Source organism: Oncorhynchus nerka, linkage group LG3, assembly GCF_034236695.1.
Source record: "Oncorhynchus nerka isolate Pitt River linkage group LG3, Oner_Uvic_2.0, whole genome shotgun sequence".
Lineage (NCBI taxonomy): Eukaryota > Metazoa > Chordata > Actinopteri > Salmoniformes > Salmonidae > Oncorhynchus > Oncorhynchus nerka.
In genome coordinates this window covers 77679663-77751751 of record NC_088398.1, presented here as the reverse complement: position 1 = coordinate 77751751, position 72089 = coordinate 77679663, and the positions used below count along the sequence as shown (strand labels likewise).

The following is a 72089-nucleotide window of genomic DNA, read 5'->3' as shown; positions in this document are numbered from 1 at the left end:
GTGGACTCCAGTGTTTTTTTTTCTCTCCATCTCTCTCTTGCGTTCGACAAGGTCTATAAAACGGGTGTGAATTCCCAGGGGTGAGGCTGAAAACGACATGCAGTCAACAGTGTCATGATCTTCTAAGAGAAAAAAAGACTGCTCCACTGCTATGTCTTTTTCTCTTGACTTTCAGTGCATTAAACACAGCGTGAATAAATACTAGTGAAATTCTGAAGGTTTACAAAAAGTATTGGAAACACTGTAAAAAAGTCTTTACAATACTGTAGTTGTTCTTGTCCTGTCAAATCAGCTGAAAGTGTTCTTACTTCAACACTTTGATCATTCTTATTACAAAATTCTTCCATTTACACACCTCATTTCCATATCTTCGTCAGCAAAAGAAGTAGAAATAAAAAGCCCTTTGGGGTGACTGATGTTGACCGGTGTTTTTAACTTGAAAAAGAAAGGCTCTTTGGGCTGACTAATGTTGACCGGTGTTTTTAACTTGAAAAAGAAAGGCTCTTTGGGGTGACTAATGGGGACTGGTGTTTTTAACTTGACAAAGAAAGGCTCTTTGGGGTGACTAATGGGGACTGGTGTTTTTAACTTGAAAAAGAAAGGCTCGTTGGGGTGACTAATGGGGACTGGTGTTTTTAACTTGAAAAAGAAAGGCTCTTTGGGGTGACTAATGGGGACTGGTGTTTTTAACATGAAAAAGAAAGGCTCTTTGGGGTGACTAATGGGGACTGGTATTTTTAACTTGAAAAAAAAGCTCTTTGGGGTGACTAATGGGGACTGGTGTTTTTAACTTGACAAAGAAAGGCTCTTTGGGGTGACTAATGGGGACTGGTGTTTTTAACTTGAAAAAGAAAGGCTCTTTGAGGTGACTAATGGGGACTGGTGTTTTTAACTTGAAAAAGAAAGGCTCTTTGGGGTGACTAATGGGGACTGGTGTTTTTAATTTGAAAAAGAAAGGCTCTTTGGGCTGACTAATGGGGACTGGTGTTTTTAACTTGAAAAAGAAAGGCTCTTTGGGGTGACTAATGGGGACTGGTGTTTTTAACTTGAAAAAGAAAGGCTCTTTGGGGTGACTAATGGGGACTGGTGTTTTTAACTTGACAAAGAAAGGCTCTTTGGGGTGACTAATGGGGACTGGTGTTTTTACCTTGAAAAAGAAAGGCTCTTTGGGGTGACTAATGGGGACGGGTGTTTTTAACTTGAAAAAGAAAGGCTCTTTGGGGTGACTAATGGGGACTGGTGTTTTTAACTTGAAAAAGAAAGGCTCTTTGGGCTGACTAATGGGGACTGGTGTTTTTAACTTGAAAAAGAAAGGCTCTTTGGGCTGACTAATGTTGACTGGTGTTTTTAACTTGAAAAAGAAAGGCTCTTTGGGGTGACTAATGGGGACTGGTGTTTTTAACTTGACAAAGAAAGGCTCTTTGGGGTGACTAATGGGGACTGGTGTTTTTAACTTGAAAAAGAAAGGCTCTTTGGGGTGACTAATGGGGACTGGTGTTTTTAACTTGAAAAAGAAAGGCTCTTTGGGGTGACTAATGGGGACTGGTGTTTTTAACTTGAAAAAGAAAGACTCTTTGGGGTGACTAATGGGGACTGGTGTTTTTAACTTGAAAAAGAAAGGCTCTTTGGGCTGACTAATGGGGACTGGTGTTTTTAACTTGAAAAAGAAAGGCTCTTTGGGCTGACTAATGTTGACTGGTGTTTTTAACTTGAAAAAGAAAGGCTCTTTGGGGTGACTAATGTTGACTGGTGTTTTTAACTTGAAAAAGAAAGGCTCTTTGGGGTGACTAATGGGGACTGGTGTTTTTAACTTGAAAAAGAAAAGCTCTTTGGGCTGACTAATGGGGACTGGTGTTTTTAACTTGAAAAAGAAAGGCTCTTTGGGCTGACTAATGGGGACTGGTGTTTTTAACTTGAAGGGAAGGTACTCTGTCAATATTGTTTATGACATGCTCTCAGGGTTTATCCCCACCAACAGCTTTCAACCAAGTGGAAGCATTTCCCACAGTATTTGGTGGAGGTAAAGACAAACTCTTATTGCCTATGTGTTATTGAATATAAAGCGTATGTGCTCAGGGTTTTTATTTTATTTATTTTTTATTTATTTTTATTTCACCTTTATTTAACCAGGTAGGCTAGTTGAGAACAGGTTCTCATTTGCAACAGTGACCTGGCCAAGATAAAGCATAGCAGTGTGAATAGACAACACAGAGTTACACATGGAGTAAACAATTAACAAGTCAATAACACAGTAGAGAAAAAAGGGGAGTCTATATACAATGTGTGCAAAAGGCATGAGGAGGTAGGCGAATAATTACAATATTGCAGATTAACACTGGAGTGATAAATGATCAGATGATAGGTAGATGTAGAGATATTGGTGTGCAAAAATAAATAAAAACTGTGGGGATGAGGTAGGTGAAAATGTGTGGGCTATTTACCAATAGATTATGTACAGCTGCAGCGATCGGTTAGCTGCTCAGATAGCTGATGTTTGAAGTTGGTGAGGGAGATAAAAGTCTCCAACTTCAGCGATTTTTGCAATTCGTTCCAGTCACAGGCAGCAGAGTACTGGAACGAAAGGCGGCCGAATGAGGTGTTGGCTTTAGGGATGATCAATGAGATACACCTGCTGGAGCGCGTGCTACGGATGGGTGTTGCCATCGTGACCAGTGAGCTGAGATAAGGCGGAGCTTTGCCTAGCATGGCCTTGTAGATGACCTGGAGCCAGTGGGTCTGGCGACGAATATGTAGCGAGGGCCAGCCGACTAGAGCATACAAGTCGCAGTGGTGGGTAGTATAAGGTGCTTTAGTGACAAAACGGATGGCACTGTGATAAACTGCATCCAGTTTGCTGAGAAGAGTGTTGGAAGCAATTTTGTAGATGACATCGCCGAAGTCGAGGATCGGTAGGATAGTCAGTTTTACTAGGGTAAGCTTGGCAGCGTGAGTGAAGGAGGCTTTGTTGCGGAATAGAAAGCCGACTCTTGATTTGATTTTCGATTGGAGATGTTTGATATGGGTCTGGAAGAAGAGTTTGCAGTCTAGCCAGACACCTAGGTACTTATAGGTGTCCACATATTCAAGGTCGGAACCATCCAGTGTGGTGATGCTAGTCGGGCAAGCTGGTGCAGGCAGCGATCGGTTGAAAAGCATGCATTTGGTTTTACTAGCGTTTAAGAGCAGTTGGAGGCCACGGAAGGAGTGTTGTATGGCATTGAAGCTCGATTGGAGGTTAGATAGCACAGTGTCCAATGACGGGCCGAAAGTGTATAGAATGGTGTCGTCTGCGTAGAGGTGGATCAGGGAATTGCCCACAGCAAGAGCAACATCATTGATATACACAGAGAAAAGAGTCGGCCCGAGAATTGAACCCTGTGGCACCCCCATAGAGACTGCCAGAGGACCGGACAACATGCCCTCCGATTTGACACACTGAACTCTGTCTGCAAAGTAATTGGTGAACCAGGCAAGGCAGTCATCCGAAAAACTGAGGCTACTGAGTCTGCCGATAAGAATATGGTGATTGACAGAGTCGAAAGCCTTGGCAAGGTCGATGAAGACGGCTGCACAGTACTGTCTTTTATCGATGGCGGTTATGATGTCGTTTAGTACCTTGAGTGTGGCTGAGGTGCACCCGTGACCGGCTCGGAAACCAGATTGCTAGTGGTGTGGGGGCTGTGCTTTGGCAAAGTGGGTGGGGTTATATCCTTCCTGTTTGGCCCTGTCCGGGGGTGTCCTCGGATGGGGCCACAGTGTCTCCTGACCCCTCCTGTCTCAGCCTCCAGTATTTATGCTGCAGTAGTTTATGTGTCGGGGGGCTAGGGTCAGTTTGTTATATTTGGAGTACTTCTCCTGTCCTATTCGGTGTCCTGTGTGAATCTAAGTGTGCGTTCTCTAATTCTCTCCTTCTCTCTTTCTTTCTCTCTCTCGGAGGACCTGAGCCCTAGGACCATGCCCCAGGACTACCTGACATGATGACTCCTTGCTGTCCCCAGTCCACCTGGCCATGCTGCTGCTCCAGTTTCAACTGTTCTGCCTTACTATTATTCGACCATGCTGGTCATTTATGAACATTTGAACATCTTGGCCATGTTCTGTTATAATCTCTACCCGGCACAGCCAGAAGAGGACTGGCCACCCCACATAGCCTGGTTCCTCTCTAGGTTTCTTCCTAGGTTTTGGCCTTTCTAGGGAGTTTTTCCTAGCCACCGTGCTTTTACACCTGCATTGCTTGCTGTTTGGGGTTTTAGGCTGGGTTTCTGTACAGCACTTTGAGATATCAGCTGATGTACGAAGGGCTATATAAATACATTTGATTTGATTTGATTTGATTTGATTGCATAGCGGAGAAGGTACGGTGGGATTCGAGATGGTCAGTGACCTGTTTGTTGACTTGGCTTTCGAAGACCTTAGATAGGCAGGGCAGAATGGATATAGGTCTGTAACAGTTTGAGTCCAGGGTGTCTCCCCCTTTGAAGAGGGGGATGACTGCGGCAGCTTTCCAATCCTTGGGGATCTCAGACGATATGAAAGAGAGGTTGAACAGGCTGGTAATAGGGGTTGCGACAATGGCGGCGGATAGTTTCAGAAATAGAGGGTCCAGATTGTCAAGCCCAGCTGATTTATGCGGGTCCAGGTTTTGCAGCTCTTTCAGAACATCTGCTATCTGGATTTGGGTAAAGGAGAACCTGGAGAGGCTTGGGCGAGGAGCTGCGGGGGGGCCGGAGCTGTTGGCCGAGGTAGGAGTAGCCAGGCGGAAGGCATGGCCAGCCGTTGAGAAATGCTTGTTGAAGTTTTCGATAATCATGGATTTGTCGGTGGTGACCGTGTTCCCTAGCCTCAGTGCAGTGGGCAGCTGGGAGGAGGTGCTCTTGTTCTCCATGGACTTCACAGTGTCCCAGAACTTTTTGGAGTTGGAGCTACAGGATGCAAACTTCTGCCTGAAGAAGCTGGCCTTAGCTTTCCTGACTGACTGCGTGTATTGGTTCCTGACTTCCCTGAACAGTTGCATATCGCGGGGTCTGTTCGATGCTATTGCAGTCCGCCACAGGATGTTTTTGTGCTGGTCGAGGGCAGTCAGGTCTGGAGTGAACCAAGGGCTGTATCTGTTCTTAGTTCTGCATTTTTTTAACGGAGCATGCTTATCTAATATGGTGAGGAAGTTACTCTTAAAGAATGACCAGGCATCCTCAACTGACGGGATGAGGTCAATGTCCTTCCAGGATACCCGGGCCAGGTCGATTAGAAAGGCCTGCTCGCAGAAGTGTTTTAGGGAGCGTTTGACAGTGATGAGGGGTGGTCGTTTGACTGCGGCACCGCAGCGGATACAGGCAATGAGGCAGTGGTCGCTGAGATCCTTGTTGAAGACAGCGGAGGTGTATTTGGAGGGCCAGTTGGTCAGGATGACGTCTATGAGGGTGCCCTTGCTTACAGAGTTAGGGTTGTACCTGGTGGGTTCCTTGATGACTTGTGTGAGATTGAGGGCATCTAGCTTAGATTGTAGGACTGCCGGGGTGTTAAGCATATCCCAGTTTAGGTCACCTAACAGAACAAACTCAGAAGCTAGATGGGGCCAATCAATTCACCAATGGTGTCCAGGGCACAGCTGGGAGCTGAGGGGGGTCGGTAGCAGGCGGCAACAGTGAGAGACTTATTTCTGGAGAGAGTAATTTTCAGAATTAGTAGTTCGAACTGTTTGGGTATGGACCTGGAAAGTATGACATTACTTTGCAGGCTATCTCTGCAGTAGACTGCGACTCCTCCCCCTTTGGCAGTTCTATCTTGACGGAAGATGTTATAGTTGGGTATGGAAATCTCTGAATTTTTGGTGGCCTTCCTGAGCCAGGATTCAGACACGGCAAGGACATCAGGGTTAGCAGAGTGTGCTAAAGCAGTGAGTAAAACAAACTTAGGGAGGAGGCTTCTAATGTTGACATGCATGAAACCAAGGCTTTTTCGATCACAGAAGTCAACAAATGAGGGTGCCTGGGGACATGCAGGGCCTGGGTTTACCTCCACATCACCCGCGGAACAGAGAAGGAGTAGTATGAGGGTGCGGCTAAGGGCTATCAAAACTGGTCGCCTAGAGCGTTGGGGACAGAGAATAAGAGGAGCAGGTTTCTGGGCATGGTAGAATATATTCAGGGCATAATGCACAGACAGGGGTATGGTGGGGTGCGGGTACGTCGGAGGTAAGCCCAGGCACTGGGTGATGATGAGAGAGGTTTTATCTCTGGACATGCTGGTTGTAATGGGTGAGGTCACCGCATATGTGGGAGGTGGGACAAAGGAGGTATCAGGGGTATGAGGAATAGGACTAGGGGCTCCATTGTGAACTAAAACAATGATAACTAACCTGAGCAATAGTATACAAGGCATATTGACATTTGAGAGAGACATACAGCGAGGCATACAGTAAACACAGGTGTTGAATTGGGAAAGCTAGCTAAAACAGTGGGTGAGACAACAGCTAATCAGCTAGCATAACAACAGCAGGTGAGATGGCATTGACTAGGCATCTCGGCCGACAGATAAAACAAACAAGCAGAATGGAGTGCCGTGATTAATGGACAGTCCAGCGTGCATCAGCTATGTAGCCAAGTGATCAGAGTCCAGGGGGCAGCGGTGGATGGGGCAGGGGGGCTGGGCTGGCGAGTGTTATCCAGGTTAAGAAAACTAACAATGACTAAATAGGGTGGGCATGTCAACTGAATGGTCCTATTTCATTGGAATAAATAATTGGTGTAAAATGGTGAAGAATGGGGGGGGGGTAGTACATTGATCGCTGTCATTGTCTGTAATTCCTATTAATTCTGACTGTAATTATTGTGAGAGACAAGTCATGTTCATCCGTCCCACAGTGTGTGCTATGCCTGTCCATAATCTGCATTTAGCTGTCCTCAACACCACTTATTTGTTTTAATGTCAAGTCATTGTCACACCTTGTTAATTTAAGGAGAGTTTTCTTCAAAGAACATATTTAGCATAATTTGCCGCTGACTTGGGAGTTTAACCTGTAGCCATTTGTTGAGAGTAAGGGATATCTTAAAGGATCTCAGGGGTAAATGTGATGAAATTGCCTGAGTACTTTCAGATTGACATTCTGTTGTCCCCTGTTTTTGCTTTCAAGTGGTTTAAAATTCTGGGGAATAAAGTAGAGGGTGAGAGATGTGATGTTAGTTCCTGGCATTTCAATGGGAATTTGTTGCGGTGACCCACGCAATTTCCCCCTCAAAGAATATTTCAATTTATGCAGATGAGCTCAACATCTCGGTCTGGAATTGTGTCAATACTAGCAACGGAAACAAATACCAATAGAAATCAAAATGAATATGTTTTCCCCCGGAGGAGGTAACATGACAGGATCCTGTTAACCAGGAAACCAGCACTGTGGCGTTCCCGGTGAGATGACACACAGAAGTCACACGTCTGCAGATAAGAGACAGCGGAAAATAGAAACACCAATTCGTGGGGATCATTTGGCTATTGCGAAACACAGCCTTTTTTAGAGGCAGCTGACGCGTGCGGTGATCTAACTAGAAATCAATGCGTCATAATAACAAAAAAACATGGAGTGAATAGCCAGTGGAGGAGCAGTAGAGTAGCCTACCGTGTAGAGCCAGATGAGCTGCAAGTGATTCAAGTTTTTCTATGAGTATTCTGACCTTGAACTTCAGCATGAAAATAGCTTGCTATTCACTCGCTATTTGTTTGAGATCGAATAAATTAAGGTGTAAGCGGAGGTTTGTCTACAGATTGAATAAATTAAGGTGGAGGGGGTGTGTCTACAGATCGAATAAATTAAGGTGTAGCAGAGGTGTGTCTACAGATTGAATAAATTAAGGTGTAGCAGAGGTGTGTCTACAGATACACCGTATTCTGACTTTGACTTAATTCCCTAATAATTCCACCACCTTTACATGAGAAGAAACCATGAATAAGGTCCAGCGAACCTCATTTGCTTCCTCTGTAAAACGCTGTCACGGCCGTGTGGTTGTTGCTGAGGATCATTATTTACAGTTGATAATATATATATACACTGCTCAAAAAAATAAAGGGAACACTAAAATAACACATCCTAAATCTGAATGAATGAAATATTCTTATTAAATACTTTTTTCTTTAGATAGTTGAATGTGCTGACAACAAAATCACACAGAAATTATCAATGGAAATCAAATTTATCAACCCATGGAGGTCTGGATTTGGAGTCACACTCAAAATTAAAGTGGAAAACCACACTACAGGCTGATCCAACTTTGATGTAATGTCCTTAAAACAAGTCAAAATGAGTCTCAGTAGTGTGTGTGGCCTCCACGTGCCTGTATGACCTCCCTACAACGCCTGGGCATGCTCCTGATGAGGTGGCGGATGGTCTCCTGAGGGATCTCCTCCCAGACCTGGACTAAAGCATCCGCCAACTCCTGGACAGTCTGTGGTGCAACGTTGGTGGATGGAGCGAGACATGATGTCCCAGATGTGCTCAATTGGATTCAGGTCTGGGGAACGGGCGGGCCAGTCCATATTATCAATGCCTTCCTCTTGCAGGAACTGCTGACACACTCCAGCCACATGAGGTCTTGCATTGTCTTGCATTTGGAGGAACCCAGTGCCAACCGCACCAGCATATCACAAGGGGTCTGAGGATCTCATCTCGGTACCTAATGGCAGTCAGGCTACCTCTGGCGAGCACATGGAGGGCTGTGCGGCCCCCCAAAGAAATGCCACCCTACACCATGACGGACCCACCGCCAAACCGGTCATGCTGGAGGATGTTGCAGGCAGCAGAACGTTCTCCACGGCGTCTCCAGACTCTGTCACGTCTGTCACGTGCTCAGTGTGAACCTGCTTTCATCTGTGAAGAGCACAGGGCACCAGTGGCGAATTTGCCAATCTTGGTGTTCTCTGGCAAATGCCAAACGTCCTGCACGGTGTTGGGCTGTAAAGCACAACCCCCACCTGTGGACGTCGGGCCCTCATACCACCCTCATGGAGTCTGTTTCTGACCGTTTGAGCAGACACATGCACATTTGTGGCTTGCTGGAGGTCATTTTGCAGGGCTCTGGCAGTGCTCCTCCTGCTCCTCCTTGCACAAAGGCGGAGGTAAGCGGTCCTGCTGCTGGGTTGTTGCCCTCCTACGGCCTCCTGATGTACTGGCCTGTCTCCTGGTAGCGCCTCCATGCTCTGGACACTACGCTGACAGACACAGCAAACCTTCTTGCCACAGCTCGCATTGATGTGTCATCCTGGATGAGCTGCACTACCTGAGCCACTTGTGTGGGTTGTAGACGCCGTCTCATGCTACCCCTAGAGTGAAAGCACCGCCAGCATTCAAAAGTGACCAAAACATCGGCCAGGAAGCATAGGAACTGAGAAGTGGCCTGGTCACCACCTGCAGAACCATTCCTTTATTGGGGGTGTCTTGCTAAATGCCTATAATTTCCACCTGTTGTCTATTCTATTTGCACAACAGCATGTGAAATGTATTGTCAATCAGTGTTGCTTCCTAAGTGGACAGTTTGATTTCACAGAAGTGTGATTGACTTGGAGTTACATTGTGTTGTTTAAGTGTTCCCTTTATATTTTTGAGCAGTGTATATAAAAGACACATAGGCTAATTAAATCATTATGGAGCAGAGCGCATACCAAGTCATAACAGTTTGAACCCAATGCATGGCGCAATACTTGGCCGTGTCATCATGCAGTTCCATGGTTAGTGCAGGCGAATTGAGGTTGTTCTGAGGGCAAAAGTTGGGAGTGCAACTCAATATTAGGAAGACGTTCCAAATGTTTTGGGCTGTCATATCATTGCTGTTGTTCATCAATTTTACCTGAAGTACTTACCTCTGCTGCATATTTTAGTACACTGAGGGGTTTTTCTTACGCCTCGAGATTCTCTTGACAAACTATTTCTATACCTCTCAGGCTGGTTCACCTCAGGGTGGTTCTCCTCAGGGTGATTCTCCTCAGGGTGGTTCTCCTCAGGGTGGTTCACCTCAGGGTGGTTCTCCTCAGGGTGATTCTCCTCAGGGTGGTTCTCCTCAGGGTGGTTCATCTCAGGGTGGTTCTCCTCAGGGTGATTCTCCTCAGGGTGTTTCTCCTCGGGGTGGTTCTTCTCAGGGTGGATTCTCCTCAGGGTGAATTCTCCTCAGGGTGGTTCTCCTCAGGGTGGTTCTCCTCAGGGTGATTTCTCATCAGGGTGGTTCTTCTCAAGGTGGTTCTCCTCATGGTGGTTTCTTCTCAGGGTGATTCTCCTCAGAAGGGTTTCTTCTCAGGGTGATTCTCCTTAGGGTGATTTCTTCTCAGGTTTTTTTTTGTCTCAGGGTGGTTTCTCCTCAGGGTGATTCTCCTCAAGGTGGGTCATTCTCAGGGTGGTTCTCCTCAGGGTGGTGCAGAGGTAGAGGAACATTGATTCAGCTGGCCTTAAATTCAGGTATGCTAGTGCTACTACATCAACAAATGTCCTTGTACCATACATACATTGGAGACTTGTTTAAAGTAACTGACCACTGTTTCAAGATTTCTATGGAATATGACCTATAATTACTTACAGTACAATATGAGTGAAATAGTTTTCCTTAAAAAAAAAAGGTAATTAGGTATGCTAAAATGCAGCTTTTCTGTGTTGGAAAGGTGTGGGTGTATACTCATTAAAAATATTCACGCAAGTAGACTACCTGATTGGCCAGCTTATCCTCCTCAGGGAGATGACATCGTGTTCTATGAGAAAATAGCAAGCATTTTTTAAACGGTCTGTTTGAAATACAACTTTAAGCTGGGGGGGGGGTTTAAGTGTTTTTTTTCTCCAAATTGATGCTTTTGCCACAAATACGAGTATAGGAGGAGTCAACAACATTATTTGGAGTTAACAGAATATGAACTTTTTAAAGTGAGATTTTCATTTGGCAGTTACTTTAATGCTTGAGCAGCATAGAAGCAGCATAGGCTTGGCTGATTTGCTGTGTAATGAGGTACACTAGCTGAGGTCGACACCTTGAATAAACTAAACCACTTCATATGGTCTGATTTAATTTATGTGCTGTTAAAGATAATTAGTTGGTGTTAAAGATAATTAGTTGCTGTTAAAGATAATTAGTTGGTGTTAAAAAGAAAGGTGACTGTGGTAAGAGTCATGATTGCATAATGAGTATGATAATATCAAGTTAACTAGAGTGGGGTCTCGACCGCTATTGTAAATAGTCACGGATCGTTTTGGTGTGTTTGTGGGGTTGCAGCCTTTTCTGACAGTTGATTAAAGCAAGATAAATCATGTCGGTCCTTGAACCACACCTTGGAGAGATAATTATGATCCTCAGGCAGAATAAAGCTTGATAGCTTTAGAGGCACCATTTGTCAAAAAATAATTACATTCTGTGTTCCGCTGTAGCACGTGTGTATACAAATTTAATACAATACACAAGTACAGTAGCTCATATTCACTTGAAAGCTCAGCTTTTTTTGCACATAAACCGACAATAAAATTACAAATACATTTGTAAAAAACGGCTTGATTTTTCAGCAACCTCAAATGGTTTTATGAAAAGGGACCTGGTTTACCAGAGCAGAGACGAATTTAAACGTTTATAAGACACTTCACGTTGTATTTCACTTAAATTATAAATCCAAGCGGATGTTTTTCATACACTACAGTAAGTGAAGACAAAAGCATATCACTTAACAAAAGCAGACAGGACTTAATACCTTAACAGCAGCAATTCGTTCAACAGCCTCACGAAATTGGAGCTTGAATTGTGTAAAACACGGACATCTAAATTGAACAGTATAGCATGAAAACACATAATAGCATGAAAGCAATGATTTTCTTCCCCTTCTAGCTCACAGCAGTCAGAACCACGGACATACATGTTTTTCTTTACATTTAACAACAAACCACAGAATAAAAAAAAGACAGAGCTAATGTCTGATGGTTTTTGGTTTATACAGTACAATGTCTGGAACCTTCCTGGGTGAACATAAATGACCCTTCCGTCATTCATCTGTGACCGCATCACACGGCTCCCAGATGAGGCCCAGATCCTGACCTTTCAGTCCCCAGAGTCCCGCTGGTTTGGACTGACACACTCCATCCCCACACACTCCTGGCTGATGATCCCAGATCTGATCTCAGAGCTGTGGATAAGGCTGTTTGACAGGGACTTGGGCGTGAGGCCGCAAACCATATATGACGGCTCCTCCAATTCCGTATGGGGCGGTGAACATTGGCCATCTGGGGGTCCATAGGCACTGCTGTCTGAGCCCCCCTCCCCGTCCCTCCCCACCTCCTCCCTAGGCCCTTTGGTGTGGGAGTCCAGGGGTGTGTTCCCTTTGGTGGGGCTGCTGGACCCAGAAGAGCACTCCTGCAGCAGGGGACTGCGGGGACGCTGAGACTTGAAGTAGGGTTTGATGTTGGCCACTAGGATGGTGCTGTCCCGCTGCTCCTTGCCGAACGTGCTGAGGGTTTTTCTGGCTGCGCTGCGGTTGAGGCTGCCATAAATCTCTGTCTCAGCCGTGGCCTCCATTCCCACTGGGATGAAAAGGTCGGTGCGATTATCGCCGCTGTCTGCTTGGCCTCCTACACGTAGCTTTGGCATCCAGCATCTGTCAGAATGGCCCAGCGCACGACATTCATCTGTGCAGTGAACAGATCTGCCTTGTCCTATGGAAAGAGTTAAAAAAGTTGCTTTAAAGGACAGCCACTTTACAAAGGAATGGGTGCATTTGAGGTATTATCAAATATTGAAGTTAAATAATAAAATGTAATTCAGAGCTCAATCTCAGCACTAGAGACCCATATGTCCTCCCAAACCTACTCAAATAAAAACTATAGAAGGATGAATAAATCATTTCTAGGGAATTAGTACAACCACTCAAATTTCCAGTCTGTCAGGACTACGACCAAGAGGAAATGTGAATTCAAAATGCATATTAAATCAAAAGAAACTGTTCAATTTGGCAAAACTGCAACATGGATCCCACACATTACAATCCCTGTGCTTTTGAAGGCATATCCAGCAAGGCAGACTAACAACAGATTACAGTCAATCTAGCTAGCACATACAATTCTGAGAACCATCCCAGCTAGCACATACAATTCTGAGAACCATCCCAGCTAGCGCATCACGTTCTGAGAACCATCCCAGCTGGCGCATCACGTTCTGAGAACCATCCCAGCTAGCGCATCACGTTCTGAGAACCATCCCAGCTAGCGCATCACGTTCTGAGAACCATCCCAGCTAGCGCATCACGTTCTGAGAACCATCCCAGCTGGCGCATCATGTTCTGAGAACCATCCCAGCTAGCGCATCACGTTCTGAGAACCATCCCAGCTAGCGCATCACGTTCTGAGAACCATCCCAGCTAGCGCATCACGTTCTGAGAACCATCCCAGCTGGCGCATCATGTTCTGAGAACCATCCCAGCTAGCGCATCACGTTCTGAGAACCATCCCAGCTAGCGCATCACGTTCTGAGAACCATCCCAGCTAGCGCATCACGTTCTGAGAACCATCCCAGCTGGCGCATCACGTTCTGAGAACCATCCCAGCTGGCGCATCACGTTCTGAGAACCATCCCAGCTAGCGCATCACGTTCTGAGAACCATATGTTCCTTAGAGCTTGGTGAGAGCGTGGTTGTCCTATGGTTATTTAGCAAACAACCTTCCCACAACTTTCTGGGAATGTTGCAGGATAGTTGCTTGGCTTTGGAATAATCTCAGCACATTTCATTTCTTTAACAGAACATTTCCTAAAACTTCCAACATGGTTAGATTTAATGTAAATGGTGGAAATGTTCTAGGAATGCTCTCCAACTGGTTTGACATTGGGAATGTTCTCAAATAGTTCAGAGAATGTTAAGAAACAACAATCTTCTATGGGAATTTCAATATTTCAGCATAATGTTTCCTACAGGTTTCCTCATTGTTCTATCTAAAGCCATGTTCTCAAATAGTTCAGAGAACGTTAAGAAACAACTTTCTTCTACAGGAATTTCAGTACTTCAACATAACATTTCCTTCAGGTTTCCTCATGGTTCTATTCATGGTTATCATGGTTATTTAAAAACATATACATTCCATTCTCAGCATCAACAAAACTCTCTCTAACCGCTATCTTGTTAAGTGTGTTCAGGTTAATTGGCATCGCCCACTAATTGGCCACACCGGATCTTAATGAGTGTTTTTTTCTTTGAAATGAGGTCTGTTTGAATAGACTAAAATGAACAGCTTTGTAAGCTTAAAAAACATGTCATCCTAGCTCCATCCTGGTGGTGCAGTGGACTAATTCCATGGACAGAGAACACAAGATTATAGGTTTGAATCTCATACATGTTTTTGGATGATTAATGCCTAAGGAAATGAATTTCCATCTGCGCTTGGAGCTCAAAAGAGTTAACCCAAAATAATCTAGCATTGTTATTAAAATTCTTCATTCTGGGAATGTCTTAAGAAAGTTATAAATATAACCTTCAAAATGGCCTCCTGAGTGGTGCAGCGGTCTACAGCCTTGGGTTTGATCCCAGGCTGTGTCACAGCTGGCCGTGACCAGGATGCGCATGGGGCGACGTACAATTGGCCCAGCATTGTCCGGGTTAGGGGAGGGTTTGGCTGGGGGGGATTTCCTTGGCTCATTGTGCTCTAGTGATTCCTTGTGGCAGGCCGGAGGCAGCAAGCTGACTTCGGTTGTCAGTTGGATGGTGTTTCCTCCAACACATTAGTGTGGCTGGCTTCTGAGTACAGCGAGCAGTGTGTTAAGAAACAGTGCGGCTTGGCATTTCAAGTTTCGGGGGACGCATGACTCTCAACCTTCGCCTCTCCCAAGTCCGTTGGGGAGTTGCAGTGATGAGACAAGATCGTAACTACCAATTGGATATCACGAAAAAGGAGGGGTAAAACCTCAAACCTCAAAACAACCAATATTTCTGATCTCAAGAGTATTAATAAAACTTTCAACGGACCAGAGTAAAACATTCTCAGAACCTCCCTGCAACCTAAAATAAACGTTCCCAGAAGAGGCAAAGTTTTCACTTCCGTTCGCAGAATGTTTAAATAAAATGTACAGTTTTACTGGTCAGGAAATGTATGGCTTTGTTACCAGAACCAATAGGAAACTACAAACTTCTAAGGTACCAAATATACTGCCTGGGAAGTGCAACTTGGCTCTGTCATAACCTCACATGGTCTCTCCTATCATTGCTATGCAGACGACACACAATTAATCTTCTCCTTTCCCCCTTCTGATGACCAGGTGGCGAATCGCATCTCTGCATGTCTGGCAGACATATCAGTGTGGATGACGGATCACCACCTCAAGCTGAACCTCGGCAAGACGGAGCTGCTCTTCCTCCCGGGGAAGGACTGCCCGTTCCATGATCTCGCCATCACGGTTGACAACTCCATTGTATCCTCCTCCCAGAGCGCTAAGAACCTTGGCGTGATCCTGGACAACACCCTGTCGTTCTCAACTAACATCAAGGCGGTGGCCCGTTCCTGTAGGTTCATGCTCTACAACATCCGCAGAGTACGACCCTGCCTCACACAGGAAGCTGCGCAGGTCCTAATCCAGGCACTTGTCATCTCCCGTCTGGATTACTGCAACTCGCTGTTGGCTGGGCTCCTGCCTGTGCCATTAAACCCCTACAACTCATCCAGAACGCCGCAGCCCGTCTGGTGTTCAACCTTCCCAAGTTCTCTCACGTCACCCCGCTCCTCCGCTCCCTCCACTGGCTTCCAGTTGAAGCTCGCATCCGCTACAAGACCATGGTGCTTGCCTACGGAGCTGTGAGGGGAACGGCACCTCAGTACCTCCAGGCTCTGATCAGGCCCTACACCCAAACAAGGGCACTGCGTTCATCCACCTCTGGCCTGCTCGCCTCCCTACCATTGAGGAAGTACAGTTCCCGCTCAGCCCAGTCAAAACTGTTCGCTGCTCTGGCCCCCCAATGGTGGAACAAACTCCCTCACGACGCCAGGACAGCGGAGTCAATCACCACCTTCCGGAGACACCTGAAACCCCACCTCTTTAAGGAATACCTAGGATAGGATAAAGTAATCCTTCCCCCCCCCTTAAAAGATTTAGATGCAGTATTGTAAAGTGGCTGTTCCACTGGATGTCATAAGGTGAAAGCACCAATTTGTAAGTTGCTCTGGATAAGAGCGTCTGCTAAATGACTTAAATGTAAATGTAATTGTTTTTGTCTGCTTTTCATCTCCAGTCAGAGGAAAAACCACACCACTTTTACATATATAAACATACAGTGCCTTGGGAAAGTATTCAGACCCCTGGACTTTTTTCACATTTTGTAACGCTATAGCCTTATTCTAAAATGAATTAAATAAATAAACATCCTCATCAATCTACACACAATACCCCATAATGACAAAGAAAAAACAGGTTTTTAGAAATGTTGGCAAATTTATAAAATAAAAAAAACAGAAATACCCTATTTATATAACTATTCAGAACCTTTGCTATGAGACTCGAAATTGAGCTCAGGTGCATCCTGTTTCCATGAAATCATCCTTGAGATGTTCTACAACTTGACTGGAGTCCACCTATGGTCAATTGAACTGATTGGACGTGATTTGGACAGGATTGTGTCGAGGCACAGATCTGGGGAAGGGTACCAAAACGTTTCCGCAGCATTGACGGTACCCAAGAACACAGTGGCCTCCATCATTCTTAAATGGAAGAAGTTTGGAACCACCAAGACTCTTCCTAGAGCTGGCTGCCCGGCCAAACTGAGCAAATGGGGAAGAAGGGTCAGGGAGGTGACCAAGAACCCGATGGTCACTCTGACAGAGCTCAAGAGTTTCTCTGTGGAGATGGGAGAACCTTCCAGAAGGACAACCATCTCTGCAGCACTCCACCAATCAGGCCTTTATGGTAGAGTGACCAGACGGAAGCCAGCGGCAAGGACTGGGAGACTAGTCAGGATCGAGGAAAAGATGAATGGAGCAAAGTACAGAGAGATCCTTGATGAAAACCTGCTCCAGAGCGCTCAGGACCTCAGTCTGGGGCGAAGGTTCACCTTCCAACAGGACAACGACCCTAAGCACACATCCAAGACAACGCAGGAATGTCCTTGAGTGGCCCAGTCAGAGCCCGGACATGAACCCAATCGAACATCTCTGGAGAGATCTGAAAAAAAAACCTGTCAGAGCTTGAGAGAATCTGCAGAGAAGAATGGGAGAAACTCCCCAAATACAAGTGCCAAGCTTGTAGTGTCATACCCATAAAGACTCGAGCCTGTAAAGCTCAACAAAGTACTGAGTAAAGGATCTGAATACTTATGTAAAAAAAATATATATATATGAATTAGCAAAACATTCTAAAAAACAGTTTTTGCTTTGTCATTATGGGGTATTGTGTGAAGATTGATGAGGGAAAACAATTATTTAATAATTTTTTAAATAAGGCTGTAACGTAACAAAATGTGGAAAAAGTAAAGGGGTCTGAATACCTTCCGAAGGCACTGTATAACAACCACAACATAGGCAGTACGACCAGGAAAGAGACTCATTTAAATGTAGTTTCCCCACTGTAAAGAAACTAGCCTTTGACAATGATGTAGAGAGAGAGGTCTGTGTATTGAAAAGGTTCATGGAAGCATTTGCACAGTTGATATTTTGGACTACAGTTTTTATGACTGTGGTGACAAAAAATCCAGTGTTACATTGCCTTCTCACTATGTGCGTTGAATTCAAATGAGTTCAGACAATTAAGAATTGATATATGGGTTGAGCACCTGTTGAGAGAGGTGCCAACAAGGCATTTTATGTTTATTTTGCAGTGCATATGGAAAGTGGTTAAATATAGGAAACTATCATACCTTGTGATAGTTTATTTTCACAGCTTACAGGCGAAGACTCTCACTTTGCCCGAAACAATAGCTCTTTGTTATCAAAGTTAGTGTGTTTGTGTCAAACGAGTTGCACACCCTTTGCCAAGATTCACCTTTCAGTGGTGGATGGTATGCGGATTTGCCATGTCTCACACAACACAGACCAATGAAACGTTAGGAACTTCCCTTTGTACATACAGATGTAGGATCTTAATTTGACCAGTTTCACACAGTAGGAAAATAATCCTGCAGTAACAGGAAATGAACATTATTATGTGGAATATAGTTAATGGAATTTTTTTTTAATGGGTTGATACATTTTTCGTTAGTGCAAATTAAGTCTGAAATTGTGGAAATTCGAAACTTTAGAAGCATTTTTATAACTCAAATACACATTAGCATTTCCTGTGACGCAGGATTTATTTTAGCGACAACAGAGTGGTCAAATTAAGAGAGAACAGCTGTACTGTAACTATTCCTAAAGACAATGTGGGGGATCTTACAAAACATAGCCAGAGTAGACATCTGGCTGTGTTTTGCCATGTACCTGCCCGAGTCAGGATAATTAAAATCTCTGAAAGCACCATCGAGTTCCAAGACTAATCATCTTTAATGGGTCTACAATTGCAGGCGTGTGCCTTGTGGATGCTTGTTAAAAGCCAGAGACACAGAGAAGCCATTTAAAGGGATCACAAGTGTGGTGGTATTACGTCTAAGCTGAAGGGGGGGGGGGATGTTTTCAAAGACAAAGAACCTGCCTGGTCGTGGTAAATAGAAAAAGCCTAGCAACAGAGACGCCCGGTACACACGCAGCTAGAGGCTCCTGGAGACAGGACATACTTCGAAGGGAGGACAGCTATTGGTGCATGCATCGCCTGTATCAAAGCCGAGAGGAGTCTACCATAAAGGTGAAAATACACACAAAAAAAAGCAATACTCAATCCACCCTGTTGTTAGGGCTTGTGGTGACTTTGTACTAAGTTGAAACTATTATTCCAGGCCATATGATCCTCCTGTCCAGTTAAAGGACAGATCAACCTACACCTCACTACGAGGGCAATTTGGGCCTATAGAGCAAATACATCATACCAGAAACCGATTGCCCCAGAGGAGAAAACTGTCTGCAAACTGCAGGTCAATTCAATATAAAACTGACCAACAGTAACCATTCAGTGTAACAATTAGTTTAGCTTTAAAACAACATATTGTACAACCAAAGACACAACTCTGAGTACATCAGAAAAAAAATCCATAACACAAGCTATTCATATTAAATGCATTGTACCTGTTATTTGCAATTATCTTATCTCACTAAATGCAGGTCTATAAATGAATTGACATTACAGTCAAGTAAGCATCTGTGCTGTGTGTCAATTCCCTTTCTGAACATATGAAACATCTCTTTCAATATCGTTCCATTTGATTGGTCTTTGGACAGGGTCTGGAGAATAACATTCAGAAATATGTGCTCCAGAAAGGTAGGGTTGAATTTACACATCCCACAGAGAGACTGGCCCTGCCGTTTCCCCTGACAACACACACACACACACACACACACACACACACACACACACACACACACACACACACACACACACACACACACACACACACACACACACACACACACACACACACATCCCCCTGGCAACCATTTCTGTCCTCCTGGGCATACCACAAACACACAGCTCATAGCAATGGAGTGGAAAGTAGCCCACCTGATGACCTCAGTACTGTCCAAATGATGACCACAGTACTGTCAGGGACCTGATGACCACAGTACTGTCCACCTGATGACCACAGTACTGTCCACCTGATGACCACAGTACTGTCCAGGGACCTGATGACCATAGTACTGTCCACCTGATGACCTCAGTATTGTCCACCTGATGACAACAGTACTGTCCACCTGATGACAACAGAACTGTCCAATTGATGACCACAGTACTGTCCAACTGATGACAACAGAACTGTCCAACTGATGACCACAGTACTGTCCAGGGACCTGATGACCACAGTACTGTCCAGGGACCTGATGGCCACAGTACTGTCCACCTGATGACCACAGTACTGTCCAGGGACCTGATGACCACAGTACTGTCCAGGGACCTGATGACAACAGGACTGTCCACCTGATGACAACAGTACTGTCCAGGGAACTGATGACAACAGTATTTTGTGGGCTATACTCAGCCTTGTCTCAGGATGGTAAGTTGGTGGTTGAAGATATCCCTCTAGTGGTGTGGGGGCTGTGCTTTGGCAAAGTGGGTGGGGTTATAACCTGACTGTTTGGCCCTGTCCGGGGGTATCATCGGATGGGGCCACAGTGTCTCCTGACCCCTCCTGTCTCAGCCTCCAGTATTTATGCTGCAGTAGTTTATGTGTCGGGGGGCTAGGGTCAGTCTGTTATATCTGGAGTATTTATCCGGTGTCCTGTGTGAATTTAAGTATGCTCTCTTTAATTCTCTCTTTCTCTCTTACTTTCTTTCTCTCTCTCGGAGGACCTGAGCCCTAGGACCATGCCTAAGGACTACCTGGCATGATGACTGCTCGCTGTCCCCAGTCCACCTAGCCGCGATGCTGCTCCAGTTTCAACTGTTCTGCCTGCGGCTATGGAACCCTGACCTGTTCACCGGACGTGCTACCTGTCCCAGACCTGCTGTTTTCAACTCTCTAGAGACAGCAGGAGTGGTAGAGACACTCTCAATGACCGGCAATGAAAAGCCAACTGTCATTTATTCCTCTCCTTCACTGCAGCCGAGGTGAGTAAGACATTTAAACGTGTTAACCCTCGCAAGGCTGCAGGCCCAGACGGCATCCCCAGCCGCGCCCTCAGAGCATGCGCAGACCAGCTGGCCGGTGTGTTTACGGACATATTCAATCAATCCCTATACCAGTCTGCTGTTCCCACATGCTTCAAGAGGGCCACCATTGTTCCTGTTCCCAAGAAAGCTAAGGTAACTGAGCTAAACGACTACCGCCCCGTAGCACTCACTTCCGTCATCATGAAGTGCTTTGAGAGACTAGTCAAGGACCATATCACCTCCACCCTACCTGACACCCTAGACCCACTCCAATTTGCTTACCGCCCAAATAGGTCCACAGACGATGCAATCTCAACCACACTGCACACTGCCCTAACCCACCTGGACAAGAGGAATACCTATGTGAGAATGCTGTTCATCGACTACAGCTCGGCATTCAACACCATAGTACCCTCCAAGCTCGTCATCAAGCTCGAGACCCTGGGTCTCGACCCCGCCCTGTGCAACTGGGTACTGGACTTCCTGACGGGCCGCCCCAGGTGGTGAGGGTAGGCAACAACATCTCCTCCCCGCTGATCCTCAACACGGGGCCCCACAGGGTGCGTTCTGAGCCCTCTCCTGTACTCCCTGTTCACCCACGACTGCGTGGCCACGCACGCCTCCAACTCAATCATCAAGTTTGCGGACGACACAACAGTGGTAGGCTTGATTACCAACAACGACGAGACGGCCTACAGGGAGGAGGTGAGGGCCCTCGGAGTGTGGTGTCAGGAAAATAACCTCACACTCAACGTCAACAAAACTAAGGAGATGATTGTGGACTTCAGGAAACAGCAGAGGAACACCCCCTATCCACATCGATGGAACAGTAGTGGAGAGGGTAGCAAGTTTTAAGTTCCTCGGCATACACATCACAGACAAACTGAATTGGTCCACTCACACTGACAGCGTCGTGAAGAAGAAGCGTAGCAGCGCCTCTTCAACCTCAGGAGGCTGAAGAAATTCGGCTTGTCACCAAAAGCACTCACAAACTTCTACAGATGCACAATCGAGAGCATCCTGGCGGGCTGTATCACCGCCTGGTACGGCAACTGCTCCGCCCTCAAACGTAAGGCTCTCCAGAGGGTAGTGAGGTCTGCACAACGCATCACCGGGGGCAAACTACCTGCCCTCCAGGACACCTACACCACCCGATGTTACAGGAAGGCCATAAAGATCATCAAGGACATCAACCACCCGAACCACTGCCTGTTCACCCCGCTATCATCCAGAAGGCGAGGTCAGTACAGGTGCATCAAAGCTGGGACCGAGAGACTGAAAAACAGCTTCTATCTCAAGGCCATCAGACTGTTAAACAGCCACCACTAACATTGAGTGGCTGTTGCCAACACACTGTCATTGACACTGACCCAACTCCAGCCACTTTAATAATGGGAATTGATGGGAAATGATGTAAATATATCACTAGCCACTTTAAACAATGCTACCTTATATAATGTTACTTACCCTACATTATTCATCTCATATGCATACGTATATCCTGTACCCTACATCATCGACTGCATCCTTATGTAATACATGTATCACTAGCCACTTTAACTATGCCACTTTGTTTACTTTGTCTACATACTCATCTCATATGTATATACCTTACTCGATACCATCTACTGTATGCTGCACTGTACCATCACTCATTCATATATCCTTATGTACATATTCTTTATCCCCTTACACTGTGTATAAGACAGTAGTTTTGGAATTGTTAGTTAGATTACTTGTTGGTTATCACTGCATTGTCGGAACTAGAAGCACAAGCATTTCGCTACACTCGCATTAACATCTGCTAACCATGTGTATGTGACAAATAAAATTTGATTTGATTTGATTTGAGTTGCTGACTTGCTGGACCCTCAACAACTACTGGGATTATTATTATTTGACCATGCAGGTCAGTTATGAACATTTGAACATCTTGGCCATGTTCTGTTATAATCTCCACCCGGCACAGCCAGAAGAGGACTGGCCACCCCTCATAGCCTGGTTGCTCTCTAGGTTTCTTCCTAGGTTCTGGCCTTTCTAGGGAGTTTTTCCAAGCCACCGTGCTTCTACACCTGCATTGCTTGCTGATTGTGGTTTTAGGCTGGGATTCTGTACAGCACTAAGAAGGGCTATATAAATTTGATTTGATACTGTCCAGGGACCTGATGACCACAGTACTGTCCACCTGATGACAACAGTACTGTCCACCTGATGACAACAGTACTGTCCAGGGACCTGATGACAACAGTACTGTCCAGGGACCAGATGACCTCAGGACTGTCCACCTGATGACAACAGTACTGTCCACCTGATGACCACAGAACTGTCCAGGGACCTGATGACCACAGTACTGTCCACCTGATGACCACAGTACTGTCCACCTGATGACAACAGTACTGTCCAGGGACCTGATGACAACAGTACTGTCCACCTGATGACCACAGTACTGTCCAGGGACCTGATGACCACAGTACTGTCCAGGGACCTGATGACCACAGTACTGTCCACCTGATGACCACAGTACTGTCAACCTAATGACAACAGTACTGTCCACCTGATGACCACAGTACTGTCCAGGGACCTGATGACCACAGTACTGTCCAGGGACCTGATGACAACAGTACTGTCCAGGGAACTGATGACCACAGTACTGTCCACCTGATGACGACAGTACTGTCCAGGGACCTGATGACAACAGTACTGTCCACCTGATGACAACAGTACTGTCCACCTGATGACAACAGTACTGTCCAGGGAACTGATGACCACAGCACTGTCCAGGGACCTGATGACAACAGTACTGTCCACCTGATGACAACAGTACTGTCCACCTGATGACCACAGCACTGTCCAGGGACCTGATGACAACAGTACTGTCCACCTGATGACCACAGTACTGTCCAACTGATGACCACAGTACTGTCCACCTGATGACCACAGTACTGTCCACCTGATGACCATAGTACTGCCCAGGGACCTGATGACAACAGGACTGTCCAGGGACCTGATGACAACAGTACTGTCTACCTGATGACCACAGTACTGTCCAGGGACCTGATGACCACAGTACTGTCCAGGGACCTGATGACAACAGTACTGTCCACCTGATGACCACAGTACTGTCCAGGGAACTGATGACAACAGGACTGTCCAGGGACCTGATGACAACAGTACTGTCCAGGGAACTGATGACCACAGTACTGTCCAGGGACCTGATGACAACAGGACTGTCCAGGGACCTGATGACAACAGTACTGTCCACCTGATGACAACAGTACTGTCCACCTGATGACCACAGTACTGTCCAGGGACCTGATGACCTCAGTACTGTCCACCTGATGACAACAGTACTGTCCACCTGATGACCACAGTACTGTCCACCTGATGACAACAGTACTGTCCACCTGATAACCTCAGGACTGTCCACCTGATGACAACAGTACTGCCCACCTGATGACAACAGTACTGTCCACCTGATGACCTCAGGACTGTCCACCTGATGACCACAGTACTGTCCACCTGATGACCTCAGTACTGTCCACCTGATGACCACAGTACTGTCCACCTGATGACCTCAGTACTGTCCACCTGATGACCACAGTACTGTCCACCTGATGACCTCAGTACTGTCCACCTGATGACAACAGTACTGTCCACCTGATGACCACAGTACTGTCCACCTGATGACCACAGTACTGTCCAGGGACCTGATGACCACAGCACTGTCCAGGGACCTGATGACCACAGTACTGTCCACCTGATGACAACAGTACTGTCCACCTGATGACCACAGTACTGTCCAGGGACCTGATGACCACAGTACTGTCCACCTGATGACCACAGTATTGTCCACCTGATGACCACAGTACTGTCCACCTGATGACCATAGTACTGCCCAGGGACCTGATGACAACAGGACTGTCCAGGGACCTGATGACAACAGTACTGTCTACCTGATGACCACAGTACTGTCCAGGGACCTGATGACAACAGTACTGTCCACCTGATGACCACAGTACAGTCCATTTAACTGATGACAACAGGACTGTCCAGGGACCTGATGACAACAGTACTGTCCAGGGAACTGATGACCACAGTACTGTCCAGGGACCTGATGACAACAGGACTGTCCAGGGACCTGATGACAACAGTACTGTCCACCTGATGACAACAGTACTGTCCACCTGATGACCACAGTACTGTCCAGGGACCTGATGACCTCAGTACTGTCCACCTGATGACAACAGTACTGTCCACCTGATGACCACAGTACTGTCCACCTGATGACAAAAGTACTGTCCACCTGATAACCTCAGGACTGTCCACCTGATGACAACAGTACTGTCCACCTGATGACAACAGTACTGTCCACCTGATGACCTCAGGACTGTCCACCTGATGACCACAGTACTGTCCACCTGATGACCTCAGTACTGTCCACCTGATGACCACAGTACTGTCCACCTGATGACCTCAGTACTGTCCACCTGATGACAACAGTACTGTCCACCTGATGACCACAGTACTGTCCAGGGACCTGATGACCACAGCACTGTCCAGGGACCTGATGACCACAGTACTGTCCACCTGATGACAACAGTACTGTCCACCTGATGACCACAGTACTGTCCAGGGACCTGATGACCACAGTACTGTCCACCTGATGACCACAGTGTTGTCCACCTGATGACCACAGTATTGTCCACCTGATGACCACAGTACTGTCCACCTGATGACCACAGTACTGTCCAGGGACCTGATGACCACAGCACTGTCCAGGGAACTGATGACCACAGTACTGTCCACCTGATGACCACAGTATTGTCCACCTGATGACCTCAGGACTGTCCACCTGATGACCACGGTACTGTCCACCTGATGACCTCAGTACTGTCCACCTGATGACCACAGTACTGTCCACCTGATGACCTCAGTACTGTCCACCTGATGACCACAGTACTGTCCAGGGACCTGATGACCACAGTACTGTCCACCTGATGACCTCAGTACTGTCCACCTGATGACCACAGTACTGTCCAGGGACCTGATGACCACAGTACTGTCCACCTGATGACAACAGTACTGTCCACCTGATGACAACAGTACTGTCCACCTGATGACCACAGTACTGTCCACCTGATGACCACAGTACTGTCCACCTGATGACAACAGTACTGTCCACCTGATGATAACAGTACTGTCCACCTGATGACCTCAGTACTGTCCAGGGACCTGATGACCACAGCACTGTCCAGGGACCTGATGACCACAGCACTGTCCAGGGACCTGATGACCACAGTACTGTCCACCTGATGACCACAGTACTGTCCAGGGACCTGATGACCACAGTACTGTCCACCTGATGACCACAGTATTGTCCACATGATGACCACAGTATTGTCCACCTGATGACCACAGTACTGTCCACCTGATGATAACAGTATTGTCCTGGGACCTGATGACCACAGTACTGTCCACCTGATGACCACACTACTGTCCAGGGACCTGATGACCACAGCACTGTCCACCTGATGACCACAGTACTGTCCAGGGACCTGATGACCACAGCACTGTCCACCTGATGACCACAGTACTGTCCAGGGACCTGATGACCACAGTACTGTCCACCTGATGACCACAGCACTGTCCAGGGACCTGATGACCACAGTACTGTCCACCTGATGACCTCAGTACTGTCCACCTGATGACCACAGTATTGTCCACCTGATGACCTCAGTACTGTCCACCTGATGACCACAGTACTGTCCACCTGATGACAACAGTACTGTCCATCTGATGACCTCAGGACTGTCCACCTGATGACCACAGTACTGTCCACCTGATGACCTCAGTACTGTCCACCTGATGACAACAGTACTGTCCACCTGATGACCACAGTACTGTCCAGGGACCTGATGACCACAGTACTGTCCACCTGATGACCACAGTATTGTCCACCTGATGACCACAGTACTGTCCACCTGATGACCATAGTACTGCCCAGGGACCTGATGACAACAGGACTGTCCAGGGACCTGATGACAACAGTACTGTCTACCTGATGACCACAGTACTGTCCAGGGACCTGATGACAACAGTACTGTCCACCTGATGACCACAGTACAGTCCATTTAACTGATGACAACAGGACTGTCCAGGGACCTGATGACAACAGTACTGTCCAGGGAACTGATGACCACAGTACTGTCCAGGGACCTGATGACAACAGGACTGTCCAGGGACCTGATGACAACAGTACTGTCCACCTGATGACAACAGTACTGTCCACCTGATGACCACAGTACTGTCCAGGGACCTGATGACCTCAGTACTGTCCACCTGATGACAACAGTACTGTCCACCTGATGACCACAGTACTGTCCACCTGATGACAAAAGTACTGTCCACCTGATAACCTCAGGACTGTCCACCTGATGACAACAGTACTGTCCACCTGATGACAACAGTACTGTCCACCTGATGACCTCAGGACTGTCCACCTGATGACCACAGTACTGTCCACCTGATGACCTCAGTACTGTCCACCTGATGACCACAGTACTGTCCACCTGATGACCTCAGTACTGTCCACCTGATGACCACAGTACTGTCCACCTGATGACCTCAGTACTGTCCACCTGATGACAACAGTACTGTCCACCTGATGACCACAGTACTGTCCAGGGACCTGATGACCACAGCACTGTCCAGGGACCTGATGACCACAGTACTGTCCACCTGATGACAACAGTACTGTCCACCTGATGACCACAGTACTGTCCAGGGACCTGATGACCACAGTACTGTCCACCTGATGACCACAGTGTTGTCCACCTGATGACCACAGTATTGTCCACCTGATGACCACAGTACTGTCCACCTGATGACCACAGTACTGTCCATGGACCTGATGACCACAGCACTGTCCAGGTAACTGATGACCACAGTACTGTCCACCTGATGACCACAGTATTGTCCACCTGATGACCTCAGGACTGTCCACCTGATGACCACGGTACTGTCCACCTGATGACCTCAGTACTGTCCACCTGATGACCACAGTACTGTCCACCTGATGACCTCAGTACTGTCCACCTGATGACCACAGTACTGTCCAGGGACCTGATGACCACAGTACTGTCCACCTGATGACCTCAGTACTGTCCACCTGATGACCACAGTACTGTCCAGGGACCTGATGACCACAGTACTGTCCACCTGATGACAACAGTACTGTCCACCTGATGACAACAGTACTGTCCACCTGATGACCACAGTACTGTCCACCTGATGACCACAGTACTGTCCACCTGATGACAACAGTACTGTCCACCTGATGATAACAGTACTGTCCACCTGATGACCTCAGTACTGTCCAGGGACCCTGATGACCACAGCACTGTCCAGGGACCTGATGACCACAGCACTGTCCAGGGACCTGATGACCACAGTACTGTCCACCTGATGACCACAGTACTGTCCAGGGACCTGATGACCACAGTACTGTCCACCTGATGACCACAGTATTGTCCACATGATGACCACAGTATTGTCCACCTGATGACCACAGTACTGTCCACCTGATGATAACAGTATTGTCCTGGGACCTGATGACCACAGTACTGTCCACCTGATGACCACACTACTGTCCAGGGACCTGATGACCACAGCACTGTCCACCTGATGACCACAGTACTGTCCAGGGACCTGATGACCACAGCACTGTCCACCTGATGACCACAGTACTGTCCAGGGACCTGATGACCACAGTACTGTCCACCTGATGACCTCAGTACTGTCCACCTGATGACCACAGTATTGTCCACCTGATGACCTCAGTACTGTCCACCTGATGACCACAGTACTGTCCACCTGATGACAACAGTACTGTCCATCTGATGACCTCAGGACTGTCCACCTGATGACCACAGTACTGTCCACCTGATGACCTCAGTACTGTCCACCTGATGACAACAGTACTGTCCACCTGATGACCACAGTACTGTCCACCTGATGACAACAGTACTGTCCATCTGATGACCTCAGGACTGTCCACCTGATGACCACAGTACTGTCCACCTGATGACTACAGTATTGTCCACCTGATGACCTCAGTACTGTCCACCTGATGACCACAGTACTGTCCACCTGATGATAACAGTATTGTCCTGGGACCTGATGACCACAGTACTGCCCACCTGATGACCACAGTACTGTCCACCTGATGACCTCAGTACTGTCCACCTGATGACCTCAGTACTGTCCACCTGATGATAACAGTATTGTCCACCTGATGACCTCAGTACTGTCCACCTGATGACCACAGTACTGTCCACCTGATGATAACAGTATTGTCCACCTGATGACCTCAGTACTGTCCACCTGATGACCACAGTACTGTCCACCTGATGACCACAGTACTGTCCACCTGATGACCACAGTACTGTCCACCTGATGACAACAGTACTGTCCACCTGATAACCTCAGGACTGTCCACCTGATGACAACAGTACTGTCCACCTGATGACAACAGTACTGTCCACCTGATGACCTCAGGACTGTCCACCTGATGACCACAGTACTGTCCACCTGATGACCTCAGTACTGTCCACCTGATGACCACAGTACTGTCCAGGGACCTGATGACCACAGCACTGTCCAGGGAACTGATGACCACAGTACTGTCCACCTGATGACCACAGTATTGTCCACCTGATGACCTCAGTACTGTCCACCTGATGACCACAGTACTGTCCACCTGATGACAACAGTACTGTCCACCTGATGACCTCAGGACTGTCCACCTGATGACCACGGTACTGTCCACCTGATGACCTCAGTACTGTCCACCTGATGACCACAGTACTGTCCACCTGATGACCTCAGTACTGTCCACCTGATGACCACAGTACTGTCCAGGGACCTGATGACCACAGTACTGTCCACCTGATGACAACAGTACTGTCCACCTGATGACAACAGTACTGTCCACCTGATGACAACAGTACTGTCCACCTGATGACCACAGTACTGTCCACCTGATGACCACAGTACTGTCCACCTGATGACAACAGTACTGTCCACCTGATGATAACAGTACTGTCCACCTGATGACCTCAGTACTGTCCAGGGACCTGATGACCACAGCACTGTCCAGGGACCTGATGACCACAGCACTGTCCAGGGACCTGATGACCACAGTACTGTCCACCTGATGACCACAGTACTGTCCAGGGACCTGATGACCACAGTACTGTCCACCTGATGACCACAGTATTGTCCAATATGATGACCACAGTATTGTCCACCTGATGACCACAGTACTGTCCACCTGATGATAACAGTATTGTCCTGGGACCTGATGACCACAGTACTGTCCACCTGATGACCACACTACTGTCCAGGGACCTGATGACCACAGCACTGTCCACCTGATGACCACAGTACTGTCCAGGGACCTGATGACCACAGCACTGTCCACCTGATGACAACAGTACTGTCCATCTGATGACCTCAGGACTGTCCACCTGATGACCACAGTACTGTCCACCTGATGACCTCAGTACTGTCCACCTGATGACAACAGTACTGTCCACCTGATGACCACAGTACTGTCCACCTGATGACAACAGTACTGTCCATCTGATGACCTCAGGACTGTCCACCTGATGACCACAGTACTGTCCACCTGATGACCTCAGTACTGTCCACCTGATGACCACAGTATTGTCCACCTGATGACCTCAGTACTGTCCACCTGATGACCACAGTACTGTCCACCTGATGATAACAGTATTGTCCTGGGACCTGATGACCACAGCACTGCCCACCTGATGACCACAGTACTGTCCACCTGATGACCACAGTACTGTCCACCTGATGACCTCAGTACTGTCCACCTGATGATAACAGTATTGTCCACCTGATGACCTCAGTACTGTCCACCTGATGACCACAGTACTGTCCACCTGATGATAACAGTATTGTCCACCTGATGACCTCAGTACTGTCCACCTGATGACCACAGTACTGTCCACCTGATGACCACAGTACTGTCCACCTGATGATAACAGTATTGTCCTGGGACCTGATGACCACAGTACTGTCCACCTGATGACCACACTACTGTCCAGGGACCTGATGACCACAGCACTGTCCACCTGATGACCACAGTACTGTCCAGGGACCTGATGACCACAGCACTGTCCACCTGATGACCACAGTACTGTCCAGGGACCTGATGACCACAGTACTGTCCACCTGATGACCACAGCACTGTCCAGGGACCTGATGACCACAGTACTGTCCACCTGATGACCTCAGTACTGTCCACCTGATGACCACAGTATTGTCCACCTGAAGACCTCAGTACTGTCCACCTGATGACCACAGTACTGTCCACCTGATGACCTCAGTACTGTCCACCTGATGACAACAGTACTGTCCACCTGATGACCACAGTACTGTCCACCTGATGACAACAGTACTGTCCATCTGATGACCTCAGGACTGTCCACCTGATGACCACAGTACTGTCCACCTGATGACCTCAGTACTGTCCACCTGATGACCACAGTATTGTCCACCTGATGACCTCAGTACTGTCCACCTGATGACAACAGTACTGTCCATCTGATGACCTCAGGACTGTCCACCTGATGACCACAGTACTGTCCACCTGATGACCACAGTACTGTCCACCTGATGACAACAGTACTGTCCATCTGATGACCTCAGGACTGTCCACCTGATGACCACAGTACTGTCCACCTGATGACCTCAGTACTGTCCACCTGATGACCACAGTATTGTCCACCTGATGACCTCAGTACTGTCCACCTGATGACCACAGTACTGTCCACCTGATGATAACAGTATTGTCCTGGGACCTGATGACCACAGTACTGCCCACCTGATGACCACAGTACTGTCCACCTGATGACCACAGTACTGTCCACCTGATGACCTCAGTACTGTCCACCTGATGATAACAGTATTGTCCACCTGATGACCTCAGTACTGTCCACCTGATGACCACAGTACTGTCCACCTGATGACCACAGTACTGTCCACCTGATGATAACAGTATTGTCCACCTGATGACCTCAGTACTGTCCACCTGATGACCACAGTACTGTCCACCTGTTGATAACAGTATTGTCCACCTGATGACCTCAGTACTGTCCACCTGATGACCACAGTACTGTCCACCTGATGACCTCAGTACTGTCCACCTGATGATAACAGTATTGTCCTGGGACCTGATGACCACAGCACTGTCCAGGGACCTGATGACCACAGTACTGTCCAGGGACCTGATGACCACAGTACTGTCCACCTGATGACCACAGTATTGTCCACCTGATGACCACAGTACTGTCCACCTGATGATAACAGTATTGTCCTGGGACCTGATTACCACAGTACTGTCCACCTGATGAACACACTACTGTCCAGCGACCTGATGACCACAGTACTGTCCACCTGATGACCACAGTACTGTCCAGGGACCTGATGACCACAGTACTGTCCACCTGATGACCACAGTACTGTCCAGGGACCTGATGACCACAGCACTGTCCACCTGATGATAACAGTATTGTCCTGGGACCTGATGACCACAGTACTGCCCACCTGATGACCACAGTACTGTCCAGGGAACTGATGACCACAGTACTGTCCACCTGATGACCACAGTACTGTCCACCTGATGACCACAGTACTGTCCACCTGATGACAACAGTACTGTCCACCTGATGACAACAGTACTGTCCAGGGACCTGATGACCACAGTATTGTCCACCTGATGACCACAGTACTGTCCACCTGATGACAACAGTACTGTCCACCTGATGATAACAGTATTGTCCAGGGACCTGATGACCACAGTATTGTCCACCTGATGACCACAGTACTGTCCACCTGATGACAACAGTACTGTCCATCTGATGACCTCAGGACTGTCCACCTGATGACCACAGTACTGTCCACCTGATGACCTCAGTACTGTCCACCTGATGACCACAGTATTGTCCACCTGATGACCTCAGTACTGTCCACCTGATGACCACAGTACTGTCCACCTGATGATAACAGTATTGTCCTGGGACCTGATGACCACAGCACTGCCCACCTGATGACCACAGTACTGTCCACCTGATGACCACAGTACTGTCCACCTGATGACCTCAGTACTGTCCACCTGATGATAACAGTATTGTCCACCTGATGACCTCAGTACTGTCCACCTGATGACCACAGTACTGTCCACCTGATGATAACAGTATTGTCCACCTGATGACCTCAGTACTGTCCACCTGATGACCACAGTACTGTCCACCTGATGACCACAGTACTGTCCACCTGATGATAACAGTATTGTCCTGGGACCTGATGACCACAGTACTGTCCACCTGATGACCACACTACTGTCCAGGGACCTGATGACCACAGCACTGTCCACCTGATGACCACAGTACTGTCCAGGGACCTGATGACCACAGCACTGTCCACCTGATGACCACAGTACTGTCCAGGGACCTGATGACCACAGTACTGTCCAGCTGATGACCACAGCACTGTCCAGGGACCTGATGACCACAGTACTGTCCACCTGATGACCTCAGTACTGTCCACCTGATGACCACAGTATTGTCCACCTGAAGACCTCAGTACTGTCCACCTGATGACCACAGTACTGTCCACCTGATGACCTCAGTACTGTCCACCTGATGACAACAGTACTGTCCACCTGATGACCACAGTACTGTCCACCTGATGACAACAGTACTGTCCATCTGATGACCTCAGGACTGTCCACCTGATGACCACAGTACTGTCCACCTGATGACCTCAGTACTGTCCACCTGATGACCACAGTATTGTCCACCTGATGACCTCAGTACTGTCCACCTGATGACAACAGTACTGTCCATCTGATGACCTCAGGACTGTCCACCTGATGACCACAGTACTGTCCACCTGATGACCACAGTACTGTCCACCTGATGACAACAGTACTGTCCATCTGATGACCTCAGGACTGTCCACCTGATGACCACAGTACTGTCCACCTGATGACCTCAGTACTGTCCACCTGATGACCACAGTATTGTCCACCTGATGACCTCAGTACTGTCCACCTGATGACCACAGTACTGTCCACCTGATGATAACAGTATTGTCCTGGGACCTGATGACCACAGTACTGCCCACCTGATGACCACAGTACTGTCCACCTGATGACCACAGTACTGTCCACCTGATGACCTCAGTACTGTCCACCTGATGATAACAGTATTGTCCACCTGATGACCTCAGTACTGTCCACCTGATGACCACAGTACTGTCCACCTGATGACCACAGTACTGTCACCTGATGATAACAGTATTGTCCACCTGATGACCTCAGTACTGTCCACCTGATGACCACAGTACTGTCCACCTGTTGATAACAGTATTGTCCACCTGATGACCTCAGTACTGTCCACCTGATGACCACAGTACTGTCCACCTGATGACCTCAGTACTGTCCACCTGATGATAACAGTATTGTCCTGGGACCTGATGACCACAGCACTGTCCAGGGACCTGATGACCACAGTACTGTCCAGGGACCTGATGACCACAGTACTGTCCACCTGATGACCACAGTATTGTCCACCTGATGACCACAGTACTGTCCACCTGATGATAACAGTATTGTCCTGGGACCTGATTACCACAGTACTGTCCACCTGATGAACACACTACTGTCCAGCGACCTGATGACCACAGTACTGTCCACCTGATGACCACAGTACTGTCCAGGGACCTGATGACCACAGTACTGTCCACCTGATGACCACAGTACTGTCCAGGGACCTGATGACCACAGCACTGTCCACCTGATGATAACAGTATTGTCCTGGGACCTGATGACCACAGTACTGCCCACCTGATGACCACAGTACTGTCCAGGGAACTGATGACCACAGTACTGTCCACCTGATGACCACAGTACTGTCCACCTGATGACCACAGTACTGTCCACCTGATGACAACAGTACTGTCCACCTGATGACAACAGTACTGTCCAGGGACCTGATGACCACAGTATTGTCCACCTGATGACCACAGTACTGTCCACCTGATGACAACAGTACTGTCCACCTGATGATAACAGTATTGTCCAGGGACCTGATGACCACAGTATTGTCCACCTGATGACCACAGTACTGTCCACCTGATGACCACAGTACTGTCCACCTGATGATAACAGTATTGTCCACCTGATGACCTCAGTACTGTCCACCTGATGACCACAGTACTGTCCACCTGATGACCACAGTACTGTCCACCTGATGATAACAGTATTGTCCACCTGATGACCACAGTACTGTCCACCTAATGATAACAGTATTGTCCTGGGACCTGATGACCACAGTACTGTCCAGGGACCTGATGACCACAGTACAGTCCACCTGATGACCACAGTACTGTCCACCTGATGACCACAGTACTGTCCAGGGACCTGATGACCACAGCACTGTCCAGGGACCTGATGAACACAGTACTGTCCACCTGATGACCACAGTACTGTCCACCTGATGACCACAGTACTGTCCACCTGATGACAACAGTACTGTCCACCTGATGACCACAGTATTGTCCACCTGATGACCACAGTACTGTCCACCTGATGACAACAGTATTGTCCTGGGACCTGATGACCACAGCACTGTCCAGGGACCTGATGACCACAGCACTGTCCAGGGACCTGATGACCACAGTACTGTCCACCTGATGACCACAGTACTGTCCACCTGATGACCACAGTACTGTCCACCTGATGACAACAGTACTGTCCACCTGATGACCTCAGTACTGTCCACCTGATGATAACAGTATTGTCCACCTGATGACCACAGCACTGTCCTGGGACCTGATGACCACAGTACTGTCCACCTGATAATAACAGTATTGTCCTGGGACCTGATGACCACAGTACTGTCCACCTGATGACCACAGTACTGTCCACCTGATGACAACAGTATTGTCCAGGGACCTGATGACCACAGTACTGTCCACCTGATGACAACAGTACTGTCCACCTGATGATAACAGTATTGTCCACCTGATGACCACAGTACTGTCCACCTGATGACCACAGTACTGTCCACCTGATGATAACAGTATTGTCCACCTGATGACCTCAGTACTGTCCACCTGATGACCACAGTACTGTCCACCTGATGATAACAGTATTGTCCTGGGACCTGATGACCACAGTACTGCCCACCCGATGACCACAGTACTGTCCAGGGACCTGATGACCACAGTACTGTCCACCTGATGACCACAGTACTGTCCACCTGATGACCACAGTACTGTCCACCTGATGACCTCAGTACTGTCCACCTGATGACCACAGTACTGTCCACCTGATGACCTCAGTACTGTCCACCTGATGATAACAGTATTGTCCTGGGACCTGATGACCACAGCACTGTCCAGGGACCTGATGACCACAGTACTGTCCAGGGACCTGATGACCACAGTACTGTCCACCTGATGACCACAGTATTGTCCACCTGATGACCACAGTACTGTCCACCTGATGATAACAGTATTGTCCTGGGACCTGATTACCACAGTACTGTCCACCTGATGAACACACTACTGTCCAGCGACCTGATGACCACAGTACTGTCCACCTGATGACAACAGTACTGTCCACCTGATGACCTCAGTACTGTCCACCTGATGATAACAGTATTGTCCACCTGATGACCACAGCACTGTCCTGGGACCTGATGACCACAGTACTGTCCACCTGATAATAACAGTATTGTCCTGGGACCTGATGACCACAGTACTGTCCACCTGATGACCACAGTACTGTCCACCTGATGACAACAGTATTGTCCAGGGACCTGATGACCACAGACTGACCACAGTCCACTGTAACCACCTGATGACCACAGTACTGACCTGATGACCACAGTACTGTCCACCTGATGATAACAGTATTGTCCTGGGTCCACCTGATGAGTACTGTCCAGGACTGTCCACCTGATGACCTGATGACCACAGTACTACTGTGACCACCTGTCCCTGATGACCACAACTGTCCAGTGACCACATTGTCCACCTGATAATAACAGACCTGATGACCACAGTACTGTCCACCTGATGACACAGTACAGTACTGTCCACCTGATGACAACAGTATTGTCCAGGGACCTGATGACCACAGTACTGTCCACCTGATGACAACAGTACTGTCCACCTGATGATAACAGTATTGTCCACCTGATGACCTGGTACTGTCCACCTGATGACCACAGTACTGTCCACCTGATGACCTGTCCATGATGATAACAGTACTGATGACCACAGTACTGTCCACCTGATGACCACAGTACTGTCCACCTGATGATAACAGTATTGTCCTGGGACCTGATGACCACAGTACTGCCCACCCGATGACCACAGTACTGTCCAGGGACCTGATGACCACAGTACTGTCCACCTGATGACCACAGTACTGTCCACCTGATGACCACAGTACTGTCCACCTGATGACCACAGTACTGTCCACCTGATGACCACAGTACTGTTACAGATACAAGTATTATGTGTGTGTATCCTGTGTGTGTTTATTTCTTTTCTCTCCTTCTCCCCTTACAGGTGGCAATCATCACTCCCCAATCAGTCACCAATCAATCATCAATCAGAAGACACACCTCCTCCAGTTTCCTACCCAATCACAGTTCCTTTCCCTTGGTTTAAAAACCCTGTCAGTTGTTTTCTCTAGAGCTCAATCTCTCTGTCAATGCCATCTGTCTGTAGATCGTGATGTGTTTCACTCTCTCCGACCATGGCTCTCTATCGCACTGTCTTTATGTATTGAGCTCTCTTTTGTTTGAGCACCTCCATATCACTTTGTCCCCACCTGTGAGTATTGGTTTTGTTATGTTGTTTGACGGTGGGAAAACCAAGCCAAGTCGCCCATGTGCATACATTACCCGTAGGACTACTTTGTATAAAAACACTAGTTAGAACTGGGTGGACCACCCACTGTATTTTTGGTTAGTTAGTTAGCTGTGGTTGAAATGGGCTAGTCTAGTTTAGGGGATTTTTGGATATTTGTTTCTTTCCTTGGGCCCCCCCCCCCCCCGCCCCCCCATTACCGTGTGTTTACTAATAAACCCTGAGTTTGACGGTAGATTTCAGTTGTCGTGGTTATTTCGTTCTAACTTTTACTTTGTCACTATTATAAATTGCATGAGTTATGTTACGGGTCTCGTTACCATCACCCCCCTAGACTGTCAGGCCAAACTGTCCAGGGAACTGATGACCACAGTACTGTCCAGGGACCTGATGACCACAGTACTGTCCAGGGACCTGATGACCACAGTACTGTCCAGGGAACTGATGACCACAGTACTGTCCAGGGACCTGATGACCACAGTACTGTCCAGGGAACTGATGACCACAGTACTGTCCAGGGACCTGATGACCACAGTACTGTCCAGGGACCTGATGACCACAGTACTGTCCAGGGACCTGATGAAAACAGTACTGTTCCATTCCATTCCTAGACACTTCTATCTCTAAGGGAAATGAGAGCCGGCCCCACTTCAGTCAAGTCCTCCACTATGTTTCCAACTATTACCTCATTCACAGACAGAAGGTTGCTTGTAAAACAATAGTCTTTAGAGCCTAATTAATACAGTCCCATTTGTGCCACTTTCTCACCAGGACCTATTATATCTCCCGTGCACATTGTTCAAGAGTGGGAGTAGATATGGATGGTCTATTTTAATACATCCATTGAATTTACACCATCACAAAGAAATCCATTATTCATTTGTTTTAGGCAGGTCCTGGAAGTAATGTACAGTATATATGGAGATAAACTATTTTTTTATACCTTTATTTAACTAGGCAAGTCAGTTTAAGAACAAGTTCTTATTTTCAATGACGGCTTAGGAACAGTGGGTTAACTGCCTGTTCAAGGGCAGAATGACAGAATTGTACCTTGTCAGCTCGGGGATTTGAACTTGCAACCTTTCTGTTACTAGTCCAACACTCTAACCACTAGGCTACCCTGCCGCCCCAATGTACAGTTGAAGTCCGAAGTTTACATACACCTTAGCCAAGTACATTTAAACTCTGTTTTTCACAATTCCCGACATTTAATCCTAGTAAATTAATCCTGTTTTAGGTCAGTTAGGATCAACACATCATTTTAAAAATGTGAACTGTCAGAATAATAGTGGAGAGAATGATTTATTTCAGCTTTCATTTCTTTCATCACATTCCCAGTGGGTCAGGAGTTTACATACACTCAATTAGTATTTGGTAGCATTGCCTTTAAATAGTTTAACTTGGGTCAAACGTTTTGTGTAGCCTTCCACAAGCTTCCCACAATAAGTTGGGTGAATTTTGGCCCGTTCCTCCTGATAGAGCTGTGGTAAGTGAGTCAGGTTTGAAGGCCTCCTTGCTCGCACACGCTTTTTCAGTTCTGCCCACAAATGTTCTATAGGATTGAGGTCAGGTCTTTGTGATGGCCACTCCAATAACTTGACTCTCTTGTCCTTAAGACATTTTCCCACAACTTTGGAAGTACTGTATGCTTGGGTTCATTGTCCATTTGGAAGACCCATTTGCGACCAAGCTTTAACTTCCTGACTGATGTCTTGAGATGTTGCTTCAATATATCCACATAATTTTCCTTCCACATGATTCCATCTATTTTGTGAAGTGCACCAGTCCCTCCTGAGCAAAGTACCCCGACAACATGATGCTGCCACCCCAGTCTGGCTTTTTTATGTCGGTTTTGGAGCAGTGGCTTCTCCTTGCTGAGGGGCCTTTCAGGTTATATATAGGACTTGTTTTACCGTGGATATAGATACTTTTGTACCTGTTTCCTCCAGCATCTTCACAAGGTCCTTTGCTGTTGTTCTGGGATTGATTTGCACTTTTCGCACCAAAGTACGTTAATCTCTAGGAGACAGAACACGTCTCCTTCCTGAGCGGTATGACGGCTGCGTAGTCCCATGGTGTTCATACTTGCGTACTATTGTTTGTACAGATGAAAGTGGTACCTTCAGGCGTTTGGAAATTGCTCCCAAGGATGAACCAGACTTGTGGAGATCTACAATTGTTTTTCTGAGGTCTTGGCTGATTTATTCAGATTTTTCCATGATGTCAAGCAAAGAGACACTGAGTTTGAAGGTAGGCCTTGAAATACATCCACAGGTACACCTCCAATTGACTCAAATGATGTCAAATAGCCTAACAGAATCTTCTAAAGCCATGACATAATTTTCCGGAATTTTCCAAGCTGTTTAAAGACACAGTCAACTTAGAGTATGTAAACTTCTGACCCACTGGAATTGTGATACAGTGAATTATAAATTAAATAATCTGTCTGTAAACAATTGTTGGAAAAATGACTTGTGTCATGCACAAAGTAGATGTCCTAACTGACATGCCAAAACTATAGTTTGTTAACAAGAAATTGTGGAGTGGTTGAAAAACCAATTTGAATCACTCCAACCTATGTGTATGTAAACGTCCGACTTCAACTGTATACTAAAGTATTTGGACACCACTTCAAATGAGTGGATTTGGTTATTTCACCCCCTTTGCTGACGTGTATAAAATTGAGCACACAGCCATGCAATCGCCATGAACAAGCATTGGCATTAGAATGGCCTTACTGAAGAGCTCAGTGACTTTCAACGTGGCACTGTCATAGGATGCCACCTTTCCGACAAATCAGTTTGTCAAATTTCTGCCCTGATAGAGCTGTCCCGGTCAACTGTAAGTGCTGTGGAAACGTCAAGGAGCAACATAGGCTCAGGCGCGAAGTGGTAGGCCACACAAACTCACAGATCAGGACCCCAGAGTGCTGAAGCGCGTAGCGCATTAAAATCATCTGTCCTCGATTGCAACAATGACTACCGTGTTCCAAACTACCTCTGGAAGCAATGTCAGCACAATAATTGTTTGTTGGGGGCTTCATGAAATGTGTTTCCATTGCCGAGCAGCCGTACACAAACCTAAGATCACCGTGTGCAATGCCAAGCGTCGACTGGAGTGCTGAAAAGCTTGCCACCATTGGACTCTAAAGCAGTGGAAACACATTCTCTGGAGTGATGAATCACGCTTCACCATCTGGCAATCCAACGGATGAATCTGGGTTTGGCTGTAAAGTTTGGTGGAGGAGGAATAATGGTCTGGGGCTGTTTTTCATGGTTTGGGCCCCTTAGTTCCAGAAAAGATCCATCTCAACGGTACTGCATACAATGTCATTCTAGACTATTCTGTGCTTCCAACCTTGTGGCAACATTTTAGGGAAGGCCCTTTCCTGTTTCAGCATGACAATGCCCCTGTGCACAAAGTGAAGTCCATACAGAAATGGTGCAGCACTCCACCAATCAGGCCTTTTATGGTAGAGTGGCCAGACGGAAGCCACTCCTCAGTAAAAAAAAGCACATGACATCCCACTTGGAGTTTGCCGAAAGGCAAAGGATCTGAATACTTATATAAATGATATTTCAGTTTTTTATGTTAAATTTGCAATTTGAAACTATTTCTAAAAACCTGTTTTTTTGCTTTGTTTATTGTGTGTAGATTGATGAGGGGAAAAAAACAAATAATCAAGGGGTCGGAATATTTAACAAATACACTGTACATGTAAAAAATATATGTATATATAGTTTACTGATCATTCTTATAACTCTCAGATAAAAGACAAACACACTTCAGAACAAACTTCATTTTGAGACTATCTGTTGCTCCATGTAGGGAATATTTTATTCGATGCCCTTCTATTGGCTTATAGCAGTAATGCCAAATGCAATTACATGTTCTTTGTTTACAAACATTGGAGTAAAACAAGCTTATATTTTGGGTTCTGATGGGGAAGGAATGTTGAACTACTGGGCTTCCTGAGTGGCGCAGCAGTCTAAGGCACTGATGGGACAAGACTGTAACTACCAATTGCACATTATGAAATTGAGGAGAAAAATGGGTGAAATAAAATAGAGAAATTAATGTACTTCTGGTGTACAAAAATGCAATGTTGGTCTGATCAAGTCGTAATAATGACTAGGATGGTTATACATTTCATTTATAACAAAAAGTAGGCAAAAAGTTGACGGGATGCTAAAGTTGGCAGGATGCTAATGTTGGTGAGATGCTAATGTTGGTGAGATGCTAAACTTGGCACGATGCTAAACTTGGCACGATGCTAAAGTTGGCGGGATGCTAAAGCTGACAAGATGCTAGAGTTGACAGAAAAACATCTTGGTTTGAAAGGTGTATATGGGAGATGTGCCTCATTGTATCGCACAGAAAAAGAGCTACATAAACCAATCAGAATCCGACAAGTGGTGAAAAGCACTTGACTGGCGGAAAGTGTTTCAAACTCATCAACGCTTGTACGCATTGAGAACGTCAACAAGACTTTTGACATAACTGGCACGAAATAGTCCGATTTATCATTCCCTATCGTACGTACATCTTTACCATTCTAACAGTCCATCAAAGGCACCTGAGAAAGAAAGTATTCTGTCAGCAGTCACCAAACGCTACATGTCTGTTTGTACTGAAAGTGTCTGTCATGCTCTTTTGTCCCTGTCTTGTGATGCAAGCAAGGCTTGCGGAAAGTTCATAATCAAATAATGAAATGTTCAAATGAGACAGCCATAGAGGTACACTTTACAAAGCTGGCAGAGGGTGTTTGAATATCATTTCCTTCAGTCAATGGACCCTTTTATCCCCTTAACTATCATCTATTTTCCACTATGGCGCCTTCATGTCATCTTGGCAGTGTAGTTCAACATTTCTGCACCAGCACTGAGCTACAATACGAAGCTGTCTCACAGAGCTAAGATTTCATTACTGCTGCAAAGAATTCATACTGCTACAATCTCTTTTAAGTATTATGATTTCAGTAATCTCTTTGAGGTGTACACTGTGTAATCATCATTTACATTAGCTTTACACTGAGGGCGGTTCTGTAGGATTATAGGGATAGACAGACTGTCAACACACGTGTTTGTAGTGCATGTTGGCTTGGTGCAGGGGTTCTGATACAAGGGTCTGTTAAGCATCTTCACGATGTCAGAGAGAGAGAGAGAGAGAGCTTCCACTCACCCTGGTCAAGAGGCTGGCCATTAACTGCTGTGGCTTTCATCTTGAGGGCCCCCCTGGCAGACGTGTTGCAGGCGCAGCCTTTATTAGTATCCAGGTCACTATCAGCCTGGTCACTATCACCATGGCCACTGTCTCGGAGGCTCGCTCGCTCTGCATCCTTAAAAGTTGAGCTGCTGCAGGATGGGGAGAGAAACATGAAATAAATAAAAAATAACTCACTGGTGGTAGTGTCTGTCTATCCCTCTTGTGATCGCCTCTGCGCCCTATTTTGACATGCTTTTATAGCCTGATGCTTCGATATTGACTACGATGCAAAATGAGGCGGTTAGGTCGTTATCATACAGCGACCTTACCTTTGAGCAAATGGTTGCCTGTTGGCCACGTTATTCGGCTCCGAAGGAAAATTATCCGTCTGAGAATAAAATCAGAGAGAAATTATTAGTTTATTGCGCTCCAGACACTTAAAAAAAATATTTTTTAATGTATGCAACATGAGATATTCAAAGGATATGCCCATAGCTGTGGCTTGGCCTACATTGTGATCTGTACATTTGAATCATTTAGGAATATATGAAACACGGTAATACAACATGTTCCAAAAGTGGCACCCTGAAAAGAACAAATCTCCTTCATGTCCATCTATACGTGGCTGTTTGGCGAGGCTGAGCAGTAATGTAGCAGCCACTGTCATCTGCATCCACGTTTCTACTTATCGTGAGAATTATTGTGTTTGTGTTGATCACACCCACATGCCATAGCAACGTGCCCTAGCAACAGACCTTGTCATCAGTGTTATCATCTCGGAGACTGTCCTAGATATTTACATCATTAACAACTGAAAAACACTGCTGTGCTAAATACAATTACATGCATTCCCTGGCAATTGAATATGCTGGCTTGCATAAAGAAACCCTGTCATTTTGTACAAGGTAGAGCTGGACCCTGGTAAAGGCCTTATCGTGCCAACATAGGATTTGGATTTGTGGAACTGGTCCATGTTTGTGGAGGGCAAGAAATGGGATTGTAAGGTTATGCTGTATGCATCTAGCTGTCTGGCACATCATATTTTACTAATGTGATCAGACAAGCTGTTGTCCAATCCCACATTTCGGGCAGGGTTTTGTTTTCACAGACAGATCTGGCAGTGGAAGCACAGCAGCGCAGTCCAAGACTCACATGGTTTGCATATCTAACAGAAATGGGTTTCTGATTATTCAGACCACCTGTAAGGTGCTGGTAGAAGCGAATCATAATGGGCCAATTTCAAAATGGTTAGGATCTCTGTGGAGGAGAAGTAGATTGCAAACAGTCTATTCAAGCACGCTAACAACCGGTGCCAACATATATTTTAATATATTTCTTCAATATGGCGTATTATCCTGTATTGGCTGCATTTTTTGACTCCTTCAATTGGCAATATTGTAGGGTGCCAGGCAGGGAATAAAAATGATAAGAAGGATATGTGATTGCATGGTGCCTGAGACTATTGATTTGAAGAATTACCTCTCTTGTGGCAGATTAGAATCCATGAATGGAGAATAAAAGGCTGACAATAGATTCTGTTTCTTACCTGTATCACTGACATTCTATCCATAGGAGTCTCTGTGGTAAGCCCCGCAAAGCTTGAGTGACAGCCAGCCCGAGGTACCGTCAGGCTGTTGAAAGTGGTTTTCAGATACATGACCTCTGACCTGGGCAGCGTGAGAGGCAGGGGGCTGGTCGCCTGGTAGTCGAAACAGATAGGCGAGGTGATGAGAGACGGGCTGCTCACCACGTTCATCCTGCTCACAGAGTCCCTCTCCTCCACCTCGCTCTGCACCAGCATGATGTCGCTCTTGTTGATCCTCTTCTTCTTGCCGTTTCCAACCGGGGGATTGGAGTTGGAGTACTCGGCCATACGGCAGTTATAATTCCCAGCCTCCTTATCTTGATGCTTGGACTTAACGGCGATGGTAGTCATGACAGCCAGGAGCATGAGGGAGATGATGCAGAGGGTGATGATGAGGGGCAGGGACATGTCCCAGTGCTGCTGCTCCCCGCTGGCGCTGGACTCCCCTGCTGCCATGGCTCCTGTGTTGGCCTTAATGATCAGCTTAGCCACGGCAGACAGTGGGGGCTTGCCGTGGTCGGTTACCTTCACTACCAGCTCCACAGCTGGGGCCACGTCCTCCCACACAGCACGGGCAGTCCTCACCTCGCCGGCCACAGGGTCCATCTCAAACAGGTGCTCCTCGTTACCCTCCCAGATCTCGTAGGTCAGACGACCGCTCTCCCCGTGGTCCTGATCGACCGCTCTCACCGTGGTCACTATGTACCCCAGACCTACATTTCTAGGGACCATGATTTCCACAGTGTCATTTATCAGGAGGGGTAATACAATAACTGGTAGATTGTCATTGACGTCAAGCACACTGACTCTGACTGTGGCACTGCCCTCCATATGAGGAGAACCTGCGTCTTTAGCTTGAACTTTGAACTCAAAGAACTTAGTTTGTTCATAGTTGAAAGACCTTGAGGCGTAAATGGCTCCGTTGGTAGGATTGACAGACACGTAGGTGTAAACTGACACGTCTCCGATGTGCGACGGGAAAATGGAGTAAGACACAGTTCCATTCTGACCTATATCTGGATCATGAGCCAGAACTGAGCCTAAGTACTCCCCTGGGATGTTGTTCTCAGGCACCTGGAGCACATACACTGTCTTGGTGAAACGCGGTGCATTATCATTCTCATCTAAGATTTTCACTGTGAATGATTTGGTGTAATTCAACGAGGGTATTCCGTTGTCTCTGGCCACTATGGTCACATTATATTCGTCTTTCAGTTCCCTGTCTAGAGGTCTGTCTGTGAGCAGAGTGTAAAAATTATCATTGTTTTCCTGCAGCCTGAATGGTACATTGCCAAGCACCCTGCACTGGAGCTGGCCATTCCTCCCAGAATCCTTATCAGTGACTCTCACCAGGGCGATGACAGATTCTGGAGGCGCTGCCTCACTGATAGCTCCCTGGCGGACGGAGACAAAACTTATAACGGGCCAGTTATCATTCTTGTCAAGCACTTTGACTGAAATCTTACAATGGCCAGGTATGGGGTTAGGCCCCAGGTCCATGGCCTGCACGTCAAATTCAATGGTTGGATTATCCTCATAGTCAATTTCTCCCTGAATCTTAATGACACCTGTTTTGGGATCAATAGAAAACAACTCTTGGACTCTATCGGATGCATATCCACTGAAAGAATAGACTACCTGTCCATTGCTGCCCTCATCTTGATCAGTTGCATTCACATCTATCAGCATTCTCCCAGGCGGTGAGTTTTCAGGGAGCTCCAGCACATAGGCGGGTTTGTCAAATACTGGGCTATTATCGTTTGAATCAGTAACTCTCACATTGATTTGCATGGACCCTGATCTTGGATACTCCCCTCCATCAATGGCTGTCAAAAGGAGGGTGTGATGAGACTGATCTTCCCTATCTAGAGGGCGCTGAACCACCAATTCAGGATATATGGTTCCATCACCTCTCAATTTCAAGTCCAAAGAAAATGTATTGTAATCATCTCTGGTGACCTGATAAGTCTTTATTCCGTTTTGTCCAGAATCTGAGTCGTGTGCAATTGTTAAAGGGAACCGTGTCCCAGCAGCTGCGTTCTCTGAAATATCAATATTGATGTGATCTGAGGGGAAACTGGGGGAGTTGTCGTTTATATCCACTACATCAATCTTGATCATGCATATTTCCTTGTCGTTGGCAAACACTTCCATAGAGAGCTGACACTTAGGGTTGCGTTTGCACAAGGTCTCCCTGTCAATCCGCTGTTTGGTAAAAAGCAGCCCACTCTCCGAATCCACATCAATGAGATGTGGAGCAGAATTCTCCAGAACTCGAAAGTTCGACTTGGTTCCTTTCTCCACCGGTCCAAATCCGGCATCCTTAGCAATGTTTCCGATAACAGTTCCAGGTCCCTGCTCCTCCGGAACAGAATAATTTAGATTTTTCAGTGTCCGGGCTTTAGCCCAGAAGAGAAGGAAACATATGACAGGAAGACGCATATCCCTTTACTGTGTAGGATGCGCGTGCTTAAAAAATGTCCCTTTTAACTTCCAACCTGTTGATTTGTCCAGGTGCCACACACTACGACTAAAATCACACGAGACAGGTAGTTTTGTATCCAAGACGACAGAGGATATTTAATCGATTTATGAGCCAGCCTTTCCCCTCTTTTACGCGGTTATTCTAACCTCCTTCACATGCCATATACAGATATAATTAACTATTTCTGTAAACAGAGATGAACGCCCAAAGACATATCACGCATTAGCCTAACGCAATACACAATTGAACATGTGGCAGACGTGATTCACTTGTGCGATGAATAAAATATATTTAGTGATTTTAAAGCGTTCATGATTTCCCTTGTTGCTACAAGGTTACATCCGTTTGTTCAACACTCTATGCTGAAGGTTAGGCAGTACAAATGCGCAAAGCCCATGCGGCATCTACACCTAGTTTACAGAAAAATACGGAGATATTCATTCATTTAACTACACATTTTCCAGCGTAGCCGGCTACCATCTACAGTACACAGTATACTTTTTTTTCTGTGAGAGCTAGGCTACACACTGTTGCATACTGGTTATGAACATGTAGGCTACATGAACTAACCCATAAAGTATCCCTATAGCAGATGCACCAATAAATATGCTTTTTCGGGACCACGTTTTACATCATTTCATTCACGAACATCTGGAGAGCGATAAGGACTTTTGCCCGATAATTGTCCTATAATCAGTCCATTAATCCGGTAATCCAGTCCAGTTGGACCTTGTGCTCTTGCATCCTGCATTGATTCGGGGGTAAGATAATCAACACTGCCTCTTTAGAGGTTACACAAATCCAAAAAATAAGGTGCAGAACGTTGTAGATTTTCCGATATGCTCAAAATTGTGTTTGTCTTCTTCTTCCTGCGTTCAATTCTCCAGTCACGTCAACAGTTGAAAACAGCTCGTCTTGGCATTGAGATCTGGTTACCACAAGATTCCTCAATACGCCCTACACCGACTCCAGTTTATATCTTGGTGCATATAACATGTTTCTGATCGTCTTCCAGCCAATGAGTGAAACAGTGACAGATCCTGCCTTGGGGGTTTTCTCCAATAGGTCTGGCAAGTTCGCATTGAAGGAGGGCTGTTCCGCTGGTACGTGACTCACTTACTGATGTGAGCGCACTGAGCAGGGAGCTGGAGATGAAAACGTGCTTGTGGATGTTGTTCCGAATACATCTGGATGTGCAGTAGAGATAGTGTGTGTGGATCATAGAAAAATGTCGGAATAGGGATAAATATAAAAAGACAGATAAAACCTGTAAGGGTTTGGGTAGAGTGGTGACCCAGTGCTTAACTTGGACTGAAATTTGGGGTGCAAATTGTTATATTTAGATGCAGGAGCTCCACAATACTTTTAAACTAATATTCTATAAGAGGAACCAACCTGGTCTCAGAGCATTTCTTATTATTCTCCATTTAGTATGATATGTTACGTTTGGTATGTATTAATTTGTGGATGTCCATCATCCATTTCGTACGATATGTTACAAATGACAATTCGTACGATATGTTAGGAATTACAATTCGTACGATATGTTAGGAATTTGCTAAATGTATGATATGTTGCGAATTCCAATTGTTGTTGCTAATGTTACCTAGGCTAGGGGTTAGGGTTAGCGGAAAGTTTAGCTAAAAAGGTTAAGGTTGGGGTTAGGGGAAGGGTTAGATAACATGCTAAGTAATTGCTGCAAAGTAGCTAAAAAGTAGTAAATATTTGAAAATGAGCTAATTAGCTAATATTCTAAAGTTGTCCGTGATGAGATTCAAACACGCAAATTTTGGGTTGGTAGACGTTTGCGTTATACACCCCCACCCCAACCAACCAATCACAATCTTTCCGTTTTTGCCTCAAGAAACCTTCTGTAACCATACCAAACGTAACATGACATATCATACTAAATTGAGTGTCCCGGATTTTCTTTTAATATGTTACTTCTAGTCTATGAGACCAAGCTGGAGGAACAGGAGCTCAAGCAGTAGAACATTTGAGTTACTGGTACACAGGAGAGCTCCTGCCCAAGTCAAGCACTGGTCATACCAGAAAGAGTTTGTTAAAGGTGGTCAGTCCTGTTGTGCCAGAAAGGCGGGTCATGCCAGGGGCTGGTACCAGGCTACTTGGCGTGGCAGGTAGCCTAGTGGTTAGAGCGTTGGGCCACTAACCAAAAGATTGAATCCCAGAGCTGACAAGGTAAAAAATCTGTTGTTCTCCCCCTGAGCAAGGCACGGTTCCCCGGTAGACCGTCATTGTAAATAAGAATTTGTTCTTAACTGACTTGCCTAGTTAAATAAAGGTTAAAAAATTCAAAACAACAGCCCTGTTTTTTCTGACTGTGGAAATGCTTGCGGACATGATCACCCAAAATAACTTTGTACAGCATGTATCCAATACTCCCATTCCACCCAATTATACTTTTCATATTACTGTAATGACACATTTTGATTTGGTCTTGTCTCCTTTCACTGCAGGGTCTGATAATGACTGTGGTTCGTGATTCAAGAATACAGGCTGTAAGTGAGTCGCTATAGATAGAAGTCTCACAAGAGGATAAAACTAAAGAAAAAGCCCCATCACAGTGGTGACATAACAACTCGTCCGTTCCTATAAGGGATTATTGGTCTACGTGGGGATATGCTCTATATTCAGAGAATGTTTCCTATTTCATATCGTTCCACCTTTTCTATGACACTAGCCATAGTTATTATCACCGACAGATCCTGGGAAGATCGACTGACATTTAATCCATTCTTCTTTCCAATCAGGTGACATTTGCATTTTAATTCTCACCTGACCAGAGCTGTGCAATACCGGTCTCCTAGGTAATACAAAGGTATGCACTGACATATTCTTTCTTGGAGGGAATAATGTCAGTGTAAGGGCAAGATCAGTGTGGTTGCAGGTTCATCATTAAATTGCTTGTTGCTCCTCGCTCTAAATCAACCTTGAGTTGTCCCCAGGTTAGTTTATATTGTCTGAAACATGCTACCATCTTTCTCTGGGGAGCATCAACTTTGCCAGCCCAGGGTGCAGCCTGCATAAATTGGACATTTCTGCAGGTGAGAGATAAGAGCAACAAAGGCAAGCTGTAATTATCATTCCGTCTGTTAACCCCCCCCCCCCCTGGAAAGGACGGCTATTGACAATACTGTTTGCATTGACACACATCCATTTTTCTTACTATTATCATAGCTCCCTTTGAATGAATGTGAAATTCAGATCCATAATGCATGCCTCTATCCTACACGTGTGCCTCTCCAATTCCAATTCTCCCCAATAGTTTTTTGTTTGTTTGTGGAGATTGAAGAGCCTGTGACACGGGAGAACTGCCCCCCCCCCGAGCATATTGCTTTTCTTTGAGTGATCAACTTTCATCTGCATCTGTTTGTGGCATGAACACATGGGTGAGTTGATTGTTTCACTGTGAATTGATCCGCAGTCAAATGTGCATCACAATGCCAATGCACATTTTGAGCTGCTGTAATACTGGAGAAGCCGGAATGACAAGTAGTAAACAGTAGTTACACAGCTTCGAGCATGAATACAATACTTAGCCTATCTCCTTTATGAAATTGACTTTCCACCTTGTAACGGCGTGATTAAAGGGTAAGATTAAACTGTTTATCACCTCATATTTGACTCACAGCCTGTCTGTACAGTATATAACCTCATATCTGTGTCACAGCCTGCCTGTACAGTATATTACCTCATATCTGAGTCACAGCCTGCCTGTACAGTATATTACCTCATATCTGAGTCACAGCCTGCCTGTACAGTATATTACCTCATATCTGAGTCACAGCCTGTCTGTACAGTATATAACCTCATATCTGAGTCACAGCCTGCCTGTACAGTATATTACCTCATATCTGAGTCACAGCCTGTCTGTACAGTATATAACCTCATATCTGAGTCACAGCCTGCCTGTACAGTATATTACCTCATATCTGAGTCACAGCCTGCCTGTTTACCACCTCATATCTGAGTCACAGCCTGCCTGATTATCACCTCATATCTGAGTCAGACTGCCTGATTATTACCTCATATCTGAGTCACAGCCTGCCTGTTTATCACCTCATATCTGAGTCGCAGCCTGCCTGTTTATCACCTCGTATCTGAGTCACAGCCTGCCTGATTATCACCTCATATCTGAGTCACAGCCTGTCTGTACAGTATATAACCTCATATCTGAGTCACAGCCTGCCTGATTATCACCTCATATCTGAGTCACAGCCTGCCTGTTTATCACCTAATATCTGAGTCACAGCCTGCCTGTTTATCACCTCATATCTGAGTCGCAGCCTGCCTGATTATCACCTCATATCTGAGTCACAGCCTGCCTGATTATCACCTCATATCTGAGTCACAGCCTGTCTGTACAGTATATAACCTCATATCTGAGTCACAGCCTGCCTGTACAGTATATCACCTCATATCTGAGTCACAGCCTGCCTGTACAGTATATCATCTCATATCTGAGTCACAGCCTGCCTGTTTATCACCTCATATCTGAGTCACAGCCTGCCTGATTATCACCTCATATCTGAGTCACATCTTTCCTGTTTATCACCTCATATCTGAGTCACAGCCTGCCTGTACAGTATATCACCTCATATCTGAGTCACAGCCTGCCTGTACAGTATATCATCTCATATCTGAGTCGCAGCCTGCCTGTTTATCATCTCATATCTGAGTCACATCCTTTCTATATGGTATGTTAGTCTCATATCTGAGTCACATCTTGCCTGTTTATCAGCTCATATCTGAGTCACAGCCTGCCTGTTTATCACCTCATATCTGAGTCACATCCTTTCTATATGGTATGTTAGTCTCATATCTGAGTCACAGCCTGCCTGTATTTCAGCTCATCGCCTTCAAGAAATTCCTCCAAAACACCAAGTTAATGAATGTGTAGTAGGTGATACAAGACATCACAGAAAACATTTCACTCCTGAACCACAATAATGTGCAGTGTAGGAACACAGAATGTTGGTCCGTGTGTGATATTCAGCCCTGTGTGCTGTGTGCCCTCCTGAGGTGGGTGGACATACGTGCCTCCATGCCCTACAGATGTCCCTCACCAGTCTCCCTGCTCAGGTTTAGCTAAACCATTCTGATAGCTGCTTTTTGGTCAGGTAAGCCTATGGGGATCAGCTCTCTGTTTACCATGGAAAATGTACCTTCAAAAGACCTAATGTAATTATATGCTCTGAACAATGCAAATTAACTGCTTATCAAACAATTATTTTCAAGGAACACCAGTGGAGAATCCTGCACATTTTCAGCCTGGGTATTCTAAGTGTTTGTGTTGGTTAGCCCATCCACTAGTGCTGTATGATAGCACAGTAGTGAACTTGTTGTAGAACCGTCAACATTATAATGTCTCTTGAGACATTGTGTAAATGTAGTAATTCAACATGAATGAGAGCATATACCCTACTGTACACCCTATGAGCCAGACAACAGCTCGGTACAGATGATCTTATCCCTGTGTAGTGACGCTGTAATCACATTAGAGTAACAACATTGTTCCTTAGGGTTAGGGAAAAATAATAAAGGAAAATATATTTAAAAAAAATATATATACATATATATATATATATATATATATATATATTGTATATTTACAAAAATATGGGGGATTGAAAATGATGCAGACCATTACATTGATGCAGACCACAGTCTATCAGCACTGTTAATTAAAGCTGATCTAACCATCCCCTCCAAAAAAAAAAAATTTACCCACAAACTCCACTTTTGTGTCTTTCAGTAGAAAATAACAATAGTACAATAGAAAACAGTAGGTCTACAAGCATTATGCTGTATAACAGGTTCTGTTTGTGTTGAACTGGGAATAGAGCCCTTGGCTTGTAAATGGAGTGGCGTAGTGTATTGATGTCATTCAGTCCACAAGACCCGTGTGTTATCAACAACAATATAACATATGTGCTACTTGACTTCTGGGCCTGTGCCTGCCTGTGTACCACTGAGACAGAATCTAGCACACTGATCCTCAGCCTCGGGAGGGTTGTGTCAGATGCCTAGTCTAACTCCTATCTCAAGGGGCCCACATACAGCATGGGGAAGTGATATACAGTAGGTGGATGGATGGCTGGATACTCTTTGGACCAGCACTGAAGGATCAGGTTAGGAAAGGAATCACCCTAGAGAAATAGTTGGAGCTACTGGAGAGAGCTTGAGCAGAGAATTAAAGTTTTAATTTCAAAGGGATTATAATGAGGGTCACTGCTTTTTGATGTCTCCGTTCTGATCATGAAAAAACTTGGGGACGATGAAATCAATTACTACACCCTAGGATGGAATATGAATGGAGACACATTTAGTTATGCAATATTTAATTAGACCCTAGGTTCAGATGTAATTTTTCTGCTTTGACAAAATGAAGTGCAGCTATCTGAAACAGTGCCATGGTGATATCAGCAATCTGAAGGCAATAATACTTGCTATGTGATGGATGGGTGATTTGGCGCTGTCTGCTCCTTGTGTTTTGTGTGATGAGTGAGCACAAGGTCAAAGTGAGTTATATCCTCTGATATCACCTACCAGTCCAATCAGGGGAGTAATGTGCATTCATCACGTTGCTCTGTCCCTCCATAATATCAATTTCCCAGAAGCTCAGAATGCACAACTTCTCCTGTGACAGTAAAGGGGCACATTTGAACGATGTTGCAGTCCTCTGCCATCCTCTGTTATGGATAAGAACAATTAATGTCTGATAAGGAGTGTAGCATGGCAGGAAGTACCCCCACTCCAGTCCTTATAAAAGGCTGTTAATGATTGTACTTGAACTCAGAATAAAACCATTCTATAGGGTCGACTGCCTCTCCTTGTCAATCGAAGGGTGCCTCAAAGGAGAACAGTGGATATCCCCTTCAGCAAGTCAATGGCAACTCAGTGCCTGCCTAATTGGAGACTAGGCAGAAAAATCAACAGAAAAGACCATGCCTACTGAGTTGTAGCAGCAAATCAACAGAAAGGACAAGGTCTACTGGGTTGTAAGGGGGAGACATGTCTTATCTTCACATGTGTATGTTTTACGTGCCTCTGTGCGGTTTGTTGCTAACGTTACTTTGCTGTCATTGCTGATGCACTCAGTAGACAGCCATTTGTGCAGTCGAGCGCTCTCCACCGTATCACAAATGTTCCATACAAGGCCTTGCTGGAAGAAGCTGCGGGAGTACATGCTGAGAAGGTGCAAGATGTGTTCCGATGGTCGAACCACCCATTCGACCTCGAAAGCTGCTCACCGTCAATTGAGGCAGATGCCTGTGAAATTGTCATAGACTGCCAAACTACCTCCTATCCTTCTCCTGGTTCTCTGTCAAAGGAAGCGGTGTCAGCAGTCCTGAGGTCGCAGGAAAGTTTGCTGTCAAAGAGGAAGACGTACCAGTATGTAGTACCCACCTCAATGAGGGCGACAGTTTTGAAGGGTGTCCACGATGAAGCCGGTCATCAGGGGCAACAGAGGACGTTGTACTTGACAAGACAGAGGTTCTTCTGGCATGGTCTGGAGTCAGATGTGAGAGAGTATGTCAAGACCTGCAAGAGGTGTGTGTTCAGCAAGGCCCCCGAGCCAGACGCCAGAGCTCCACTGGAGAACATCATCACGACTGAGCCCCTCGAGTTGGTGTGTGTGGACTTCTGATCTGCGGAAGACTCCAACAACAAGTCCTTGGATGCTCTGGTCGTCACTGATCATTTTACTAAGATGGCACATGCCTTCTTGTGTCTGAACCAATCAGCTAAAGCAGTGGCCCTTCAGCTGTGGAACAACATCTTCTGTGTGTATGGTTTTCCTCGTCGTATCCACTCTGACCAAGGGGCCAACTTTGAAAGTAAATTGATTGCCGAGTTGTTGAGTGCTGCAGGAGTCCAGAAGTCGCACACTACTCCCTACCATCCGATGGGGAACGGAGAAGTCGAAAGGTTCAATAGAACGCTGGGAAACATGATCAGGGCTTTACCTACGAGAGCGAAGCACAGGTGGCCCCAGAAGCTGAAGTCGTTGACCTTCGGCTACAACTGTACAGTCCATGAAACCATGGGCCACGCCCCTTTCCAGTTGATGTTTGGGAAAACCCCACGTCTGCCTGTCGACATGATGTTTTGTACGGTGCTACAAGACTCAGATGTTGTAGACTATGACGAGTACATCAAGTCCCCGACGAGAGACCTGAGGGAGGCCATGGAGACGGTACAGGTGTGGGCAACCAAACAACTGAAGAGGCATGCGGGCCTCTACAACAGGGAGATCAGAGGAGCTCCAGTGGAGGTCGGTGATTGGGTGCTGCTGGCGAATAAGGGTGAACGTGGAAAGAGGATGCTGGCGGATCGCTGGGAGAGCAACCTCTATATTGTTACAGAGAAGAATAGTAACATCCACATCTTCAAGATACAGAACATGTCGACTGGCCAGGAGAAAACGGTCCACTGTAATCTGATAATGCCTGTAAAGTTCTTGCCTCTCCCAGACACTGCCTTAGAGACACCTGATACGGGAGACCATGAGGAGATGGAGGACTCATCCATGAACAATATACCAGAAATGGACATCGTGAGAGGACTAGAACAGACCTCGGAGGACCTCGGTGACCCACCAATGTTGGTTGTAGTTGAACAGGTTAAATGTAATGGTAACTCTGTTAGGACTGTCAGGTCAGGGGCTGGTCGGGTTAGGAAACGCCCAGTGAGACTCATTGAGACTATGCAGACACAGAGGGTTTTTCATACAGAATTCATTAGAGTACGTGTGTGGGTGTAGGATTAGAATCCAAGTCTGTAGCCCAATTATTTTTTAAATATTTTTTTTACTTTTAACTTTCAAGTGACCCCATGGAGGTAATGGGTCAGAGGTCATGTAGGCCAAGGTTTTTTTGTCTGAGGTTCTTATTGTCACTGAGTGTACTGGACATGTAACAGGCATGTTTTCCTATGGGGTCTCTGAATTCCCCTAATTCTCTTTAGAGAATAGTCTTTGCACTGGAATGTTTGGTGACATATGTATTGCAAGGTATTGCATACCTCATTTTGATTCTTTGTAGTATGCACGTGTAATTCAGCAGGGGAGAATGTAACAGGGTCGTTTATGTTTCCACTTGCCTCTAAAGAAATGTGTATTTAATGTTCAAGCATTCTTATTGGTTAGTTCAACTCTGATGACAATAAGGTGATGTTGTGATTGGCCCCGCTTGCAGATAGGGGGAGATCGCGAACGTCAGATCTTCCCAGTATGAAAATGTGATGCAAGGGGTAGGTCACGTTCTGAATACTGTTTTCTATTTTCTATTTTACAATGTGTACAAGTTTGCTGTACGTTACTGATTTATACATGTGTGGGTATATGGTACCTGTTAGGGATTGAGGGGCTTTCTGGGATGTGCTTTGGCATATGATTGCTGTAAATAAGTGTGTTAGCTAGCATACACCGATGTAATGGTCACATAAACCACTGCTAACACAGTTGTCTTCATGCTACAGATTTAGCCATCGACAGCCATCAATACCGTTAATCCCTGCACAAATAACGTGCTGTTTCCCATTTAACAACAGGTATTTACACATGTTATATTTTGTATTGTATTTTGGTATTTTGTTCACCCAGTATGAAAATGTGATGCAAGGGATTTAGCCATCGACAGCCATCAATACCGTTAAGCCCTGCACAACTAACCTGCTGTTTCCCATTTAACAACAGCAGAAATAAATTATGTTCAACTGGGACCACTGGCCGAAGTGAGTTATTTTTACAAAACACAACGCATGGAGAGTACATATACATCTGTTACACTGGTGCCGTGACCCGGATCACTGGTTGCTGCGGAAAAGGAGGAGGTCAAAAGGGGGGTGAGTGTAACGGATGTGAAATGGCTAGCTAGTTAGCGGTGGTGCGCGCTAATAGCATTTCAATCGGTGACGTCACTCGCTTTGAGACCTTGAAGTAATGGTTCCCCTTGCTTTTGTGGAGCGATGGGTAACGATGCTTCGTGGGTGTCAGTTGTTGATGTATGCAGAGGGTCCCGGGTAGGGGCGAGGGGACGGACTAAACTTATACTGTTACACCTGCCGACTTTACGGTTTACTTTCTAATTTTAATAAATGTTTAATATTTTTTATTTTTCTCTTTTTCAACTTTTTCATTCAACTTTTTGACCTCGGACGCTTTATCTGGAAATGGCTCTGCAGGACTTCCACCAGCCGAAGCTAAGTAGTAACATTAACATTATGCCATTTAATTGCAGTTAATTGCTGCGCGCCCAGCTTCAGACGCAATCGTTAAGCAAGGATAAATTAAGTGTAGGAAAGGATGAAACAGCGTCTGTGCCACCAATAAGTACAGATAGTAGTATAAATCTCCTCACACAGTCCCCGCAGCCGGTTTCGCTCATTTAGCCGACAGAAACATTCAACCGGTTCTCCCCATTAAGCAACAAGTCGGAGTCAGAGGCCGAGCCTTCTCTTGTCTCTCCTCCACCCATTACGGCTTCTGAGCTTCCGAAGCCTCCCACCATTAGCTCTGACAAATTGAAAACGCTAGTCATTGGTGACTACATAACCCGCAGTATTTAAATAGAATACACTGTTTACCAGGGGGCGGGGCTACCGACGTGAATGCTAATCTGAAGATGGTGCTGGCTGATACCCTGACTACACCGTTGCAAAATAAATATTGAAATCTATGTTATTCAAATATTGCACCCACACTGCTCACGTACGTCAACGAGCGTCTGCGTTGCCAAGGGCTAAAATATTTCTTTCTATTTCTGAGACAGATCGCGCTGCAAGTCCTGCCCCTCCCATCTCCTCATTGGTTATACCCACGTGGGTGATTGAAAGACGAACTGTGTTGCCGGACGTCATGGTAATACTATGAAAGTTTAGATGCCAATCACCATAGGGGCGGCAGGGTAGCCTAGTGGTTAGAGCATTGGACTAGTAACCGAAAGGTTGCAAGTTCAAATCCCCGAGCTGACAAGGTACAAAATCTGTCGTTCTGCCCTTGAACAGGCAGTTAACCCACTGTTCCTAGGCCATCATTGAAAATAAGAATTTGTTCTTAACTGACTTGCCTAGTAAAATAAAGGTTAAAAAATATATATATATAAGTTCAAAGATGACAAAGGAGGAGAGATGACTAGAAATGATTCGGTAGACCATTTTATGTGTGGACTAATTGTTGGAGTAGAGGACCTTGTGCATTTCAGGTAAAATAACAACTCAATGTTTATATCTCAGGACAAATTAGCTAGCAACAGTAAGCTAGCTAAATAAGACAAATTAGCTAGCAAGTGCAAGTCCATAAATGTTTAATACTTTTCGACCTGTCCCCAAATTAATGTCATTGGTTCAGAGTTATTTTTGATATTTTAACCTGCGTGTCGTGATCGCGTTTGGTGTAGGGGGACAAAATACATTTATGCCCGATGGTGTACCCACGCAGCCGGTTTGGGTTCTGTGTTAGGCTACAACTGTCGAGTGTAGAGAGTATAGGGATATTGTTATCCACGTCGGCACCAACGATGTTAGGATGAAACAGTCAGAGGTCACCAAGCGCAACAGATTCAGCGTGTAAATCAGCTAGAAAGATGTGTCGGCATCGAGTAATTGTCTCTGGCCCCCTCCCAGTTAGGGGGAGTGATGAGCTCTACAGCAGAGTCTCACAACTCAATCGCTGGTTGAAAACTGTTTTCTGCCCCTCCCAAAAGATAGAATTTGTAGATAATTGGCCCTCTTTCTGGGACTCATCCACAAACAGGACCAAGCCTGGCCTGCTGAGGAATGACGGACTCCATCCTAGCTGGAGGGGTGCTCTCATCTTATCTATGAACATAGACAGGGCTCTAACTCCTCTTGCTCCACAATGAGATAGGGTGCAGGCCAGACAGCAGGCTGTTAGCCAGCCTGCCAGCTTAGTAGAGTCTGCCACTAGCACAGTCAGTGTAGTCAGCTCAGCTATCCCCATTGAGACCGTGTCTGTGCCTCGATCTAGGTTGGGAAAAACTAAACATGGCGGTGTTCGCTTTAGCAATCTCACTGGAATAATGACCTCCTCAATTCCTGTCATTATTGAAAGAGGTTGTGATATCACACACCTCAAAATAGGGCTAATTAATGTTAGATCCCTCACTTCCAAGGCAGTTATAGTCAATGAACTAATCACTGATCATAATCTTGATGTGATTGGCCTGTCTGAAACATGGCTTAAATCTGATGAATTCACTGTGTTAAATGAGGCCTCACCTCCTGGCTACACTAGTGACCGTATCCCCCGCGCATCCCTCAAAGGAAGAGGTTTTGCTAACTTTTACGGTAGCAAATAAAAATTGACAAAAAAATAAATTCTGCGTTTTCGTCCTTTGAGCTTCTAGTCATGAAATCTATGCAGCCTACTCAATCACTTTTTACGTTTTGCAGGTCTCCTGGGCCGTATACAGCGTTCCTCACCGGGTTCCCTGAATTCCTATCGGACCTTGTACTCATGGCAGATTATATTCACACTTTTGGTGACTTTAATATTCACATGGAAAAGTCCACAGACCCAGTCCAAAAGGCTTTTGGAGCCATCGTTGACTCAGTGGGTTTTGTCCAACATGTCTTCGGACCTACTCACTGCCACAGTCATAGTCTGGGCCTAGTTTAATCCCGTGGAATAAATATTGTGGATCTTAATGTTTTTCCTAATAATCCTGGACTATCGGACCACCATTTTATTATGTTTGAAATTGCAACAAATAATCTGCACAGACCCGAACCAAGGATCATCAAAAGCCGTGCTATAAATTCTCGGACAACACAAAGATTCCTAGATTCCCTTCCAGACTCCCTCCACCTACCCAAGGACGTCAGAGTACAAAAATCGGTTAACCACCTAACTGATTAACTAAATTTAACCCTGCGTAATACCCTAGACGCAGCCGCACCCCTAAAAACAAAAAACATTTGTCATAAAAAACTGGCTCCCTGGTAAACAGAATATACCCTTTACTCTGGACCCTGATCTCTCTTTTGACGAACATATCCAGACTATTTCAAAGACAGCTTTTTTCCATCTACATAACATTGCAAAAATCTGAAACTTTCTGTCCAAAAATGATGCAGAAAAGTTCATCCACGCTTTTGTCACTTCTAGATTAGACTACTGCAATGCCCTACTTTCTGGCTACCCGGATAAAGCACTAAATATTATATATTTCTTGTTAGATATTGCTGCACTGTCAGAATTCGAAGCACAAACATTTTGCTACACTCGCAATAACATCTGCTAACCATGTGTATGTGACCAATATAATTTGATTTGATGAATAAACTTCAGTCAGTGCTAAATACAGCTGCTAGAATCTTGACTAGAACCAAAACATTTGATCATATTACTCCAGTGCTAGCCTCTATACACTGGCTTCCTGTTAAGGGTCGGGCTGATTTCAAGGTTTTACTGCTAACCTACAAAGCATTACATGGGCTTGCTCCTACCTATCTCTCCGATTTGGTCCTGCCGTACATACCTACATGTACGCTACGGTTACAAGACGCAGGCCTCCTTATTGTCCCTAGATTTCTATGCAAACAGCTGGAGGCAGGGCTTTCTCCTATAGAGCTCCATTTTTATGGAATGGTCTGCCGATCCATGTGAGAGATGCAGACTTGGTCTCGACCTTTAAGTCTTTATTGAAGACTCGTCTCTTCAGTAGGTCCTATGATTGAGTAGGACCTACTGGGGATGAGATAGGTAAAAACGGGTGGGCTATTTACCGATAGACTATGTACAGCTGCAGCGATCAGTTAGCTCCTCAGATAGCAGATGTTTGAAGTTGGTGAGGGAGATAAAAGTCTCCAACTTCAGCGATTTTTGCAATTCGTTCCAGTCACAGGCAGCAGAGAACTGGAACGAAAGGCGGCCAAATGAGATGTTGGCTTTAGGGATGATCAGTGAGATACACCTGCTGGAGCGCGTGCTACGGGTGGGTGTTGCCATCGTGACCAGTGAACTGAGATAAGGCGGAGCTTTACCTAGCATGGACTTGTAGATGACCTGGAGCCAGTGGGTCTGGCGACGAATATGTAGCGAGGGCCAGCCGACTAGAGCATACAGGTCGCAGTGGTGGGTGGTATAAGGTGCTTTAGTGACAAAACGGATGGCACTGTGATAAACTGCATCCAGTTTGCTGAGTAGAGTGTTGGAAGCAATTTTGTAGATGACATCGCCGAAGTCGAGGATCGGTAGGATAGTCAGTTTTACTAGGGTAAGTTTGGCGGCGTGAGTGAAGGAGGCTTTGTTGCGGAATAGAAAGCCGACTCTAGATTTGATTTTTGATTGGAGATGTTTGATATGAGTCTGGAAGGAGAGTTTACAGTCTAGCCAGACACCTAGGTACTTATAGATGTCCACATATTCAAGGTCGGAACCATCCAGGGTGGTGATGCTGGTCAGGCGTGCGGGTGCAGGCAGCGAACGGTTGAAAAGCATGCATTTGGTTTTACTAGCGTTTAAGAGCAGTTGGAGGCCACGGAAGGAGTGTTGTATGGCATTGAAGCTCGATTGGAGGTTAGATAGCACAGTGTCCAAGGACGGGCCAGAAGTATATAGAATGGTGTCATCTGCGTAGAGGTGGATCAGGGAATCGCCCGCAGCAAGAGCAACATCATTGATATATACAGAGAAAAGAGTCGGCCCGAGAATTGAACCCTGTGGCACCCCCATAGAGACTGCCAGAGGACCGGACAGCATGCCCTCCGATTTGACACACTGAACTCTGTCTGCAAAGTAGTTGGTGAACCAGGCAAGGCAGTCATCAGAAAAACCAAGGCTACTGAGTCTGCCGATAAGAATATGGTGATTGACAGAGTCGAAAGCCTTGGCAAGGTCGATGAAGACGGCGGCACAGTACTGTCTTTTATTGATGGCGGTTATGATATCGTTTAGTACCTTGAGCGTGGCTGAGGTGCACCCGTGACCGGCTCGGAAACCAGATTGCACAGCGGAGAAGGTACGGTGGGATTCGAGATGGTCAGTGACCTGTTTGTTGACTTGGCTTTCGAAGACCTTAGATAGGCAGGGCAGGATGGATATAGGTCTGTAGCAGTTTGGGTCCAGGGTGTCTCCCCCTTTGAAGAGGGGGATGACTGCAGCAGCTTTCCAATCCTTGGGGATCTCAGACGATATGAAAGAGAGGTTGAACAGGCTGGTAATAGGGGTTGCGACAATGGCGGCGGATAGTTTCAGAAATAGAGGGTCCAGATTGTCAAGCCCAGCTGATTTGTACGGGTCCAGGTTTTGCAGCTCTTTCAGAACATCTGCTATCTGGATTTGGGTAAAGGAGAACCTGGAGAGGCTTGGGCGAGTAGCTGCGGGGGGTGGGGGGGCGGAGCTGTTGGCCGAGGTTGGAGTAGCCAGGCGGAAGGCATGGCCAGCCGTTGAGAAATGCTTGTTGAAGTTTTCGATAATCATGGATTTATCGGTGGTGACCGTGTTACCTAGCCTCAATGCAGTGGGCAGCTGGGAGGAGGTGCTCTTGTTCTCCATGGACTTCACAGTGTCCCAGAACTTTTTGGAGTTGGAGCTACAGGATGCAAATTTCTGCCTGAAGAAGCTGGCCTTAGCTTTCCTGACTGACTGCGTGTATTGGTTCCTGACTTCCCTGAACAGTTGCATATCGCGAGGACTATTCGATGCTATTGCAGTCCGCCACAGGATGTTTTTGTGCTGGTCGAGGGCAGTCAGGTCTGGAGTGAACCAAGGGCTATATCTGTTCTTAGTTCTGCATTTTTTGAACGGAGCATGCTTATCTAAAATGGTGAGGAAGTTACTTTTAAAGAATGACCAGGCATCCTCAACTGACGGGATGAGGTCAATGTCCTTCCAGGATACCCGGGCCAGGTCGATTAGAAAGGCCTGCTCACAGAAGTGTTTTAGGGAGCGTTTGACAGTGATGAGGGTGGTCGTTTGACTGCGGCTCCGTAGCGGATACAGGCAATGAGGCAGTGATCGCTGAGATCCTGGTTGAAGACAGCGGAGGTGTATTTGGAGGGCCAGTTGGTCAGGATGACGTCTATGAGGGTGCCCTTGTTTACAGATTTAGGGTTGTACCTGGTGGGTTCCTTGATGATTTGTGTGAGATTGAGGGCATCTAGCTTAGATTGTAGGACTGCCGGGGTGTTAAGCATATCCCAGTTTAGGTCACCTAACAGAACAAACTCTGAAGCTAGATGGGGGGCGATCAATTCACAAATGGTGTCCAGGGCACAGCTGGGAGCTGAGGGGGGTCGGTAGCAGGCGGCAACAGTGAGAGACTTATTTCTGGAGAGAGTAATTTTCAAAATTAGTAGTTCGAACTGTTTGGGTATGGACCTGGAAAGTATGACATTACTTTGCAGGCTATCTCTGCAGTAGACTGCAACTCCTCCTTGTAGCTAGTTAGCTGGTTAGCTTCTGGAGGTTCTTGAATGTGTTCTAAAAAAAAATTAAAATAGCGATTCCGTATCACATTGGGTGAGGCAGGTTACCGGAAGGTATAATCGAATTAAAAATCGAAAAGAGATTGAAAGTAAATATGGGTCCGGTGAGTGGTTGGGACGCGGCGATTCAGACGGTTAGCAGGCCTGTGCTAACAAGCTAACAGTTAGTAGGCCGGGGCTGAACAAGGTAGCAGTTAGCGGACCGGGGCTAAACAAGCTAGCAGTTAGCAGGCCGAATTAGCAAGCAAGGAGATAGCAAGGGCTAGAAAGTTAGCCTTTGGGGGACATCGCGATGGGGTGAGTCTGTTTATGCCTCTTCATGCGGTGACATCAATAGACCGGTCGTGGGTCCGGATATTGTAGCCCAGGAGTATGCTTCGGTGGTAGCACAGGAGCTCTGGCCAGGCTAGCTTCAAGCTAAATGGATGGAAACGCTAGCCAGGAGTAATCATCCGGGGTTGCAGTTAGCTAGTTAGCTAGTTGTGAAGATCCAGCTGAAAATGTTCCGTTTGCGGTGGGAATCCGGCGGGAATCCGGGGATAAAAAAAATAATAGGTCCGTTATGCTCTGGTTAGAGTCGCGTTGTTCGAAATGGCGAGAGCTTTCCGCGCTAAAGGTTAGCTGATGACCGATTAGCTGAAGACCGCTAGCAATGGTTTGCTGACTGATAGCTGGTAGTTAGCTGGCTAGCTTCAGTTGAGGGGTTCCGGATCCGAAGTAAATATAAATACTTTAGAAAAAAAAGCCGATCCACATTGGGTGAGGCGGGTTGCAGGAGAATATTTAGAAGTTGCGGTTTAGCAAAAAAAATTAAAAGATATGCGAAGAAAAATATGTTTTAAAAAAACAAAACGATATATACAAGGTACACGACACGACAAGATGTCTGACTGCTACGCCATCTTGGATCAACCTGCTGTCTCTAACTCTGAATGCTCGGCTATGAAAAGCCAACTGACTTTTACTCCTGAGGTGCCGACTTGTTGCACCCTATACAACCACTGTGATTATTATTATCTGACTCTGCTGGTCATCTATGAACGTTTGAACATCTTGGCCATGTACTGTTATAATCTCAACCCGGCACAGCCAGAAGAGGACTGGCCACCCCTCAGAGACTCGTTCCTCTCTATGTTTCTTTCTAGGTTCCTGCCTTTCTAGGGAGTTTTTCCTAGTTTTTCCTAGCCACCATGCTTCTACATCTGCATTTCTTGCTGTTTGGGGTTTTAGGCTGAGTTTCTGTATAGCACTTTGTGACATCAGCTGATAAATAAATACTTTTGCTTGAATTTGATTGATCTGTTGGCAAGGAAATTTAATTTTCAAAAGTGGGGTCACTGTCTTTTGTATCCAATTTTTACCACAAGAATATCAAAGTATTCATTTCCCATGGTTGAAGAGCAATATATTATTTTCCCATGGTTGAAGAGCAATATATTATTTTCCCATGGTTGAAGAGCAATATATTATTTTCTCATGGTTGAAGAGCAATATATTATTTTCCCATGGTTGAAGAGCAATATATTATTTTCTCATGGTTGAAGAGCAATATATTATTTTCTCATGGTTGAAGAGCAATATATTATTTTCTCATGGTTGAAGAGCAATATATTATTTTCCCATGGTTGAAGAGCAATATATTATTTTCCCATGGTTGAAGAGCAATATATTATTTTCTCATGGTTGAAGAGCAATATATTATTTTCTCATGGTTGAAGAGCAATATATTATTTTCCCATGGTTGAAGAGCAATATATTATTTTCTCATGGTTGAAGAGCAATATATTATTTTCTCATGGTTGAAGAGCAATATATTATTTTCTCATGGTTGAAGAGCAATATATTATTTTCTCATGGTTGAAGAGCAATATATTATTTTCCCATGGTTGAAGAGCAATATATTATTTTCTCATGGTTGAAGAGCAATATATTATTTTCCCATGGTTGAAGAGCAATATATTATTTTCTCATGGTTGAAGAGCAATATATTATTTTCTCATGGTTGAAGAGCAATATATTATTTTCTCATGGTTGAAGAGCAATATATTATTTTCTCATGGTTGAAGAGCAATATATTATTTTCTCATGGTTGAAGAGCAATATATTATTTTCCCATGGTTGAAGAGCAATATATTATTTTCTCATGGTTGAAGAGCAATATATTCATTTCTAATGATTGAAAGAGCAATGTATTAATTTCTAATGTTAAATTAGTATTGTGTGCTAGTATGAAGTGACAGAGTAACTAACCCACTGGGGATGCAATATGATAAAGAGTTACTGGTCTGGACATCTTGTAACCAGATCACAGCCAGATTAAGACGTCTTTGTCATGACATCTTTTTGACGTCATGAAAAATATGTCTTATTTTGGTAGATATCTTTTTAAATGTTTTAAAATCTGATTGAACTACTTACCAGTTATCTAAATGCTACTTAATTAATAGACTCCAATCTATATACAAATGTGCCTAGTGTTTGTGGGCCAATATGTATATAATATAATTACGCACCAATTGCATATAAGACACTAGAACCATTACAATTATAACAATTGGAGAAATTATATTTTTCTGCAGGGCATGGTTCAACTAGCACACTTGGCAAACAACAGCTGGCAGAGCGTACCAAGCGGGTTAGGGTCTCGTGGCATACTGTACCCAGTTAACATGCTGGGCTCGGGCCTATTCCGTTTGAGACTCTGGGAACTCGGCATGGACTCAGACTAGGGGGACTTCATGCGGGCAGAGCTTTTCCCGAGTCTGGCAGAATCATATTACTCTGGGCTCCGGCTAATGGTACTCGGGCGAGTCCACTTCAGCTTATCCGGCCGATTAACTTTTTCTGGAGTAGGGCCATTTGAGGTTTTTATTCAGCAGGTGATGAAATACACATTTAAAACACTAAGAATTGTGATATTTCACCTCCAAGTCATCGGAACAGCAATGTAATGTCATACTTTCCAGGTCCATACCCAAACAGTTCGAACTACTAATTTTGAAAATTACTCTCTCCAGAAATAAGTCTCTCACTGTTGCCGCCTGCTACCGACCCCCCTCAGCTCCCAGCTGTGCCCTGGACACCATTTGTGAATTGATCGCCCCCCATCTAGCTTCAGAGTTTGTTCTGTTAGGTGACCTAAACTGGGATATGCTTAACACCCCGGCAGTCCTACAATCTAAGCTAGATGCCCTCAATCTCACACAAATCATCAAGGAACCCACCAGGTACAACCCTAAATCTGTAAACAAGGGCACCCTCATAGACGTCATCCTGACCAACTGGCCCTCCAAATACACCTCCGCTGTCTTCAACCAGGATCTCAGCGATCACTGCCTCATTGCCTGTATCCGCTACGGAGCCGCAGTCAAACGACCACCCCTCATCACTGTCAAACGCTCCCTAAAACACTTCTGAAAGCTTGGGACAAAGTGCCCGGTAAGCTACACAGTGCATTGCTCCAGTGTCAACATTCCATTAGGCGCTGTTGGGACAAAGTGCCCGGTAAGCTACACAGTGCATTGCTCCAGTGTCAACATTTCATAAAGCTTGGGACAAAGTGCCCGGTAAGCTACACAGTGTATTGCTCCAGTGTCAACATTCCATTAGGCACTGTTGGGACAAAGTGCCCGGTAAGCTACACAGTGCATTGCTCCAGTGTCAACATTTCATAAAGCTTGGGACAAAGTGCCCGGTAAGCTACACAGTGCATTGCTCCAGTGTCAACATTCCATTAGGCGCTGTTGGGACAAAGTGCCCGGTAAGCTACACAGTGCATTGCTCGAGTGTCAACATTCCATAAGGCGCTGTTGGGACAAAGTGCCCGGTAAGCTACACAGCAACATAGATGGAAAACAGCTGACATAAAAAACAGATATGTGGTAGTCCCTGTTCTCCTAAATTCTTGTAAAGTTTGTTGGCGAGAAGAACGCCAGGGAAAGTTTTGCTAGCTAACTAGCTAGCTGGCTAATTTCAGCTAGCTAACGTTAGCTCTGGCTAATCCTCCATGGACATGGCAAGTTTGAATTTTTACCTGTTATAGCTAGCTAGCTAACTTTTTGACATTTTGATATCTGTTTAGATGACAGTGTATGCGTGTCTTCTTTCTCTGTCTCTCTCTTTGTGTGTGTGTGTGAGAGACAGAGAGAGGATGAACACAACTTTATAAAACATGTCAAAGTTGTCATGTTAGCTGTGCGCGCGCGTGCACGGGTTTGCTTGTTCTGTGTGAGAGAGAGAGAGATGATGGTGATCACAATAACTTATAGAAAATATTGTCAACATTGCAGATATAAACTTTAATTGGTGACTATGGAAACAGATGGAAATTGAAAACATTGTTCATTTAATTTCTAACATTTTCCTCAGCAATACTTACTTTACAGTTGGTAATAAGCTTTAGTCAGGTGGTCATTAACAGGTCTTAACTATAACCAGTAGACTGCATAATATAGTGGTCACAATTGTGACCAGCTGGTTGTATGGTGGTCAGAAAAATACGGCATTCTAAGTCAGTAAAAATAAGTTTAGACCAGAATAAGACCAGAATAAGATGTCAGTATGAAGTATTTTTATGACATCTTATTCACACTGCAGGCCTTAATGTTCAAAACAGTTTTGTTTTCAACTCCGTTTTGGAATACTGACTGTCCCAAACAGCATGCAACAAATGATCAAATCGGAATTGTGTGTATTCAGACTGCAGTCATTTGCTGACATGGCTATGCTAGTGGTGCAGTGGTGTAATGTAGGCTGATTGGTGATGGTGCTCACTCACAAGTTGTTGTGTGTCAAGCTAAGGTGACAACAATGCCTGCCATCTCCCAGTGGCTTTGAATGTAAGAAAGCATAGTGGTAAGATCACTGTTAAAGCCTCAAAGCATAAGATGATCCAACTTTCAAAACAAGTCATTTTTGGCTAGCCACAACAGTCAACTAACTAGCTAGGTCAGTATGCATGTATGCACATGTTTTGTGTGTGTGTGTGTGTTTGTGTGTGTGTGTGTGTGTGTGTGTGTAGAGTCCAGTGTGTGTGCAGTGCAAGAGAATTAGCTATTTGACGAGCTAGTTGGCAGTCTTGTTTAGCATTCTTATGGCTTGGGGGTAGAAGCTGTTCAAATCCAATTTTAATGGTGACATACACATATTTAACAGATGTTATTGCGGGTGTAGTGAAATGCTTGTAAAGAGTTTTGTATGCATTTCTAAATGCTTTCCTCACATTTGCTTCGTTAAAATCCCCAGCTTCAATAAATGTGTCCTCAAGATATGTGGTTTCCAGTTTCCATAAAGTCCAGTGTAGTTCTTTTGAGGGCTGTCGTGGTATCAGTTTGAGGGGGAATATACACGGCTGTGACTATAACCGAAGATAATTCTCATGGGAGGTAATACGATCGGTATTTGATTGTGAGGTATTCTAGGTCGGGTGAACAAAAGGACTATGTTATCACAATCACACCATGGGTAGTTAATCATGAAACATACACCCCGCCTTTCTTCTTCCCGGAGAGTTCTTTATTCCTGTCTGCGCGATGAACTGAGAACCCAGCTGGCTGTATGGACGGGGACAGTATTTCCTGAGAGAGCCATGTTTCCGTGAAACAGAGTATGTTACAATCCCTGATGTCTCTCTGGAAGGAGATCCTTGCCCTGAGCTCGTCTACTGTATTATCCAGAGGCTGAACATTAGCGAGTAATATACTCGGAAGCGGTGGATGGTGTGCATGCCACGTGAGTCGAACCAGAAGTCTACTCCGAATACCTCTACTCTGCCGAAGGTGTTTTGGAGCAGCCTCTGGAATAAGTTAAATTGCCACTGGAGGGTACGAACAAAGGATCCAATTCGGGAAAGTCGTATTCCTGGTCCTAATGCCGGTGAGTTACCGCCGCTCTCATATCCAAAAGATATTCTCGGCTGTATGTAATAACACAAACATTTTTGTTGCAACATGAAAGAGGAGGGAAGTCGCCCACCGAGAAAATGTTGTTGTATCTGTCAGTCCTGCACAGATACAACAACACGCAAGTGTTGTCTCTGAGGTGTTCCAATTACTTTAAGGCAAACTGGCAAACCACTAATAACTTCTGGGAACCTGAGAACATAGCACAGCGGCTAATTACACAACCAAGTCAGTTAGACTGATTGTTGACACATAGGTCTCTCATTTCTTCATCCACATGGAATGGAAGACAATCGGCAACTAGACAAATGTTTAATTTGACGGCTGTCAACAGGGTGATCGGTATTGACAATATGAGACAATCCGTTCTCAGCAGTGTGCAGAAAACAACCGTTGAGCAACTGGTACAGATTCATCCCTATCAACAGCCTCATCATCCCGGGACTAGGGATTTCTCTAGCAGAGTGTTGACACAGTCTGCAGAAATGGGACTGCAGACAATGACATGTGCTGAGTAAGACACGGGTTTAAATCAATTCTCTCTGCACATCCCATGCCGTGTGTGGGATTACAGTAAAGGCTGCATGTAATGAAGTCTGTCTATAAGAGAGGTAAGAAGTAACAGATTACAGTAAAGGCTGCATGTAAAGGAAGTCTGTCTATAAGAGAGGTAAGAAGTAACAGATTACAGTAAAGGCTGCATGTAAAGGAAGTCTGTGTATAAGAGAGGTAAGAAGTAACAGATTACAGTAAAGGCTGCATGTAAAGGAAGTCTGTGTATAAGAGAGGTAAGACGTAACAGATTACAGTAAATGCTGTTTTAATAGACCTTTAAGAGTAGAGGTTCTCTCAGTTACAATCTGAATGGTCAGGCAGGTGGGTACAGAGTCCAGAAACAAGCAAGGGTCAAAACCAGGAGGACTTGCAAAAAGAGAAAAGGCAGGCGCATGGGAAAAACACACTGGTTGACTTGGACATACAAGACAAACTGGCACAGAGAGACAGGAAACACAGGGATAAATACACTGGTACAGAGAGACAGGGATAAATACACTGGGGAAAACAAGCGACACCTGGAGGGAGTGGAGACAATAACGAGGACAGGTGGAACAGATCAGGGTGTGACAATTATCCGAAATAGATTTAAGATAGTGGTCTGCTTTCAGTTTTCCGGTGATAGCCACACCCAGATTTCAAAGATGTTTAAAAGCCATCCAATCATCCGCTGAACCAGACTCTCTTGCTTTAACCCACATAGCATTTAGTTCCCTTAAGATTTGAGTAAATTCATCAGTAAATCAAGGGTTCTCTCTGCCCTTAATCCTGAATTTGTTTAAAGGGCCATGCCTATTGCATACATCCTGGAATGCGTTATGGAAGTAAGAATAGGCTAATTCAAAATCAGGGGATAATTTAATTATATTCCATTCAATGCTAGGTACATCATTTAAAAAACCTTCAATATCAAACCGCTTCCAGTTTATTTTCATAATGACACGTGGAAGATCACTTAGGAATTTACAATCTCTCACACAGGCAACAGCACAGTGATCACTAATGTCATCGGCAAAAATACCAGAAGCATTAAAACGATGAGGAGTATTGGTTAAGATCAAATCAATGAAAGAGGATTTCAGAGGATCGTTTACACTGTTTACATTCTGAGTGAGATTATCGGTATTGCATAGAATTTTGAGTTGATCGGAGCTAGATTTGAACCAATCCTGATCCAGATCACCCATCAAAACAAACTCAAGAGTTGACATGCTGTGATAACAATTCAAAAATACAATCCAGAGAGCCAGCAGTAGTAGATGGACAGCAAGATACAACAATATTTATAGATGAGCCGAGATGTCGGTTGAAAGACAGATGTACAAAATGCTTAGGTTTAGTAACAGAAGTCAGAACGAGGAGAACATTGTAACCACTCTGCGGTTTTTATCAGGTATATTCACAAAATCAAGCTTTCGGGAGAAAACTTCTAACATTCATATGCAGAAACTTCAGACCACTCTGACTACTTAATTCGCCAGGGGTAAAAATGTCAGGACCTAGGTTAGATTGCACATTTCCAGACAGTAGAAGCAGCAAGATAATGGCAAGTCTAGATTGGGGGATACAGCATTTGGATTTACAGAGAGCACTTGAACAACAATCCACAGTCACCATAGTCTTTATCGCCACATATTTCAGGAGATGTGTAAAGTTCAGAGATATGGTTAAGTACCAAGAGAACAGTGCTGACATGTAAGCGTAAGAGTCCGATTTCTCCCATTCTCCCATGCTGTTTGTCTGAAGTCTGTCTATAAGAGAGGTAAAACATAGATTACAGTAAACTAGATGTAATGAAGTCTGTCTATAAGAGAGGTAAAACATAACAGATTACAGTAAAAACTGTTTGTAATGAAGTCTGTCTATAAGAGAGGTAAAACATAGATTACAGTAAACTAGATGTCATGAAGTCTCTGTAAGAGAGGTAAAACATAACAAATTACAGTAAAAACTGGATGTAATGAAGTCTGTCTATAAGAGAGGTAAAACATAGATTACAGTAAACTAGATGTCATGAGTCTCTGTAAGAGAGGTAAAACACAACAAATTACAGTAAAAATTGGATGTAATGAAGTCTGTCTGTAAGAGAGGTAAAACATAACAAATTACAGTAAAAACTGGATGTAATGAAGTCTGTCTATAAGAGAGGTAAAACATAACAGATTACAGTAAAAGCTGAATGTATAATGATGTCTGTCTATAAGAAAACTATAACGTAACAAATTACAGTAAAAACTAGATGTAATGAAGTCCGTCTATAAGAG

The 72089-nt window shown here is 45.6% G+C and overlaps 1 protein-coding gene across 1 annotated transcript; it reads right to left on the bottom strand.

Annotated features, from left to right (window-relative positions):
• Positions 1–11403: 11403 nt before the first annotated feature.
• Positions 11404–47921, bottom strand: LOC115121659 (protocadherin-17-like). Its single transcript, XM_065016049.1, has 4 exons — positions 44371–47921; positions 43154–43212; positions 42801–42973; positions 11404–12658 (listed from the first exon to the last, which is right to left on the bottom strand). The coding sequence occupies exons 1-4, from the start codon at positions 46849–46851 to the stop codon at positions 12048–12050; spliced, it is 3324 nt and encodes a 1107-aa protein (XP_064872121.1). The 5' UTR covers positions 46852–47921; the 3' UTR covers positions 11404–12047.
• Between the last annotated feature and the right edge of the window lie 24168 nt (positions 47922–72089).

What these genes read in the sequence shown, in the direction of transcription:
- LOC115121659 (XM_065016049.1), bottom strand. Translation starts at nt 46,851, where the DNA reads ATGCGTCTTCCTGTCATATGTTTCCTTCTCTTCTGGGCTAAAGCCCGG. An exon ending in AGGCAACCATTTGCTCAAAG is followed by an intron (nt 42,974 to 43,153) that starts GTAAGGTCGCTG and finishes CCCATCCTGCAG; the next exon opens with CAGCTCAACTTTTAAGGATG. An exon ending in TGGCCAGCCTCTTGACCAGG is followed by an intron (nt 12,659 to 42,800) that starts GTGAGTGGAAGC and finishes CTCTTTCCATAG; the next exon opens with GACAAGGCAGATCTGTTCAC.